Raw genomic sequence first — 72,089 nt, 5'->3', positions numbered from 1 at the left:
AATAGATTTTTTGCCACAACATTGTTCCAACAGAGAACAAGAAGAGAGGAATACAGGAGAGAAACAAAGCGTGTGATGTGTTGTCTTTTTTTCTTACGTTTAGAAAATTAAAATGTAATTACAAAGATGTCTAAACTCATTTCATAAAGCATCTCACTGTTCAAATGTGAGCTTCTTATCAATTTATTAGCATTTTCTTGATGAGATCCTTAATAAACTCTTTGATGGTTTGACTTCTTTCTTGATGTCAAATGTTGAAAATGCCTTCTAAAACATCCATGAATCAAAGATCCTCGCATAGTTTCCATTGCTTCACTGGTTCACTCAAACGGACTGGAACTTTGCTAGACCAGTCACTAAGATCAGGTTCTCCTCCGGTCAATGCAACAAAGTTAAGGCCTTCTGAATCTGGCGTCCTCTTCCAGTAAACCTGCATCGAGGATCCCATTTAAACGAGCAAGTAACATAAAAGGATGGAAGATGAAATGTGTGTTGCCTACCTGTCCAGGGAATGCTTCTGACATGACCTTGATGGTAGGATTCAACATCCAAACCGAATCACCTAACACCAACTTAGGTTTCTCATTTGTTACAACTTTCTCTTCTTCGATTCCGGCACAGTTCACCATTATGCGACCGTTAGGCATCAGCCTGCTAGCTAGATCATGCCACATTTGAACCTACGCAATCGCTAAATTCAAAAACATGTGCCTAGATCATGATACTAACAACCACAACCGTTTGTAACTACCTGTTGCAGCTGATCTAAGACCTTTCCATCAGCAAACAAATCAACAATGATCCCTAATTCCAAATAAAATTCCAAGAATTTAGACAAGAAACATGCAACATACATTAACTGAAAGTCTCACCAGCATATTTTCCTGAAACATCTTCAGAAGGAGAAAGAGCATCATCTACAAGAACACGAAGACTACCGCCTTTTGGTGTTGGCTTCTCTAACTCAGATAGCTCCATATACTCTCTTGCTTTCTCAATCAACTATTGTCCATAAAAAAAAAACAAAGTGAACTCAATATTCCATTAGATAAAAATCTTATTTTGCTTCAAGAGTATGAATTTTCATACAATGTCATCAATTTCCCAACCCTCAAGCTGAACAGAAGGATACAACTCAAGAATCAGTCTTGCAGCTGTTCCACCACCCTATAACATATGAACATAAGTCAATGTACATCTAAGACAATTTGATATGAGATTCATTCAGTAGCTCTCACCAATCCATAGATTGCAATGGGACCATCAGGGACAATAGGTGGCAAACTTGCAAACTCATCCTGTAATAAAACGTTGATAAGATTCAAAACAAACACAATAAAATTATTTTATCTTTGACAAAACCACATTTACATACCAAAAGAGAAACAAGAGATTATGGAAAATGTAACATACCCAATAAGAATCAGTCCAATTCTCACCTCCCTTGTTGATAACACTATGTGCATTCTCTACATATAAAAAAAAAACAATGTTACAAAAAAAAACAGAGGATTTGATTATATAAAACATTTTATTTTTCAAAGATGTTACAAAAATCTTACTAGTTGAATCAAGGAGTAGATATCGGGCATCAACAGTATCAACTATAACAATCTCATTGTATTTGCTTCTTACGGCTGTAACAACCCAATAATCATCTTCTTCTTCTTTGTCTTCTTCTCTGCTAGATTCTTGTTTAATTTGCTTCTGGTCAAGATCACTTTGCTTGATGCAAAACGGAACTGAGAATCTGGGTTTCTTCAGAGAAGGTTTTATGAACGAGGGTTTTGAAAATTGGGATGTTTTACATGAGAGGAAGTATCTTTCGTGGCCAGCAAGTGAGTGTAGACATGAAGTGGAACTCAAAGCTGCCATTTTTTTCTTGCTGATGATCTCTTTGGGTCTAAAGTCTTATCCTTTCTCCGACAGTCCTACCTTCAACTTTATGTTATTTACCATTTCAACCCAAACTTTATGTTACTTACAATTTCAGACCAAAAGAAAAAAGTGACTTTTGGTTTTGTGTGAGAAATTACAGACTTTGACATCTTAAAACAATCAATTACTGCCAAGCAGTCATTTAATAATGTAGGGACTTGACCCTAGTGGGAAAGTGAAAATTTATTTTTCTTCTCTGTAGCTTTCATTACAAGAAAACATCAAGGATTCTGAGGAAAAAAATCGTCGGAATTTCGTCGGAATATCGTTATTCCGACGACATACCGACGAAACACGTCGTCGGAAATAATTCCTCGGAATTTCTTTTTTCCTCGGAAAATTCCGAGGAAATAAATTTCCGAGGAAATTCCGAGGATCACTAGTTTGTCGGAAATGTCCTCGGAATATACCGAGGAAGAACTTCGTCGGTATAATTCCTCGGAAGTTCATCGATCGATGCGTGTTTGGACATATATACATCGATCGATAGGAGTATACCGACGGACCTTTTCCTCGGTTTATTCCGAGGAACTTTTCCCTCGGTATATTCCGAGGGACCAGTTCCTCGGAATATACCGAGGGAATAGTTCCTCGGAATAAACAGAGGAACCTGTCCCTCGGTATAGCCCGAACGTTTTTTAAAAAACGCATCGATCGATGCTTTTTTGTTCAAAAACGCATCGATCGATCAAGTGAAAAATATAATTAATTTCCTCGGAATGTAAAAAATATTAATTTTTTAAAAAAAATAAAATTTCTGAAATTTAAATTCGAAAATATGAAATTAAAAGTAAAATTGAAATCATATTAATTAATATTCAAAGTTTCACAAATAAAAATAAAACATTCCGAGTTTGTGGAAAAAAAAAAAACTACGGGTCTGGCACGTCCGGGAACACCTCGTTCGGGTACATCCTCTGCATCATCTCCATCATTTGCTGGTTCAGCCTCCTCTGTGCCTCATAGCCCGCCTGTTGAGCCGCCATCTGGGTCTCCAACAAAGATATACGATCATCTTTGTCCTTCAACTGGGCCGTAAGTACTTCTGGATCAACAAAGGGCGGTGGTGCAGAAGAAGGGGGAACCGACCGGGTGCGACGACCCAAACCGACCAAACGTCCCTTCTTCTTTGGAACCGACTGAATAGAAAAAAGCCAAATTTAGAAATTTAAACCAAGAAATAAATGAATTGAACTTTTAAAAACAAAGAACTTACGGATTCAACGATTTCGTTGATTCAAAACCGGGACAAGTTGGTCGAAGCCGTCGAAGCGTCATCCTCGGTTTGAAGCTGAGACACTTCGTCTACCACCTGAGTTTGGACCAGGTCGACCACGTCCCTCACAAGACCGTCATCAATCTGGCCGGTCTTCTTGTTGGTATACGCCCTCCTCATTAGGGCGAGATCATCAACCGGCTCGCCATCATTTTCTTCCGCCTTGAAAAAAAACATAAATTAAAGAAACATTAGAAATTAGAAGAAATGCACAATAAATTTAAATTCTGAAACTCAAATAATTGAAGAAAAAGCGGTTGAACTTACCATGCGATCTCCGAGAGTGACAATAGATTGAGCACCTAAGTTATGCTTGTAGATGCCCTTCTCTTTACGGTCGCTCCTGCGGTTGGTGGAGTTGGTGGAAGAAGTTTCTTTCGTCTCTTCCTTATCCCAATGCGCACACAACTCCTTCCAGACCGTGTCGTTCATCGACTTTGGGACCTTTTAATAAAAAAAAAAGAAAAAGTTTAATAAATTTAAAAATAGTTTAATAAATTAAAAAATTGTTTAATAAATTAAATCGAACCTTATTGATTTCCCACTTCTTCTTCCACTCGTGGATCTGCTTCCCATAGTTGTCCATTACTTTATGGACAAAGTGGTGATAGATAAAGAGCGTCTCATCGGAATTCCAGTTGAACTCTTGCTGAAAAAAAAACACAATTAGTAGAAAATTTATATTAAGATTAAAAATAAAAGTAAAAAATTAGAATACTTACCGCAAACTGACGAAACCACAGAACCTGCTTGTCGGTTGGGAAGTGAGTGAAAGTCGGATGTCCACTGTCGAGGGCCGAGTACATCATACGGTTGATCCATGCGCTGATCCCGTTCCCGGATCGGTTGAACCTTATTAAAAGAACAAACGGTTAATAATGAATCCAAGTTTAAAGAAAAAAAATGTTTAATTACCATGTTTGACCCCGTCCATGTGGATACGGAGTGAGATACGGAAGATGGTCACGACCGGGCTGTTGAACCAACTCCGCAACACGCATCACTCCCGGAGGACCCGGAGGAACAGGAGCGGATACAACAGCGGGAGCGAGAGGAGCAGGAGCGGGTGCAGCAGAGGGAGATGTATGGTTGGAGCTCTGGGGCGAAGGGGAATCCTGAAAATGGCTGGAATCCCGAGACTGGCTCCCCGTACCACCACGACCACGACGCTGTCGAGGCCGGGTCTGATCATCATGAGACCTGTAAATTTAAAAAATATATTTAATAAATACAGAAATATATAAATTAATTTTTTTTTTTAAAAAAAATCCCAAATAATTTAATCACAAAAAAAAATTTATATATATTTAAAATTTTTAATAAATATATAAAAATAGTTCTAATAAACAAAAAATAGTTGTAATAAATAAAAAAAGTTTAATAATTACAAAAAAATAGTTTTAATAATATATATATATTAAAAATATTTTTAAATCCCAAATAATAGGTTTTAATCACAAAAAAAGTTTTATAGATATTTAAAATGTTTTGTAAAATCCAAAAAATCAAATTTATATAGAATTTTTTTTTTGTAAAGTCCAAAAAATCGAATTTATATAGAAAAATCGTTTTGTAAAATACAAAAATCGATTTTATATACAAAAATCGATTTTATAAATACAAAAAAAAAATTAAAAAAAAATTCTAAATCAATTCAACAAAACAAATCATTCAACCAAATCACAATTCTAAACCTATTATACAACCAAATCACAATCCTAACCAATCACCCTAAAAAAATCTATCAAAACCACACAAAAACCTAACAAATAGAACCTAAGAGAGTGGGATAGGGTCCTTACATGATTTGTGTAAGAGAAGAGGGAGATCGCCGGAGATATCGTCGGATTTCAGGGGGAAATCGCCGGAGAGAAGAGAGGATTTGCGCAGAGGAGTATTTGCCCGGTAAAATGAAAATATTCCGTCAGAATTTCCTCGAAATATTCCGAGGAAATACCGAGGAACTAGTGTTTGGGGTTTCAAAACATCAATTTTTTTTGCCGTATTTCATTTCTTATACAATTGTAATGCATACCATTGAGGATTCTTTGTATAGATGAGCATAAACCATGAAATAAAAAATTTCAAAACTAATTGAAAGTATTCCCTTTACCGTTCATTAAAAGGTATAAGTGTTTGTCTTATGTTGCGAGATTTCGTTCATACAATCGGAAAAGTGTTAATTATACGGTAAGGAACAAAAATCACTTCATAATGAACGTAAGACACTTAATAAGGGTTATATAGGTGTTATTCAAACGGCAAAACGTTGTTTTCGGTTTAAAAACCCTATTTCCTCGGAATTTCCTCGGATTATTCCGAGGGAACTCCGAGGAAACCCTCTTCTTCCTCGGAATTTCCTCGGAATATTCCGAGGAAATTCCGAGGAACTAGTGTTTGGGGTTTCAAAACGTAATTTTTTTTTAAATAAACGCATCGATCGATGCGTTTTTGAACAAAAACGAATCGATCGATTACTAAGATGGACCGGGCCGTAAGATTGTGATCGATCGATGAGAGTATCCCATCGATCGATCGAGAATCTCAATTGTTCCTCGGAATGTCCTCAGAAAATCTTGTATGTTTTTTTAAAAACGCATCGATCGATGCGTTTCTGAACAAAAACAAATCGATCGATTACAAAGATGGACCGGGCCGTAAGATTGTGATCGATCGATGAGAGTATCCCATCGATCGATCGAGAATCTCAATTATTCCTCGGAATGTCCTCGGAAAATCTTGTATGTTTTTTTAAAAACGCATCGATCGATGCGTTATAGAACAAAAACGCATCGATCGATGCGTGTTCGGAAAACAGAATTATAAGGCAAAACCCGACCTTTTCTGGATCTAAACCTTAGAACTCTCATCCCCTCCGATTTCCCCTATAATTCGCCCCCCTTTCTCTCTCTATAATCATCTGATTTGAACAATTTTGGGCTCCATTCCACTTGATTTTTCGAGCTCTACCTGATTCCTACACTCGTCTTCACCCTAAGACAGGTATACTCCGCGAATCTCCACATTCTGAAATCGTGTTCTTGAGCAATTTTTTGGGTTTTGTGAATTTCTTATTTCCGTGTTGATTCCTTGATCAAATATGCATGAAACAGATGTTTAAACATGGAATAGAACACAATTGTCTGTGATCAACGAGTTTGGAACAGGATTTGAGATGATTTAGGGATTGAGAATTTTTTTCAATTTGGTTTTTTTTTATCACAACTCGATTTCGCTTTTCATTTTCATGTTGCTTTGAGTTCTTAATTGATTATAACCATGTTGAGAGCAATGATTCTATTTTGTAGAGAATGAAGCGCACGAAAATGTCAGCTAAGAAGAACACACAAGAAGAGGGTTCGTCTCAGCTGGAGAATCAAAGGCCAAAGAAGTGGGATAAGTCTGATACCACCCACTACAACAACATGAAGAAGGTAGCCGTTCCGGCTACACAACTAGCATGTCCTGAGATGATGACAATATTGAGAATCCAAGCAGACATTGAAGGACTGTTCCAGAACATGGGTCTAGGCCCACTATGCAACCTCAACGAACCCACTTATCCGGAGTTGGTACGCCAGTTCATAGCATCCGCATACGTCACCCGTCCCGATGATAGCCATCAGGAAGGTTTTCTGGCATTCGTAGTGCAGAAAGTATACTATGAGGTATCTTTCACAGACCTCTGCGGACTATTTGGATTGAGTGCAGGGGAGAGGACATCTGGTCTTTATTGGACTTCGAGCTGTTAAACTTCTGGGAAACGATTGGCACAGGGGTTTATAGATCTTCTCAGGCAAAGGAGTCACTTATCCGGAGCCCAGTACTGAGATATGCCACACGCCTCATTGGCTCATTGCTATACGGGACAACCACAGCCGCATCAGTCACGCAATGGGAGTTGTGCCTCCTGTACCAAGGTGTGAGGCATTTGCTACCGGCATTTGGAAACTCTACATTCCCACCTGCTACTGCCTTCAACATGGGAGCGGTGCTGGCCGCAAACTTAGCAGGATACAAGGGGAAAGTAACCAATTCCAAGAGCAATGCATGTGGATTTGGTGCAGTGATTACTCGGATCCTTAGACATGTGGGTGTAGACTGCAAGAACCAGCAGGTAGCACTGGACAGATCGAACAACATTGCTTGGAACTACCTGGATGTCATTTCTCTAGTAAGTAAGGAGTTCATAGCTGGTCCCCACTCGAGGATCCATCGGGATGGTCCTTACGTCTACGTATTCCAGGACCGAGCGAAGAAAACACTCTACTGCCACCTGCCTCAGATCGGTCTGACTTCTCTACTTTCAGAGGCTGCAGTTGAGTTCCTACCCCCCCTACCGCACTAGTAGACAAGCCATCCTTCTTCACGCCAAAATATCAGACCAAAGGCAAGGGCGTGGTTGATGAAGAAGGAGAAGATGAGGCTGCACAAGCCATTCCAGATGATTCACAACCCCATCAGCTACTCCCATCAGACTCCAGCCAGTACAAGCTGCAAGAGCTTCCACCGAACGCCACTTCGCGCCAGCAACAACATTGGAGAGATCAGAGCATAAAGACAAACAACGACATGCTACACAAGATCTGGGCTGCCATTTCACGTATCAGGCCGTGTCGTTGCCAAAAGGATGATGTAGTTCATCGGGACAACTCTCCATCCAGCTCTGGTTCGGGTTCGAGTGGTACACACAGGGTAAGAAAGAGGTCCAAGAGACCCAACGATGCAGGAATATCTGGAGCAGGAGACGAGGAGTAGGAGCTATCATCGGCTATTTTATTTTCTTTTCTATTTTAACGTTTTATGGTTTTATTTTCTGTTAATTTTGAACTGAGTTTTTTTTTGGGTTTCTTAATTATGAGTTCGTATTTCTTTTACATGGTTTCTTCGTTTTATTTGGTTGTGTTCTGAGTAGTTTTTAATTCGTATTCAGCTTTGTCTTGCTAGATAAACCAAATAACTATTATCCGAGGAAAGAGGTTATATCAAGTGTTCCTCGGAATTTCCTCGGTATTTCTTAAAAAAAAAAAATAATAAGTTCAATGGTAGTCTGTTTCCGAGTCATCATCACCAGATGAATCTGAATCTGGATCTTGGTGAAACTCTCCAATCACTGGTTCATCCTCTACGTGAACGACGGCTTCCTCTCCAAAGTCGGTTAAATCGACTACAAGGCCAACTCCAGCTAAATCTTCTGCTGCACTTAAGTTGCCGGATGTGCTTGGTTGTAGTGGGTCTTCCAGCTCAGAACTTCCCTGAACTCGGCCTCTCGGGTTGAGTCTTGTAACAGTAACCCATGGATCATCTCTGTTCCTTACCCGGGGGTACTTGATATAACAAACCTGTAACATTTAGAAAAATTATAAATTAATACACATGATGATGAATCATTCTGAATAATTAACATTTAATTACCTGATCGGCCTGAGAAGCAAGAATGAAAGGATCATAATATTGCAGCTTTCGCCTCGAATTTACTGATGTAACACCAAATGCATCTGTTCTCACACCTCGATCTGGGGTGTTGTCGTGCCAATCACAATAGAAAACAGTACAGCGCAATCCAACCATGCCCAAATACTTAATTTCCAAAATCTCATGTATGTGTCCGTAGTATACATCATCTCCTGATGCAGAACAAACGCCAGCATCATAAGTCGTACTCGAACGTCTCCTCTTCTGAGTTGTGAATGCATATCCTCGAGTACAAAATCTCGGATATGACTTCACAACAAAGTTTGGTCCAACGACCATCTCACGTATCCAATCGTCAAATGTTTCACCTCTGGCCAAACCAGCAGACACCTATTAATAGCACATATATATATTATATCAATAAATGTGAATTAGTATAAATATGTGATAAAATATATTTTAATTTGTTTAAAGCACTCACATAAGTAAACATCCATCCACTAAATTCTCTCTGCTTCATTTCTTCTAGTTCGTCCTCTGTGGCGTATCTATACTCGAACCGCTTTTCTGCCATGAAAATCCTGTATATGATGACAATAATGTAATTAATTAAGATTTAAATTTCAACTTGTTAAAATAAAAATTTGTAAGCTCATTTATTTACCTCTCATATTGAAGAACGTCTTCGCAGTTGGTGAGCAAATATGTTTGCAAATGACTGCGCTCCTGCTCAGTAAGTCGACGGTCCTTTGGTTTTCCGCTAAGTCGTCCAACATCTGTGAAAATGTCTGGAACCGTAACATGATATGTTGCCCGTTCGCCTCTATCATCATGCCGAGCAGGTCTTCTGTTTTTGGTCTGAACTTCTGCTGGAAAGTAGTACTCGGCAAAGTTTGAAGTTTCTTCATTGATCATCTGTGCGACTATAGAACCTTCCACCCTACTTAAATTTTTCACCATCTTCTTCAAATGAAACATATACCGCTCATACAGATACATCCATCTATACTGCACAGGACCACCAAGTTCCAATTCTCTTGCCAGGTGAATAACAAGATGCTCCATAACATCAAAAAATGAGGGAGAAAATATCTTCTCAAGGTTGCACTGAATCACGGCTATGTTAGTCTTCAAATTTTCAATACCTTCAAGAGTCACTGATCTCGTGCATAAATCGCGGAAGAAACCACTTATCCCTGCAATTGCTTCATGAACATTTCGTGGTAATAGTTCCTTGAAGGCGAACGGAAGGAGGCGCTGCATCATTACATGGCAATCGTGGCTTTTCAAGCCAGTAAACTTTCCTTCCTTTCTGTCGATACAGTTACGCAAATTTGATGCGTAACCGTCTGGAAATTCCACATCGTTTGAAATCCAATCAAAGAACGCATCTTTTCCCGCTGCATCAAGTCGGTATATGGGAAAAGGAGCCCTACCATTCTCATCAACATGAAGTTCTGAACGAGCACATATATCGACTAAATCCAGTCTTGACTTCAAATTATCCTTTGTTTTACCTTGAACATTAAGGATCGTGTTCATGAGATTGTCAAAAAAGTTCTTCTCAATATGCATGACATCTAAATTATGCCTTAGCAGATGATCCTCCCAGTATGGCAGATCCCAGAAAATATTTTTTTGTGCCAGTTATGTAGTTCTCCAACAGCATCTACCGGAAAACGCTCATGTCCACCGACTTCTGGCGTCCTTTCTGCACCAAAATCTCTTAGTTGTATCTTCAAATCTTTCCCACAAATTTCCGGAGGTGGACTGTCAAACACCCTCTTGTTCTTCGTAAACAAATTCCTACTCCTACGATATGGATGATCAGGTGGTAGGAATCTCCTGTGACAGTCAAACCAACACGTTTTCCTTCCGTGTTTTAGTTGGAAAGCATCAGTGTTATCTTGACAATATGGACATGATAGCCTTCCATGCGTTGTCCATCCAGACAACATACCATATGCTGGAAAATCACTTATTGTCCACATTAGTACTGCCCGCATTTGAAAGTTTTCTTTACACGAAACATCGTATGTTTCAGCACCTTGAGCCCATAGTTGTTGCAACTCATATATTAGTGGCTGAAGAAACACATCAAGTGATCTCTTAGGATGCTCTGGTCCGGGAACGAGAATCGAGAGAAACAAAAACTCTCGTCGCAAGCACAAGTTTGGGGGGAGGTTGTATGGTGTAAGAATGACGGGCCATAGAGAATACTGTCTTCCACTCTTGCCAAACGGACTGAAACCATCAGACATAATCCAAGGTAGACATTTCTTCTCTCATACGCAAAGTCGGGATACTTTGATTGGAAATGCTTCCACGCTTTTGCATCTGAAGGATGTCTGATCTCACCATCTGTTGAGTGCTCCGCATGCCATCTCATTGGTTGCGCTGTGCGTTCAGACAGATACAACCTCTGCAACCTTTCCGTCAAAGGTAAATACCACATCCTTTTATATGGCACTGGAACTCTTCCACTCGTATCTTTATAACGAGGCTTTCCACAAAATTTGCATGTAACCCGCTGTTCATCCGCCCTCCAATAAATCATGCAGTTGTCGCTGCATACATCTATTACCTGATACGATAAACCAAGACCAGCTACGAGTTTCTGAACCTCGTAGTATGAACCAGGAGCTACATTATCCTCGGGTAGAATACCTTTTACAAAATCAGCAATCGCATCCACACAGTCTTCAGCCAAATTATAATCTGTTTTAATGCCCATCAATCTTGTAGCAGATGATAAAGCTGAATGACCATCTCTGCAACCTTCGTACAATGGTTGCTTTCCAGCATCCAACATATCATAAAATCTCCTAGCTTCTGCATTGGGTAAATCTTCCCCTCTAAAATGATCATTTACCATCTGCTCAGTACCTACACCATAATCTACATCCGTTCTAATTGGTTCTTCTAATCTAACCGCTGGCTGAGGTTCGCTAGTACTACCATGTTCATAATCAGTTTCCCCATGATGATACCAAATTTTGTAACTTCGTGTAAACCCACTCAAATATAGATGAGTCCAAACATCCCACTCTTTAATAACCTTTCTATTTTTACAATTAGAGCAAGGACATCTTAACATACCTGTTTTTGCTTCTCGTTGTCGGTGAACTAACCCCATGAATTCGGTTATACCTCGTTGGTATTCTTCCGTAAGCAATCTCGTGTTCGGATCCAAATGAGGTCGATCGATCCAAGAACGAAAATAATTTGAAGAAGACATATTTTTTATGAATCAAATTCGTGTGTAAATAGAGTAAGAGGGAGGATGAAGATATGGAGTGAAAGAAGAGGAAGAGGAGTGCTTGTATTTATAGTTTAAATCATGCCGACATACCGAGGAAATTCCGACGGAATTTCGACGGAAAAGGCTAGTTCGTCGGAATTTCCTCGGAATTTTGTAAAATCCCCCAACGGCTCTCCAACGGCTATAATATTTCCTCGGAATTCATCGGTTTTTTCCGAGGAACACATTGTTTCTCGGAATTTCCTCGGAATATTCCGACGGACTGAGGTTTCCTCGGAATTCCATCGGTATATTCCGAGGAAATTCCGAGGAACCCCAATTTTGTGTTTCCTCGGAATTTCCTCGGAAATTCCTCGGTATATTCCGAGGATTTCATTTTCCGTCGGAATGTCCGTTAGAATACCACTGTTTTCTTGTAGTGTTTTTCTTTTATATAAACATACATCATCTTGGGTTGATTTCTTCTAGAGAGAAGTTAGATCTACTTTGGGGACCGATGTTCGGCCGGCGCGTGAGCGTCTGTGCTGGCGCCGGAGTCCTTTCTTGTCCCTCGTAGTTGCTCCCCTTCGCTCCTTTTTTGCCGTCCTGTCAACGACCGCCTTGTCCGAGCTCTGGTACCGCTACCATCCCTAACGGTGGCTCGGTTTTGGAGTAACGACGCGTTCATCTGGAGGTCCCCGGTGGAGAGGGAGCGGCTTGCATGTTTAGATGTGGTGTTTTCCGGGAGGTGGAGGCTTGCTCAGATCCACCGTCGCCGGCTCTAGCTTCCGGGAAGGGAGTCTCTTTCAGATTCGTCTTCGCCGGCTTTTGGTTACGGAGAGCGGAGGCTAGCAAAGCTCCGCGCTGCCGCTTAGGAACCCGGTGTTCATTTGGGTTAAGGTTACTAGGTTTGATTTGTGTCAAGTTCGGTGTGGTTGTCGTCAAGGTGGGGTTGGATCACTGCGGATGAGATCTCGGTAGACGATGAAGCTCTCTGGCGAGGTAACGACTTTCAAGGAAAGAAAGTGATGGTTCTCGGTTCGAGTGTCTAGGGTTTGAAGTGTTTTAAAGTCGTAGGAGATCTCGAGGTTCGTTGGAACTCTCCGGCGTGATGACAGTGCGGTGAAGAACGGCTATGGGTTCGTTGGAGGCTTGTCGGTTACGGAGCTCCGACGAACGAGGATTTTGATGGTGTTGTTCTGGCGGCATTGAGGCAGAGGCGGTCAAGTTGAGGCAGTTACGACGCGTGACGCATTAATGGAGCAGATCTCTCCACGTGTCGAGCCAGCCTCCTCGACACGCTATATCCGACGGGGTCGTGCAGCTTCTGAGTTTGGGCCGAGGGTCCGTTTAGCTTTTTCATTTAGCCCGTAATCTTTTGGGCTTGTAGCCGTCTTTTGCTGTAATCGGGCTTCGGCCGTTTACTGGACCTGGCCCATTTATCTAATTTAAAAAAACTTTGACAAAAAAAAAAAAACATACATCACCTTAGATATTTTATGGTTGTAAGCTAATATGCATTATTGTCAAAAATAATTTAAACCCTTGCCCCATATGCATTATTGTCAAAATGAATATGACTGCTGTTAAATTGAAACATATTGCATAACTTATGATTGTAATATAAGTTTTAATGTTTTTATTAGCAAAATCCTTTATATACTAAAGACACGACTAGTCCTATTATGACACATGGTATATGTTTTACAAAATCCAAAAAATCAAAATGATAAAACGTTTCTTTGATCGTAAATATTTCTGTAACTGCCAAGAAATTCAAATTCCTATTTTTTTTCTCAAAACTAACACACTATAACACGTTCAACAATGAACTATATAACTTCCTATCATGTTCACTGTCTCATCTTCTATATTCCTATCAACTGTTTGTCTATAATTTATGGGTCTTCTTCATTATCGTTTTTATTTTGTCTTTGAGTGTTGCAAAGCACAGTGACAAAAGCTTATGATTATTTAAAGCAAATTCATCTTCTGTATTCCTAAAAGGTATTCTATGATTCTTTCTGCATGATTTACACTAAGATATTGTAATGATATATTTCTATTTTGCAGCTTAATTTTCACAGTACGGCAAAATGAGAACTTCATAGTCACAAGTTTAGTATTACTATCACAAACCAAAGGTATACACATTGTGAAAAATATTGTTCTGAATAAAAAGGTATACACATCTAATATATTAAAACAGAAGTCACAACCTTGATTCATGTGTGATTTAAAAAAAAAAATAGAATTAATAGATCTATTTTTAGAAAGTCATGTTACATTTAATCTATAATCTTATCATTTAAATTTTGGATCAACCAAAAATTTTTATTGGGCTATCAATAATTGGATTTAAACATTGGATTTATAGATAGTATAAATTAAACAGATATAATTTAATGTTGTAATACTATACCTCCATATGTTAATTATTTAAATATTTGCCGATGTTAACTTTTAAAATTATAAAGATTTTTTTTAAAAATAACAAAAATCATATTATCTAACAATGATTAATCTTTACTACCTTAAACCAATGAAAATAAATTTTAAACTATATAGTTTATTTTAAAAATTAAAAAACCTAAATTTTTAATTATTTACTCAATAATATAAATCTATGAAGCGAAAAATTTAATTTTTAAAAAACTTTCTAAATTTGTGAAATATTACAATATCTTTGAATATGACAATAAAACCATATTTTACTAATATTTTTATATATAGTTACGATTTTAATAATGAAATAATAATCCGAAAATATATATATAGAAGAAGATACAAATACATTTGAAAGTTTGAAACAATCTATTCAATGAAAAAAAATATACCGTAAACTTATTATGTTTTAAAAATTGATAGACACATATATATTATAATATATACCAATTTAGAATTGAAAATAAAATTTCTATATAAAAATAAATAAAAACAAAAACCCGTACTGTTGCACGGATCGAGATCTAGTTTATATTTAAAGCTATGATTTTTAAAAATCTGTTTCAAATGATGAAACTCAGCTCCGTAGGTATTTCTTATAGGCCATGGAGATGGGATTCAAGTTTCAGTCAAACATAAATCGATGAAACCAAAAGGCAACTTAAAGAATGTGAGTGTGATTAATTCCTATTTAGATCACATGTGAACCGCTATGAGCAGACTATAATTATTTTATTTTCTTAAGTATTCATGTAAATATTATTTTACAGTTTGTTAACTTTACTAATCTGCCAATTATCTTTTGTGCAGATATATATTTCAAATAGAAAAATGCGTATACATGTAAGTCTTATTTAAGTGATTTAATCACATTTTACTTACATTTATAGATTAACACGTTCTATAAAGTCTAGATTGTATGCATTATATTTAACAACTAATATTAATCCACGTCATGCAGTTTAATTTTCAGATTAAAAGTATTTTTAATTATTCATTATTCCTTGATAGAAAATATCAATACCAATTTTGTCATGGATAATATACTTTTTAATACTAATACAGTTATTCGATATATATATATATAATTTCTATTATAATGCTTATATTTTCTAGCGTTAGACAAAATATGTGAATTTTCATTGATTTAGTCTTTTTGGTAAAATGATTTTTTCTTATGTTGGATTTTTATCTTTATATTGAGTTTTAGCTATCAAAAACAAAGTTGCTAACAAGTATAAACTATTCGTTCTTTTTGAAAAATCATAAAAATATATTTTACTGATTCAGTGGCTTTATCTTATTTTAAGTCATTGCAATAATTTAGAATATAATGAAACTGACCCATGCTAGATAAACTAGCTAAAAATAATAAAATGTTTACATATTGATTTTTGATCTCTTATAGCTCATGGATTGTTAAGTGTCAATAAATATTAAATGTTCTATAATATAAGGTTTACATATTCTGTTTTGTACCTAAATATTTTAAATTTATTGGGTCTGGAAATTATTGCTCAGGGTCATTATATAATTTTTTTATATTTTTATTTTGTGATAATTATTTTTTAATCCTCAATATATTTTACTAATGATAAATTAAAATAATAAATGTTTACATATTGAGTTTATTGCGTGTGCTTAGGTAATTTTCCTAAAAGAACTTAAAATATCTTATTGTAATATAACCTAATATGTTACTTTATTATATTATTATTTATTTAATTACCATTTTTAAATATGTCTATTTGTAAATATATAAATTATTTCTAATAATATATACATTAAATAAAAATAACTTATATACGTTGATAAAATATATTTTAAACTACACTTATTTTAATAATAAAAATATGATTCATATATTGATGTAAAATTTTAATATTCGAAATTATTATTTATATATAAAAACATATTATTTTAATTGATATGTAAAAGTTATTAGGTATCATAAAATCTTACCAAAATGAATATTTACTGAGAAAAAATATTTTTGATATAAAATTTTTTAGTTATTACTATATTATGAAACTTTTCCAAAAATATACATCCGTATATAGAAAATCATCATTGTTATATTTAAGAAATCTTACCAAAAATATAAATCTAAATATAGTAAATTTTATATGTCATAATTAGATTTATGTCATGTCATATTTCTTTTAAGCCATGTTATCATTTTTTTTGTGAAAGTTAGTGATGACACATATACAAATCACTTCTCAAATATAGTCTCAAATATAGTGTAGGGGGTTGTCAATCCTAAATGTCTTTCAATATGATTTCGGTTCACGTTAAAATGTTAGAAAATATATTTTACTAAGTGTCAAATATTAATATCTTAAGAAATTAAGAAGAGTTAAATGTTAATATCTAAATTTTTATATGTTGTAACCAATTTTAATATGATAGAATTGTCCTTAATGAGAAAATGATTTATTTTTAAAGTTAGTAGCATAATCTATAAAATAACATGTAATCTCGAATTTAATAGCTATTAATGTTCATGTTTTAATAGTTGGTATGTGAGAATATTGAAAGTCAAATTCCTTTAAAATTTTGCTTATTTTTATTTTATTTATGATTATGAGCGAGGGTTGGACATTTGTGGAGCTTTAAACAACTTATACCTGGGAAAATAGTATTACATAAATTTAACGAGAAAAAAAAAAATCATATTTAATTTAAAAATAAACAAACAACATTTGTTCTTCTAAATTATAGCAAGGTTTAAGTAAAAAAGTTTCTTTCTTATGTTGTTGAAGATATTAGCTTTTGCCCTGCACCACGCTCTGGGATACCTTCATGATTTCTGCAATCCTCTTGTGGATCATATCATCATTCCACTCAGATCCTATCTGAGGATGACATATTTTGAAAAGATCGAAACTTAGAGAAGAGAGATTTATGAGAAAATGGAGAAGATGATATGATCTATTGTATAAACAAAAATTTATTGATCACTAAAGGTGAAATGTTCCAAAAAACGCCCAAAAACATTTATATCCCATCAAGTAAATGTTGGGCCCTAAGCATTGCATCACCCTCTCCCTCACTTGTGCACTAATTTAAACTTTTATAGTATTGCATTGTAGCGGTTTAAATTAAAAATACTTAAATGAGTTTTATATTATTAATTATGGAACAGAAAACAAAAAACTAGTCTATGGTACAATACAACATGCCGCACCAACCTCTGCATGTACCATGACAACCAATTATTACTAATTAACCGTGTTTAATTTCTAGAAATAGAAAAAGCCTTGTTAATTTGCTGACGCAGCTTCAATTTATTTCAATACATCCCCTTGAACACCGGATTAGTTCGGCATATGCTTGCTCCACATTCCTCATACTCCTCTTTCGTTCTACAACTCTGCATTAACAAAACAAAGAAAAACACATCGACTGTTTCAAACCAATCAAACCATGAGTTTCGTTTTCTTAAATCTAGCTGCGTAAACCGGTCTGTAGTCTTTTTCTTTTATAACCGGTGACAATTCAAGAAGCTGATGAAAAACTCAGGAGTTGATGAAAGCACGGTTGAGACTGGTTTATATATATATAACCCCTACGAAAATACTGAGTTTTTCGGTAAATGTTCTATATACCGAAGCCTATGATCTTTAGGTTTGTTTTTACAATTTCTAAACACATTCTACATTTGTATATTAAACTCTATTTCATGATACATGAACATCGTTTTAATTTTGTGTCAATTAATTTAGTAAAATTTCATAATACTCTCTAAATTGGTGGACTAACCACTATAAAATCGTTATTTTCTAGAGAAACAGAGACAACAAAAGTTTCAAACTTCTTTGACATTCATCATACGTTACTGAAGGATGAAACTCTGCATTAAAACAATATTTTCATATTTTGAATTTTTTCTCAAAATCTATGTGTTAACCCCACTACGAAAATATTGAATTTTTCGGTAAATGCTCTATATACTGAAGCGTATGATCTTTAGTGTTGTTTAAAATTCTAAACACATTCTATATTTGTATTAATGTATATTAAACTCTCTTTCATGGTACATGGACATCGTTTTAATTTTTTTGTCAATTAATTTAGTAAAAATTCATAATACTCCATAAATTGGTGGACTAACCACTATAAAATCGCTATTCTTTAGAGAAACGGAGACAACAAAAATTCAAATCTCTTTGATCCTCATCATATGTTAGTGAATGATGCAACTATGCATCTAAACAGTATTTTCATATTTTTTTTTTAATTTTACTCAAACCTATGATCTTTATTGTTGTTTTAAAATTTCTAAACACATTCTACATTTATATTAATGTATATTAAACTCTCTTTCATGGTACACGAGCATCGTTTTAAATTTTTTTCAATTAATTTAGTAATAATTCATAATACTTCCTAAATTGGTGGACTAATACTTCCTAAATTGGTGGACTAACCACTATAAAATCGCTATTCTCTAGAAAAATAGAGACAACAAAGATTTCAAACCTCTTTGACCTTCATCATATGTTAGTGAAGGATAAAAATATGCATTAAAACATTATTTTCGTATTTTTGAAATTTTCTCAAAATCTATGTGTTAACCTATGAAAATCTATGTACCCTCTACGAAAATATTGAGCTTTTCGGTCAATGTTCTATATACTGAAGCCTATGATCTTAAGTGTTGTTTCCAAATTTCTAAACACATTCAAAATTTGTATTAATGTATAATAAACTATCTTTCATGGTACATGGACATCGTTTTAATTTTTGTGTCAATTAACTTAGTAAAACTTCATAATACTCCCTAAATTGGTGGACTAACCACAGTAAAATCGCTATTCTCTAGAAAAACTGAGACAACAAAGGTTCCAAACCTCTTTGACATTCATCATATGTTAATGAAATATCCAACTATGCATTAAAACAGAATTTTCATATTTTTGAAATTTTCTCAAACTCTATGTGTTAATAACCCCCTACGAAAATATTGAAATTTTTGGTAAATGTTCTATATACAGAAGAAGCCTATGTTCTTTAGTGTTGTTTTAAAAAATTTAAACACATTCTACATTTATATTAATATATATTAAACTCTCTTTCATGGTACATGGGCATCGTTTTATTTTCTTTTCAATTAATTTAGTAAAACTTCATAATACTCCCTAAAGTGGTGGACTAACAACTATAAAATCGCTATTTTCTAGAGAAACTAAGACAAAAAAAAGTTCCAAACCTCTTTGACCTTCATCATATGTTAGTGAATGATGCAACTATGCATTAAAACAGTATTTTCATATTTTAGAATTTGTTTTCTCAAAATCTATGTGTTAACGGTAAATGTTTTATATATTGAAGCCTATGATCTTTAGTGTTATTTTAAAATTTCAAAACACATTATACATTTGTATTAATGTATATTAAACTCTCTTTAATGGTACATGGTCATCGTTTTAATTTTTTTTTGTCAATTAATTTAGTAAAACTTCATAATACTCCCTAAATTGGTGGACTAACCACTATATAATCGTTATTCTCTAGAAAAACGGAGACAACAAATGTTCCAAATCTCTTTGACCTTCATCAAATGTTAGTGAATGATGCAACTATGCCTTAAAACATAATTTTCATATTTTTGATTTTTTTTCCAAAATGTTTGTGTTTCTACGAAAATATTGAATTTTTCAGTAAATGCTCTATATACTGAAGCATATGATCTTTAGTGTTGTTTTAAAATTTTAAAACACATTATAAATTTGTATTAATGTATATTAAACTTTATTTCATGGTACATGGTCATCGTTTTAATTTTTTGTCAATTAATTTAGTAAAACTTCATAATACTCTCTAAATTGGTGGACTAACCACTATAAAATTGCTATTTTCTAGAGAAACAAAGACAACAAAAGTGTCAAACCTCTTTGACCTTCATCATATGTTAGTGAATGATGCAACTATGCATTAAAACGCTATTTCATATTTTTGGTTTTTTTCCTCAAAATATATGTATTAACAACCCCTACGAAAATATTTATTTTTTCGGTAAATTCTCTATATACTATGCCTATGATCTTTAATGTTGTTTTAAAATTTATAAACACATTTTACATTTGTATTAATGTATATTAAACTCTTTTTCATGGTACATGGACATCGTTTTAATATTTTGTCAATTAACGTAGTAAAACTTCATAATAGTTTCTAAATTTGTAGACTAACCACTATAAAATCACTATTCTCTAGAGAAACGGAGACAACAAAGGTTCCAAACCTCTTTGTCTTTCATCACATGTTTGTGAAGGATGAAACTATGCATTAAAATAGGATTTACATGTTTTTGAATTTTTTCCAAAATCTATGTGTTTAACCCCTACGAAAATATTGAGTTTTTGGGTAAATGCTTTATATACTAAATATGATCTTTAGTGTTGTTTTAAAATTTCAAAACACATTCTACATTTGTATTAATGTATATTAAACTCTCTTTCATGGTACATGGACATCGTTTTATTTTTTTGTCAATTAGTTTAGTAAAACTTCATAATACTCTCTAAATTGATGGGCTAACCACTATAAAACGCTATTCTCTAGGGAAACAGAGACAACAAAGGTTCTAAACCTCTTTTACCTTTATCATATGTTTTCGAAGGATGCAACTATGCATTAAAACAGAATTTTCATATTTTTGAGTTTTTTCAAAAATCTACGTGTTAATAACCCCTACGAAAATATTGAATTTTTCGGTAAATGCTTTATATACCGAAGCATATGATCTCTAGTGTTGTTTTAAAATTTCTAAACACATTCTACATTTGTATTAATATATATTAAACTCTCTTTCATGGTACATGAGCATCGTTTTAATGTTTTGTCTATTAATTTAGTAAAATTTCATAATATTCCCTAAAATTGTGGACTGACCACTATAAAATCGCTATTCTCTAGAAAAACGGAGACAATAAAGGTTCCAAAACTCTTTGTTCTTCATCATATGTTAGTGAAAGATGTAACTATGCATTAAAACATAATTTTCATATATTTGAATTTTTTTCAAAAATCTGTGTAAATGCTCTATGTACTGAAGCATATATGATTTTTAGTGTTGTTTTAAAATTTCTAAACACACTAGTTTTTTGATCCGTACGCAGTACGGGAAAAGAATTTAAGAAATTGTGTATAACACATCTTAAAAATTATATCAACTAACAACAATAAGAAGCTTAATCTCGTCACAAGCAGCACCAATATGCCATCTTCACATTCTTTTTCTTTTACAAAATTAGCTAGTCTTTCTTTGTCCTATCCATAATAAAACCAGAAAAAAAATCTGAGAAAAAAACTCAATAACATTAAAACTTTCTCTGTTAAACTGAAATAAAAGTGGTAACATATTTACCTTCAGTGTTTTTTTTTTTTTTTTTTTTTTGCAACTTAACCTTCAGTGTTTCCATAGTCTGATATTTATCTATTTACGCAGTCTCGTTGCTCCTTCATCTTCCTTTGAAAAAAATCCATAAAAAAAAACTTTAAACTGAATCATACAAAAAGAATATGAGTATTAGTCCGAGAAACAGAGAAAAAAAAATCTGAACAAAAAGAAATTATAAAGCTATATCGGTTCTTGATACTACACTTAAAACCCAAACGAATGATGTGAGATGACAAGACTGAGAATAAAAGAGAAAATGAAAACATCGGAGAAGTTAAAAACAGAGATGAAAATTAGTAATTTGAAAAATTATAGAGAAGATGAAATAATTTGAAATCATGCCATGTTAATAGGAGTCGTGAAGTTCTTTATGGTTGGAGACAGTTTTTTTTTACGTCGGTTAATTTTGTAATAGATTCGGATTTTACTATTATGTTGATGATTAATTAATTTTTATTAATTTTTGAAACACATTTAACCACATGTCTTAATTTTATTGGTCAAGTGACTTATGCTTTATTATATAAAGGATTCTACATTTGTATTAATGTATATTAAACTTTTTTTCATGGTACATGGACATCGTTTTAATTCATTGTTAATTAATTTAGAGGTTGATTGTTTGTGGTTTTTGCTTTAGTTTTTGGTTTTTGTTTTTGTAGAAACCATTTTTCATCCAATCAAGTTTTTGGTTTTTGTTTTTGTTTTTGTAAAAACCATTTGAATTGCCAATCAAGATTTTCAATAAATAGATTCTCTAAAATTTAGGAAAACTAGTTTTTGAAAAGTTTAACCAATTTAAGAAGAAAAACCGAAAACCAAATTTTGTGAGCTTTTATGAAGAAAAACGAATTTTGATTTTTTTTGTAGAAACTACTACATTTTAATTCATTAATAATTAATTTTTCATAAAAATAAAATTATCATAAAATATTTTGTACATTAGATATCATTTAAACAATAATGTGAAATATTTTAATTTGTGTTTCATATCTGTAAATAAATTTATATATTTTATAAATAATATATTTAATTTTTAAATTTAGTTATTAGTTTCTATAACTAAAACAATTGAATTATTTTAATAATTATTAGTCACATTAAAAATAAAAACAATTATAAAAACATAATATGTTTTATTAATAAAATGTGTTATATAATCCTGAAATATAAAAATTACCATTCAACTTTAAGAAAATATAAATAATTTATATAAGAAATTTATAATTAGTTTCAAAATTCTATGTACATAATTTTTGTATAATTTATAATATTTATATAAGAAAAACTATTGCTTTTGAAGTTTTAAAAATTAAAATAATTTATATAAGAAAAATTTCTAAGTAGTTTCAAAATTTAATATTTTTATTTTTGCATAATTTATATATATTTTATGATTTATATTTTACTATAATATATTTTCCATAAAAATATAATAATTTAAATATGTTATAGTATTTAATTTTAAAATAATAATCACAGTATTTTGATAAATTTTAATTGTAAAATCTAAATATTTATTGTTATTTTGTTGTATTATTATAAAGTAACGTATTCATTAATTTTTGAAAAAAAAATACAGCAAAACCAAAAAGAGAAATCAAAATCTAAAAACCAAAAACCAAATAGTAAAAGCTGAAAACCAAAAACCAAAATCTAAAAACCAAAAACTAAAATCTAAAAACCAAAAACTAAAACTAAAAACTGCTGAAACAATCATCACCTTAGTAAACTTCATAATACTCCCTAAATTGGTGGAATAACAACTATAAAGTCGCTATTCTCTAGAAAAACGGAGACAAGAAATGCTCCAAACCACTTTGACCTTCATCATATGTTGGTGATAGATGCAACTATGCATTAAAACATGATTTTCATACTTTTAAATTTTTCTCCAAAATTTCTGTAAATGCTCTATATACTGAAGCCTATGATTTTTAGTGTTGTCTTAAAATTTCTAGACACATTCTACATTTGTATTAATATATATTAAACTCTGTTTCATGGTACATGGACATCGTTTCAATTTTTTGTCAATTAATTTAGTAAAACTTCATAATACTCCATAAATTGTTGGACTAATCACTATAAAATCGCTATTTTCTAGAGAAACATGGACAACAAAAGTTCCAAACCTCTTTGACCTTCATCATATGTTAGTGAATGATGCAACTATGCATTAAAACAGTATTTCATATTTTTGAATTTTTCAAAATATATGTATTAACCCCTACGAAAATATTGAGTTTTTCGGTAAATTCTCTATATACTAAGCCTATGATCTTTAGTGTTGTTTTAAAATTTCTAAACACATTCTACATTTGTATTAATATATATTAAACTCTATTTCACGGTACATGAGCATCATTTTAATTTTTTGTCTATTAATTTAGTAAAAATTCATAATATTCTCTAAATTGGTGGAGTGACCACTATAAAATCGATATTCTCTAGAAAAACGGTGACAACAAAGGTTCCAAACCTCTTTGTTCTTCATCATATGATAGTGAATGATGCAACTATGCATTAAAATATAATTTTCATATTTTTGAATTTTTTTCCAAATCTGTGTGTTAATAACCCGTACGAAAATATTGAATTTTTCGGTAAATCCTCTATATAGTGAAGGATATGATCATTAGTGTTGTTTTAAAATTTCTAAATACATTCGACATTTGTATTAATATAGACTAAAATCTCTTTCATGGTACATGAACATCATTTTATTTTTTTGTCAATTAATTTAGTAAAACTTCATAATATTTCCTAAATTGGTGGACTGGCCACTATAAAATCGCTATTCTCTAGAAAAACCGAGACAACAAAGGTTCCAAACCTATTTGTTCTTCATCATATCTTAGTGAATGATGCAACTATGCATTAAAATAGTATTTTCTTATTTTTTTTAATTTTTCTCAAAAATATATGTGTTAACCCCTACGAAAATATTGAATTTTTCGGTCAATGCTCTATATACTGAAGCCTATGATTTTTAGTGTTGTTTTAAAATTTCTAAACACATTCTATATTTGTATTAATGTATATTAAACTCTCTTTCTTGGTACATAGGCATCGTTTTAATTTTTTGTCAAATAATTTAGTAAAATTAATAATGCTCTCTGAATATGTGGATTAACCACTATAAACGGAGACAACAAAGGTTCCAAACCTCTTTGACCTTCATCAAATGTTTGTGAATGATGCAATTATGCATTAAAACAGAATTTTCATATTTTTGAATTTTTTCCCAAAATCTGTGTTAACCCCCCCTACGAAAATATTGATTTTTTCGGTAAATGCTCTATATACTAAGCCTATGATCTTTAGTGTTGTTTTAAAATTTCTAAACACATTCTACATTTGTATTAATGTATATTAAAATCTTTTTCATGGTACATGAGCATCGTTTTAACTTTTTGTCAATTAATTTAGTAAACTTTCATAGTACTCCCTAAATTGGTGGACTAACCACTATAAAATCGCTATTCTCTAGAAAAACGGAGACAACAAAGGTTCCAAACTTCTTTGACCTTCATCATATGTTAGTGAATGATGCTACTATGCATTAAAACGTAATTTTAAAATTTTCTCCAAATCTATGTGTTAATAACCACTACGAAAATATTGAAATTTTCGGTAAATGCTCTATATACTAAAACTTATGATCTTTAGTATTGTTTTAAAATTTGTAAACACATTCTACATTTGTATTAATATATATTAAACTCTCTTTGGTACATGGACATCGTTTTAATTTTTTTTGTCAATTAGTTTAGTAATACTTCATAATACTCCCTAAATTGGTGGAGTGACCACTATAAAATCGCTATTCTCTAGAAAAACGAAGACAACAAAGGTTCCAAACCTCTTTGTTCTTCATTATATGTTAGGGAACAATGCAACTATGCGTTAAAACAGTATTTTCTTATTTTTAAATTTTTCTCAAAGTCTATGTATTACGAAAATATTGAGTTTTTGGGTAAATTTTCTATATACTGAAGCATATGATCTTTAGTGGGTTTTTTTAAAAAAATTAAACATATTCTACATTTGTATTTATGTATATTAAATTTTCTTTCATGATACATGGACATCGTTTTAATTTTTTATCAATTAATTTTGTAGAACTTCATAATACTCCATAAATTAGTAGACTAATCAGTATAAATCGATATTTTCTAGAGAAAGAGAGACAACAAATGTCTTAAACCTTTTTGAACTTCATCATATATTAGTGTACGATGTAACTATGCATTAAAAAAATATTGTCATATTTTTAAATTTTTCTCAAAATCTACGAACATATGTATCAACACATGAAACAGACATTGTTAATATACAACTAACATAAGCCACGTATATCTGGTTACTTTTATTTTGCAGACATCAATTTTTTTTACCGTAATTTCACCACCGAATCACCGATACTTGCGTAATTAGCAATACTAATAAACAGTTAAATTTTACCGAAATCTTAGAACATTGTTGAATCTCCGACAATACTATAAAGAGTTAAAAATTTACATATTGATTTTGTAACTTTTTATAGCTTGTGCTTTGTTAAGTGTTTTAATCAATTTTAAATGCTAAATGTTTTACAATCACCCCTGTAGCAGAATATAGACTTGAGTCAATTCCTAAAAAGTTTGTTTGCTAAACACACAGGATTTAGAGATTGATTGATTTTCCTTGGTGCAAAACTCCAATGTCCTATGCCTTAGTCTCTTGCTAGGTTTTGAATTCTTCGAAAGTATATCTTATACTAGGAGTTAATCCGCGCGTAGCGCGGGGCCATTTTTATTTTCAAATGTTAACCATATAGTTATTTTTTTGAATGTTGTATTCTGAACAACAACAAATTCTGAATTGTATGTTTGTGTGAATACATATTTCCTTAGAAAAAATTTGAAAACTATACATTTTTGATATAGATGTTTGATATAGTTTTTCCTTTCTCATATTGTATATTTATTTATTATTATTTTTTTATATTGTAGGGTAATTCTCTCAAATAGATCTTTTAAGTCTTTGTCACAAAATAGCATTCAATAAGGAAAATGACCAAAATAGCTCCTTTTATTTTGAAAAATTTAATTTTTATTTTTAAAAATTTGAAACTCTATCCTCAAAACTCCACCCCTTAACTCTAAGCCATAAGTCTATGTTAGTTAACCATAAGGTATAAATGTATTTTTACTCTTTAATAAGACTTATTTTAGTCATTTTTTTCATTTATAGCTATTTTGTAACAAAAACTTAAAAAAGACTATCCTAGAGAATTTTTCAATATTGTATATTTATTTATTCTAATTTTTTTGCTTTTATATCAAATGATAATATTACGATAGATGTTTAATGTAATATTTATATTTCTTATATTGTATATTTGCTTATTATTTATTTAAATATAGATTATTCCATTTAACTATATATTTTCAGATAAATGTTTAATTACTTTTTCCATTTTTATATTGTATATTTACTTACTGTTTATCTTTTCTTATTTTTTATATTTACTTATTCTAATTTTCTTGCTTTTATATCAATGATAATATTACGATATATATTTAATTTAAAATTTTTATTTCTTATATATTATATTTACTTATTATTTATTCTTTCTTATATTTTATATTTACTTATTATAATATTTAAAATTTATATTTGCTTATTGTATTTTTAAATAATAAAAATGTAAAACAATATATTTTTCAGATAGATGTTTAATGTAGTTTTTTCATTTCTTAATTGTATTTTACCTATTTTTTATTTTTCTTATATTGTATATTTACTTATTCTATTTTTTTACTTTTATATCAAATGGTAATATTATTTATAAATGTTTAATGTAATATTTTTATTTTTTATATTGTATATTTACTTATAATTTATTTTACTGTATGTTTCTCAGATTTGTTTTTATTTTGCTTATATAGTATATTTACTTATTCTAATATTACGATAGATGTTTAATATAATATTTCTATTTATTATATTGTATATTTACTTATTATTTATTTTACTATACATTTTTTTATTTATTTATTCTAATATTACGATAATTGTATAATATAATATTTCTATTTTTTTATATTGTGTATTTAGTTATTATTTATTTTATTATACATTTTTCAGATAGATTTTTAATTTAGTTTTTTTTTCATTTCTTAATTGTATCAAATGATAAATTATGATTGATGTTTAATGTAATTATAATAGATGTTTAATGTAATATTTCTATTTCTTATATTGTATATTTACTTTTTATTTATTTTTTCCTATATTGTATATTTACTTATTATTTTTAATGTAATATTTCTATTTCTTATGTTGTATATTTACTTATTATTTATTTTTCTTTATATGTATATTTATTATTTATTTTTTATTAATGACATGTGTCATCTTTTAGAAGAAGTTTTTTTCGGTGATGTGGACGCTCTATGGAGCCTCAAAAGCTCAATTTTATTAATATAGATACATTTTTCAGATAGATGTTTAATTTAGTTTTTTTCATTTTTAAATTATATATTTACGTAATCTAATTTTCTTACTTTTATATCAGATGATAAATTATGATACATGTTTAATGTAATATTATATTTCTTATATTGTATATTTACTTTTTATTTATTTTCCTTATATTGTATATTTACTATTATTGTTTAACGTAACATTTCTATTTCTTATATTATATATTTACTTATTATTTTTTTTCTTTATATGTATATTTATTTTTTATTTTTTTGTTAATGCCTTGTGTCATCTTTTAGAAGAATTTTTTTCCGTTGATGTGGACGCCCTATGGAGCCTCAAAAGCTCCATTTTATTAGTATAGAGCTCCATTTTATTAGTATAGATACATTTTTCAGATAGATGTTTAATTTAGTTTTTTCATTTTTTAATTATATATTTACGTTTTCTAATTTTCGTGCTTTTATATCAGATTATAAATTATGATAGATGTTTAATGTAATATTTCTATTTCTTATATTGTATATTTATTTTTTATTTATTTTCCTTATATTGTATATTTACTTATTATTGTTTAATGTAACATTTCTATTTCTTATATTATATATTTACTTATTATTTATTTTTCTTTATATGTATTTTTATTTTTATTTTTTGTTAATGCCACGTGTCATCTTTTAGAATAAGTTTTTTCCGCTGATGTGGACGCCTTATGGAACCTCAAAAGCTCCATTTTATTAGTATAGATTTCGGCCTCAATTACATATCACCCGGCCCATACATGCAAAAGAAACAAGCCTACTTGCCGAAATAAAATCGTACGTATCTCACATATATATTTTGCAATGAATTCTAAAAGCATGTTATCCCTAATACACCCATTTGGGTTCTTAGGTTTTTATTTATTTAAAAAAATAAAAAAATTAAAAAACAAACCAATCGTGGGCCGCCACGAATCAGTAAGGTCCGCGAACAGTGTAAGAAACTCACTAGAATCGGTTCTTAATTAATAGTTTTCGTAACCGATCTTTAAGGGTTTTGTGGGGATCCATGCACTAAGAAAATCGTTAAAGACCCCAGATAAACATGCTCTAATATCTGTCTGTATGTGAAAATTTACATTTAAGGCATTTTACTGCGATAAAAAGGCACTTTGACGTAACGTAGAAAATGTAAAATATTAATTTAAAAGGCAATTAAATTTTTTTGAGGGATTATGACCTATATATACATATGATGAATATTGACTTTTAATCGATGGCGTGACTAGAGGATCTAGGGTATAAGTTTAGAGAGATTATGAGCTATATATACATATGATGAAATATTAAAAGAATTAGCAGAGATTGGCATTATCAAAGATGGAGTCAGCAGAGAATCGGGTTGTGGTTGCATCATCAGAAGGAAAGAGAAAGAGAAGCAAAAGAAGGAGAAGAAACGAGAAGCCAGTGATTGCTCCATCATCATTACCAAAAGAAGTGATAGAGGAAATGGAGTCCCTCTCTTTCGCAGAGAGACACTTGAAGATCGCCAAGGAATCCCGCGTGAAACTGATCATGGTCATCGACTCACGTCTGCTTGCTTGGAATCAGCTTCTCTTCTATCCTCCCCCAGATTCAAACGTTAGTTTTAGGATGTTCTGCTTGGAATCAGCTTCTCTTCTATCCTCTACTCTCATCAATTTCTCTCAAGGATTCGATAACTGGATATTCATCTCTGGAAACTGCGACGGCCTTTTCTGCATCCATTCCCCTAAAACTCAATCCATATATGTAGTTAATCCGGCTACACGGTGGCTCCGACAACTTCCTCCTGCTAGGTTTCAGATTTTGATGCACAAGTTTGACCCGAGTCTAGAAGAGTGGAAAGCCATGGATTCATTGTTTCATCTAGCATTCGTGAAGAAGGCTGCTGCCGATTACAAATTAGTGTGGTTGTATAATTCTGATAGTTACAATGCTGATCCTTCGTGTCCAAACGAGGGAGTTACCAAATGTGAGGTTTTTGACTTTAGGGCAAACGCTTGGAGATACTTGGCTTGCACTCCAAGTTATCGTATATTTCCTAGACAAAAGCCAGCCTATGCAAATGGATCGGTGTATTGGCTCACGGAACTACATGAGGGCAGAATCGAAGTGGTGGATTTTGATATCCAAACAGAAACATTCAGGTTGCTGCAGAACATCATTCCGGCTATTGCTAGTTCAGATCCTAGCCATGTTGACATGTGCACTCTAGATAATCATTTGTGTATGTCGAAAAGGGAGCACGTTACCAAGATCCAAGAGATATGGAGGTTGAAACCAACAGAAGGCACTTGGGAGATGATTTTTTCAATAGATCTCATTTCTTGCCCTTGTCCTCGAACTGAGATCCGCGATCAGTTTGAATGGAGCCGTAAGGATTTAGTTGAGCCATCCACACCCGTGGCGGTATGCAAGAACAAGAAAATCCTGCTCTCACATAGCTATTCCCGCGGTCTGGTAAAATATGATCCCCTAACAAAGTCTCTAGATTTCTTTTACCGAGATCCTATGGCTTGGAGAAAAGTTACTTATTTTCAAAGTTTGATCTCTCATATCTAGTTAAAAGCTTATACTTTATTTACAACAACATTTGAAGTGTGTTGGGAGCAGGGAGCATGTCTTCTGTTTGGGTTTCTTTTATTTTATTTTTTTTGTAACTTAAGGGTTTCTTTTATTTTGGTTTCTAGAGAATCCATCCTTTTAGATGTTTCTATTAATTTGCACGCTAACCATATTAATTATCCATACGAAATCATAAAAACAAAACTTTTTGTGGAGATGTGTTGTTGTTATTATAATTACAATTAGCGCGATTCTTGCATGCGGCTTCCATGCAGAATTTGTCCAATAAGCGTTACCGTTACCGTTACCATCACATGTGCTGATGTGCATGTCATACAAACTTAACTGTGTTTGTAAAGAAACAAATGGCAGCATAATCTAAATCGATTAATCTAAACTTTAATATTACTAAATTTCAGAGTTTCAACACTGCATGTAATTTTTAGACAATGCAACGATGCAACCGTCATTGTATTTTTTTTTTTTTTTTACTAAACTGTGAATATCATAAATGAAAGTTTAGGGTTACAAAAGCCTAAAAGTGATACCTTGGCAAAAAGAAATAAAAAACAAAGTATACACATGATTGTTAGATCAGAAGGTTGCAACAATCTAATCCAAAGTTGCATAAGAGTAGTGAATTTCCTCCTATGTCTTCTCGCACTAATGGCATTACGGATATCCCTGTCTATGGTGGTGAATGTTGTCTGCTGCGGGGAGAATCCAGTGAGATGAACTGCCGAGTTGCGCTGCCTCCAGATGTTGTAGATCATGGACTGAGTCGCTAGCTTCCTGATGGTGGATGGGGCTGATGCTGTGGAGAATCGTATCCAGGAGAGAAGTTCTTCCCATGAGAGGAAAGCCGTTCGGTTGGGATCAAGCCTTGCAAAGAATCGCAGCCATAAGGCAGTGCTGTAGCTGCATTCTAGGAAGAGGTGATCACGCGTTTCATCATGTGAATTGCAGAAGCAACAAACCGTTTGGATGTTAAGTCCCCAGGATGCGAGCCTCATTTTTGTCGGTAGTCTGTTGAGGTTTGCAAGCCACATGATAAATGCTTGTCTTGGTATTGCTCCGCTGAACCACACCGAACGAGCCCAGTCCTTCACTTGAGCCCTCGGCCTTAGCGCTTCCCACATCCTTGAAGAAGAGAAACCTTTGCATTCCTATGATTCAACAACCCAGTGGAAAGTGTCTGCAGTAGGATCCTGAAGCGGCAGGTCTACTGTTGTGAGGTGGATGTGCAGAGCAAGCGCGCTGTCAGATCGTGGCTGAGGGAGTCTCCAACCGTCATTGTATTTAATTTTTAGAAATCAAAAACTCATCATTACATCAAAGGGAATAAAAGAAACAGAATAATGTTTTCGTTGTATGAATAAAATTCGCCATATTTCTATTTGGCCTAAAGATTCATATCTTTTTAACAATGAAATTTTCATAGATCAAGACATGTTGTTTTAAAAATGAATTTTAGTGATATTATGTTGTTTTGAAAAGAAAGACATGGCATAGGTTTTTTAGTCATGGTTTTCTGGTTTTTCAGTTTTAATGGTTCTTCATTTTCCGTAAGTTCAGGCAAAAATTCATATTCATTCATATCCCGTACACCTAGTAAGAGAAGAAAGTAAAACGTTTGTCACAACAATGTATTACACAGACAACAAAAACAGTAGATAAGAGGAGGAAATAATTCCTTTTAAGTAGTTTGGGTTTGCTAAAAAAAAAAACTAGTTTGGGTTGGTTCTAGTGTATTATTCATGGGAAAAGAGCGAGAGATAGCTGGGAATCAAAGTAGGGTTTTTCTTTACAATTCAAATTGTTAAAAAGATTAAAAGAGGAGAGTTTAGAGACATTTTTGGTGACATGTTCATCTTTTGTCACATAAAGCAAATGAGTGTTATTGAACTGAGGAGTTTAATAGAATTTAATGTACTTTAAGTTTGAAGTGAAATCCAGTGTTATTAATTGAGTATTTGATGAGAGTCAATTAAAATCCACTGAACCGGCGGGTTGAGATGGAGGCTGCTTTGATGGAAAAATGTAACCATACCCAAATAACATATGAACCAGAAGTTATTAAAAAATTCCACAATGTCATTTCAATGTACATTTAAGACAGTTTGATACGAGCTGTCTATAGAGTTTTTCTTGGATTCACTCCGTAAACCTCTAGTTTGATATGAGCTGTCACATATAGAGTTATTCTTGGGTTCACCCTTTAGGATTTCATTATTTCAAATTCGATATTTTTTAAAAAAGTAAACAAAATATTTGCAAGTTATATTATGTTTTTAAAATAAAAAAGTAAAAAAAATAAATAGTAGTTACAGAAAAAAAAATTAAAATTTTTTTTTAACGTCGTCAGCAAAACACTAAACCCTAAATCCTAATCCCTAAACCCTACATCCTAAACCTTAAACCTTTGGATAAACCCTAAACTCTTGGGTAAACTCTAAACCCTAAACTCTTGGGTAAACTCTAAACCCTAAACCCTTGGATAAATCCTAAACTCTAAATAAAAACACTAAACCCTAAAACTCTAAACTCTAAACTCTAAATCCTAAACCCACCTAAACCCTTGAGTGTTTTAGTGTTTAGTGATTTTGATTTAGAGTTTAAGATTTATCCTAGAGTTTAGGGTTAACCCAAGGGTTTAGGGATTAGGATTTAGGATTTAATATTTTGCTGACTACGTTAATTTTTTTTTGTAACTAGTACTATTTTTTATTTATTTCTTCTTACCTTTTAATTTTAAAAAGATAATATTAATTTGACAATATTTTGTTTTTTTTAAAAAAAATATCAAATATGAAATAACACAATACTATTGGTCTCGAGACTGAACCCAAGAATCTCACATATGGCAATGGGACCATCAGGGACAATAGGTAACTTGCAAACTCGTCCTAGAGCAAATTGTTGATAATATTCAAAACAAATAAGCACAATACAATTCTGTTATCTTTGATGGAAAATGTAACCATACCCAATAAGAACCAGTCCAATTCTGGCCTCCCTTGTTGATAACACTATGCGCATTCTCTACATATCGAACAAAAGGTTACAAAAACAGAGGATTTGATAACATTTTATTTTCTAAAGAGGTTACAAAAACAGAGGATTTGATGATATAAAACATTTATTGATTTGATGATATAAAACATTTATTTTCCAAATGATGTTACACAAACAGAGGATTTGACGATATAAAACATTTATTTTACCAAAAAAGTTACAAAAATCTTACTAGTTGAATCAAGGAGAAGATATCTGGCATCAACAGTATCAACTATAACAATCTCATTGTATTTGCTTCTTAAGGCTGTAACAATCCAATACTCTTCTTCTTCGACTCTCCTAGATTCTTGTTGAATTTGCCTCTCCTCACGATCACTTTGCTTGAGGCAAAACAGAACTGAGAATATGGGTTTCTTCAGAGATGGGTTTATGAACAAGGGTTTTGAAAACTCGGATGTTTTACACGAAAGGAAGTATCTTTCTTGGCCAGCAAGTGAATGTAGACATGAAGTGGAACTCAAAGCTGTCATTTTCTTTTCTTGCACGGCACCGGCGCTACGGATCCGAAACCCTAGATCTGTCGGAACCTCCAGAATAGCGGCAAGGCGGCGAGAAGGCAGAGCAAAGAAACGGAGGAAAACGAGGGAGAAGAGAGAGAGAGATGAGATCTCGGGAGATGTGAGTTGAGAGAAGTTCTACAAAGTTAAGCCTTTTAGTTACGAGGGAATTTGGTTGATTTATTTAATTATTTGCGAATCTGAATAGAATAGTAGTATTAATCTGATAGAGAAACAAATTAAATCATCTTCACAATATAATTTCATTTAATATATATATGATCCTTCAACCAGCAAACCACACCTATTTACAAACCATCAAATAGAAGCAAATCATCACGCCTATTTACAAACCATCAGATCAGATAGAAGCAAATCATCACGCCTATTTACAAAAGCATCAGAAATCATCAAGCCTATTTACAAACCATCAGATCAGATAGAAGCAAATCATCACACCTATTTACAAAAGCATCAGATAGAAGCAGATCATCACACCTATTTACAAAAGTATCAGATAGAAGCAAATCATCACGCCTATTTACAAACCAACAGATATTCAGATAGAAGCAAATCATTTACTCACTTTCTTCTTCTTCTTCTTGCCGATATTGTTGAGGATTTCAGATCGCGCCTTCAGACACTTGGCTATCTCTTTGATGTTATCCTTGTCTGGAACCCTTCCTAAGACAGAGTAGTAACGACCGATCATGGCATCGTTCCATTTTTTAGACGTTGACATGATGACTGAGGAAGAAAGCTGAGAAAAAAACTTAGAGAATGATGAGTTTAATGATACTTGCTCACAAAGTAATTTGATTCTCGTCTGACACAACTGAAAACGGAACGGGAAATATTATGAGCTCAGCGTAAAATATTACCATCATTTTAGAGACACTGAATATTGCATGCAAAAAGGTCTAACTTGCATGTAACTTTTATATGTGTTTATTTATACGGCTAAGTGGCTAACCATACTAATTATCATATGAAATCAAATTCTTTTAATTTGTTGAGATATATTGTTGTTATTATAATTACAATTACCGCGATCATGCCGTTTCCATGCAGAATTTGTCCAAGAGCATACTATCACCTCTTCACGTCTTACAAATTTTCTTTTTTCAACCGGTAGTTTATACAACATAGAACAGAGTAAAGAAAAGAGATAGAAAAATTAATGTGTTTGAAAATAAACAAATGACAGCATACAGTTTCGACACTACAACGGTGCAACCGTCTTTCTTAGTTACAACTGATTAACATTGCATGTATCCAGAAACATAGGAGTATTTAATTAAAGACTGTGGGAACACATATTTAAATTACCGACTGTGGGAACAAATACTTAAATAGAGGTATTTAATAAAAATTATATTAAGTATAGAAGAGAAAACTAGTGTGAAGTAGAACATACGACGCCTATGTCACGAATGGGCCCACCTCTGCAAGAATCATCATCATACTAACTAAATAATAATTAATTGTATTTAATTTCTAGAAAATATAAGAGCATCATTATCCTAAAACTCTTTAAAGGATCTCCTGATTAATTTTTAATAATTTTTAAAGTGTAAAAGTGAGTTAAGAGATTTAGAAAGAGATTTGAACATTGAAGTGGTTTATTGGAAGTCTCTTAATTATGGGTTCTTGAAAAAAAATTATAAAATGTTATAAATTAAGCATTGAAATGATCATCCACTTCTTTACCAAACTCAAGCACTATGATCATCCACTTCTTTACCAACTCAAGCACTATGATCATCTACTCATCAAACACTATGATCATCCACTCATTTACCAAATTAAGCACCATCTTTGTTATTTTATGTATTGTTGTTCACTATAAATACCATCACTCATCTCACTCTTTTGTACACCAAAAACAAGAACAAGAGTAATTCATCAAAGAATCATTACATTTTCTTCTTCCTTCTTATAATAATCTCTCTCCCTTATACTAGTGTTATTTGCTTCCTACGGGTATTAAATTCTACTCTTATTTAAATTTCTCGATACTATAAATTATAAGTTATTTCATAACACGTTATCAAGCACGATCGTTCTGCAATTCGGTAAAATTTATTGTATCATATATACTCTACTATAATGGTCGGTATACCGCTTGTACTATTATTTATATTATGTTATAATGGTCGGAATACCGCCTATATTATTTATTAATATTTTAATTAATTTATTGGTCGGCCGAGCCGCCTTATATTCTATTTATTGTTAACTGGACGGCCGAGCCGCCTTTATTTTCTGTTTGGTGTTAACTGGACGGCCGAGCCGCCTTTATTTTCTGTTTGTTGTTAACTGGTCGGCTGAGCCACCTTATATTTTGTTTATTGCTAATTGGTCGGTCGAGCCGCCGTATAATTTATTTATTATTCTGCATTGACCGGCTGAGCCGTCGCATAATTTATTATCATAACAAAAAATATTTATTCACCATAATTTTTATTTTTATCAAAATTTTATGAAATTTAATAGATTTGATTGATCGTTTAATACGATATTTTCAGACTGATTTTTAGTACACTCGATTTAACCCCAACGGTCACAAAGAAAATTTTTCAAAAAATTTCCCCTTTCTCCAACGGTCATAAACAGTAATTTTCATCTATAAATACAACTCATTTTCACTCCATTTCATCATCCAAAACATTTCATCTTCTCTCAAAAATTTCAAATCGCTCTCCTCCGGTTTTTCATTTCAAGAAAGATGATTCGCGCACTTTTGTTTTTATGTGCCATTTTTATTTGTGTTTCTATTTATGGTTTATTCGTTGGAGAATTTACTCCGAGTGAATTTAAGATGAATATCGGTTTAATTTTCTTTACATCGCTTCTCCTTGTAATTGCTTGCATGATTAATCTAAACGGTTTTTAAATTATGAAGTTCATAATAAATGGTTCATTTTAAAATTGCGAAATTCTAAAAAAATAAAAAATAAATATATATATATATATAGTCATTTTAGACGATGATATATATATATATATCAACGCTTGTCTATATGTAAGAATAATAGTTATTTGATGAATTAAATTTTGCTTATTATACTTTAATATGCTTCATGGTTTAATGGTATTAAGGAAACATACTTTATGATTCATGGTCTAACATCATAAAAGAAATTATTTGTAATCGGTTAGTTTTGTAGTCAATTAGTCTTTGGTCTAATATCATAAAAGAATTTGGATTATATGTTGATATTTACTAATGTAATGGCCATGTTTATATGAGCAAAATTTAAAGTTTTCAGAATTGTGTATTCTCTCGGAAAGATATGTACAAGTTATCAGCCAATTCAGAAACGTGAACAACTGAAACTTTCATCGCCGATATACTTCTGTTTATAAGATAAGTATTTTTATGCTTTATATACAAGTTTAACAAACTTGATTAGATAAATCAATTTGCATGAAGTTGGCAGTGATATAAATTTGTTCATTAAATTGATTGATAGGTTAAACTTTGTTAAATAGCATGAGAGTAATAATATAGTCTATATAATAATTACTATGAAAGTTTTATTTATTTTCTGATATAATAAGACACCTTTGTTAATACATATTTATATATATTTGAAATATTTTGATTTTATTACCATTTATATTGAGGATTTTAAGTTTAAAGCTTGACTCTAAAAGATCCATAAGTTTTGGAAGATAATATATATAAAAAAGGTATTATCACCTGAAGTGATTACCTAAAGCTCATTTTGTATTTTGCATTTAAAGATTACAAGACCTGAAGTCTGTAAATAAAGCCAACTATGTTGGATGTTAAGTTTAAAAGTAAAATTTCTTCAAGAAATTTTTTTATGATGCATATATATTGAAAAATATCTATTGATAAATCACGTCTAGTTGATTATGATTCATTCTCCTGAAGAGAATATGACATTTAAAAAACTCATAAATAGTGGTTTTAGACGTGAGCATAAATGAGGTCAAGGTCCAAAGAGTTTCTTTATAGAACTCATACTCTCACTTAAAGTTGAGAAAATAAACATGGTAATAAAGAAAAGAAATTATGAATTCATCTGAAGATGAAAGAAAATTTATTGTGTGTACAATACAAGGTAGTAAAAACTTATAGAATGCTTAAAAAGAGGATATATATGATGCTCCAGAAGTGTACATAGTATTACTGCACATAAAAATTCAATTTAAAGTTCTTAAGAATGCAATTTAAAGTTCTTAAGGTATTGTATTTTTATAAGTATCAAAAGTTAAAAATACATAACCCATGTAGGATATGTTGTTGATTAAGAAAATGAGATACATTCGAGATTGATAAACCTGTAGTATTATCATCTCGAGGGGAAGAGTTAAAGAATCTCACTTTTTATGATAAGTCAAACATCCAGAAGATTATGTTTACACTAAAACTAAGATTGATGAATTTTTCTCAAAGTAAATCCATGAGATTTTGAGACACTTATGTTGAGACAATAAGCAAACGAAATGATATATACATTTCAATCAGAAATAATTCTCAAAGCAGTATAAGTATTTTAGAGAAAATATCTACAGCCTCTTATATATTGTACTACACAAAGATTAGTATAATGAAGATAAATGTATAGTAAACTAGAAGTTTACATTTGGCATGAATCAGTTAGACCATTTTGGTTCATTAATAATGCGAATATATACTTAAAGGTCATATGCATAGGAACCAGAAGATTCTTCCGAATGATTTGACATATGTTGCTTACCCATAAGATAAAAGGGTAATATGGTTTTCACCAGCCAAAATAAGATATTGGCATAAATAACGAAGATGTTAGTGGACTGATCACCCACTATGCATTTTTATAATATTGGTGAATTCACTTCTTAAAGTCTTTAACGACTATAGCACATTCACTGAGATAAGTGCTAAACATTTTGAGCAACACTGGTTCGCATCAAGCCAATAAATATTCACTAGTTCTCCCCATCATTGGTATAGGATCAGAAACCAATCATTTTCATCTAAGAATGTTGGATGTTGCTCCGCCACAGAGCTTCAAATGAAGATGTGTTTTCAAATGAGGTTGGAAATATATGTTGGATATAAATCTCTATTGACACTTAAGAATCCAGAGCCATCCCCGAAAAATATAAGTAAGGCTATACATGAATTCTAAAAGTGAGTTAGTACTTCCAACATAAGGGGGAGAAAATAAACAGCTGGAAAAGAAAATAAGTTGAAATGAATTATCATTGATCCTCGGGCTAAACACAATGTGAAATAGAAGTCCAAAAGATAATTCATTTCAAAACTTACTAAAGCAGTTGCCAGACACGACCCATATAAATATAGTGATCAAGTCACATATACCAGCTGTAAATGCTCCAATAAGAATAAATGTTCTACAAGAACAATATCAAACTGCTAGTCACGCCTGCAGCGTGGTAGACAGATTGGTTCCCAAGATAAATCCTCGTAAATGAAAAGGAGCATATATTGATAATGGTCAAAACGAGGCAATATAGTTTTGTATGATCTCCAGAAGAGAAATTAAACATGACTGACGAAAATTCAGGTACCTGAGACAAATGAAGAGATCTCAATAAGTTATGTCATGTATGAAACAAAATGGAACCGATAAGAAAATTGACGTCGATGATATTATACATGCAAAGTAGCAGTTGATATAATAAATGAGAAAGAGGATCATGAAAGAAAGTCTATTGAAAAGTGTACACAAAGAAATGATTGGCCAAATCAGAAAGATGCAATAGACAAAGATATAAACTTCTTGTGAAATAGAGAAGTATTTGGACCAGTAGTCCATACACTAAAAGGTGTAAAACAAGTGAGATGTAAATGAACCGTTGCACACAAAGAAGGATCAATATGAAATTAATTGTGAAGAGACATAATTTCATGTGGTAGATGCAACTAGTTTCAAGTTCCTTATAGTCTGGTAATAAAGGAAGAACTTGAATGAAACAATCCACTTGAAAAATGTTAATCCCTGAAAGTATAATCCATGAAGGATTGATGATATCAAAATCATGTTCCCGGGAACTCTGCATATTCGATCGAATTGAAACAAACTATTTTATGGGATATATGAAATATTATAAGGTTAACAAATGTATCCATTTGTATTTATCAAGAGATTATAAATCAATAGAATCATGATTTGAATATAATCAAAACTCCTGAAGAGTTATAGAAAAATTATATTTTGGAAGAAAACTCTTGACAATACTATATTGTTTTATGTATTCTAAACTGGAGATCTAAAACTGAGATGTTATCATAAAGATCCTAAAGTATTTTATTTAAGACGCTCGTATATGTTTGGTCCTGAAATACCATACGTAAGAGTGTTATTTAAGAAAATTATTAATCTTTTTCATTACTGAAAGATGTAATTTCATATGAAAAGAAAGAAAATCATAATAGTAACTTCTATAGTTACAAATGAATAATTCGTATGTACGAGACGAATTTCTATACGATTATATGTAAGAAATTTGGTTTGAAATCCAAATAGACCAATAAACTATTGTCTAAGTCAAAAGAGAATTATGGACAAGAAGTCTAAAGGCCCTAGATATCATAATAGAAATGAATAGAGTTTATTCTCTTAAGCTTAATTCTCTGAAGAGAGTTGATTGGAATGCATATCCTGAAGATATTGTTTCCAGGGAAAGAAATATGATAGTAAGTGTGGTTGTACTCTTTTTCCTTATCATGGTTTTTTTTTTTATCCCATTGGGTTTTTCCATGACAAGGTTTTAACGAGGCAACAAAGAACATACAAAAGATAGACAACCAAAGAGAATGTTACAATTTGAGAGATGAAAATCTATCATTGTTCTAAAGGTTCTATGACTACTCATTCGAGGGGGAGCTTACGTAGTTGTACTCTTTTTACTTTTACTACGGTTTTTCCCATTGGGTTTTCCATGACTAGGTTTTTAACGAGGCACCACGTAATACAAGATGGATGATCAAGGGGGAGTGTTATAAATTAAGCATTGAAATGATCATCCACTTCTTTACCAAACTCAAGCACTATGATCATCCACTCCTTTACCAACTCAAGCAACTATGATCATCTACTCATCAAACACTATGATCACCCACTCATTTACCAAATTAAGCACCATCTTTGTTATTTTATGTATTGTTGTTCACTATAAATACCATCACTCATCTCACTCTTTTGTACACCAAAAACAAGAACAAGAGTAATTCATCAAAGAATCATTACATTTTCTTCTTCCTTCTTATAATAATCTCTCTCCCTTATACTAGTGTTATTTGCTTCCTACGGGTATTAAATTCTACTCTTATTTAAATTTCTCGATACTATAAATTATAAGTTATTTCATAACATAAAACACTTTCATTACAACAAACTTTACCATAATGCACAATCAAAAAACTTCAAATTGATCAATGATATTGAACTAACCAGTAGCTCTTGGTCTGAAACGTTTTCATCAAGCTCACGGCACTTCTTTCTTTCTTTCTATCTAAGCGTGCGCCGAGACTCCTGTGGATCCCAGAACATTGCATACAGATAAAGATACCTAAATTAACACTAGCCCATCTTGGACCTCTGCAAAGAAAATGATATACCTGAAGAACAGTCCCTCACCGGTGGTGGCACACGTGCTCTGGATGTACCTGAAGAGAACAACAGAACAGTGTTGGTTACCTGTTTTGGAACTCGAGTAGATAACAATGTGAAACAGAAAAAATGTTCTTTGGTAATCACCAATGACGCTGCCGGAGAGAGTGGAGTCCAAGCTTATTGGTTATCTCAGCAGCATTCATTGCATTTGGAAGATCCTGCTTGTTAGCAAAAACAAGAAGTACCGCATCACGAAGCTCATCCTGCAGATATACAAGCCTGCTTGTATTCAACTGTTTCCATATTAAACCCTGTAAAAAAACAGATCATGCATAAAGTCTTCAGTTCACTCATGCTCCGCGATTTCTTATGGGCACAAGCAAAGCTGCACCTTCCTTTTCACTCATGCTTCTTCCCATCTCTCCTGGATTTAACATCCACAAATTTCACATTCTATAATTTTCTCATAGATGAGAAGTGATAAAGGAGAGCACTTTAAACAGTAACAGAAGGAAGCAGAAGAAGGAGATGAATATGAATGATAATGATGAGAAGGTAACATAACGTCTTTATGGGAGTGTTCTACAACTCCAAAACTAAACCCACCAACAAAATCTTCCTTATTACATCCCGTTCTTGTTCCCATTAAGCTAAGAACACAAAACCCACTCAAAAAGTCCCAACCTTTACCAGAAACACCACTTCTTTAAACCTTAAAACTCGATTAGAAAAGCAGAACAGGACACATAAACATCAGAACAAGAAACCCTTTTTTTGTTATGCTTTGTCTCTGTAATGGAAACCAAATCGAAGTAGGATCATGAAAAACTACTCATGAATGTCACAAATTTGTCTATAATTTCACCAGATCAAATCGAAGTAGGATCAATACACCAGCGAACAGATTAAAATTCACCAATTAGATTTAGAAAGATTATTACTCTTAAAACTCAATTCCGAGCAAACACAATCCACCAAAATCGAAGAGAAGGAGAAGGCCTAAGGAAATACCCGATTTTAACGGCGAGAGCGAGAGAGCGGCTCTCCTTCTAGGTTTGGAGTTTTGACGAACGTGAAAGGCTCAGACAAACGGCGACGATTTCACCATGACACCGAAAGGCTCAGACAAACGTAGTAGAAGATGATTCGGGACTGATTTTTTCTCCCATCGAAGTCTCCTCCCAAAACGATTTCACCGTGACGCGTGGCTGAAGAACCGTCTCTTCTGTTGCCTAATTAAGTGACGTCGCTTGTGTTATTTGCTATTTTTTTTTTTTTTTTTTTTAATTAAACGAAAAACCCTGTTAAGAACCCCCGATAACGCTGCTCTAAAGGTCTTTGTCACAAAATGTTCGTTTTTGGTATATGAATATATACCTTTTATTTTTACTGAATATTGTGATGATATGAACAATTTGCAAATATGCTTCTTTTTTTGCTAAGAATTTGCAAATATTCTTATGTACACAATTTCTAGGAAATATACATAGTATAATAGACATAACTACCTTTTGTTTCTAATTTAATTGTATATATGGAAGTAGAGTTTCATTTGTGAGTAATGTTTTTTTGTATTGTATGCTAAAGTTCACCATTCATTTCTTATAAAAATCTTCAACAGATCATGTCTTCTGTTTGGTTTTCTTTTAATTTTTTTTCCCGAGAAAATCAATAGTAATTTTCTATTAAAAATCATTTTTATTTGTAGAGATATATTGTTGTTATTATAATTATAATTAGCGCGATTCTTGCATGCGGCTTCCATGCATAATTTGTCCGAGAGCATTACCCTTACCATGACGTGTGCACGTTACAAAATTTTCTTTTCAACTGGGTAGTTTATACAACATAGAACAGAGTAAAGAAAAGAGATACAGAACTTAAATATGTGTAAAAAAAAAAACAAACGACAGCATCAACTTTTATTTTTTTGAAACTGGACAGCATCAACTTTGATAGTAGCAAATTCAGAGTTTGGACACTCTGCAAAGGTGCAACGTCTTTCTTAGAAACTATTGCAATGTATAGAGCAATTCCATTGGTAAGAGTCCATTAAGGGTTCTAATGAATAGTTTAGTAATTAATTTTGTGATTTGAAAAGTTTAGAACCCTTGTTAATATAATTAAAATTTTCATGGTCCAATGGGAGAACCTCTTCGAGGTTCTTAAAATTTTTAATTTTTTTTAGAAGTTGAATGATTGGATTTTATAACATGAAAGAAAAACATACATAAAAATTTAAATAAAAATGACATAAAAGTAAAAATACAAAGAAAAAACAAATTAGTTGAAATCTTGATTTGAAACAAAATATTTTAGGTGAAATGGTAACTATCACTTGTGCTTCACTCGAAATGGTAAGAGAAATGGTAACTCATCACTTGTGAAATGGTAAGAGAAATGGTTAACAAAATAATCTTATAAAGCATGTAAAGAAAAAAAAATGCTTCACTCGAAAGAGAAATGGTTTTCATAGCATCAACTCATATTGCAAAGCTTATAAAGAGAAATGGTTTTCAACCGTGATAACCAATAGATCCGACTCTCTTGATAACCAATATTGCATAAAGAGAAATGGTTTTCAACTAGATAATGTATTTGAACATAATTAACTGTAGTAAAGTAGTTTTGCCATGATTTGTAAGTGGTGCAAACTAGCACACTGAGTGATTCACATCATGATCTTGCCTATGAATTAGATACGTTTAACAAAAACAAAAGTTTATGATGAAAGTCTAGCTAGAAGTAAGAAACGAAATCAGTCTAGCACTTGGATGCTGCAGCTCCAACGAGCGCCATGAGTTTGCAATATATTACCATCATCACACATGCCTCCACTTTTTAGCAAGTACAGATGTTGATGCGGCTTGTTTCGTCGGAAGTAAGGACAAGATGCTGCCTAGAACCTCTTCAGGAAGCCAGCTGATTAAATCTCTCAAGCCAGCGTCTTCTTCAATAGGGCCTGAAACATGAAGGAAGGAAAATAAGGTAAGGCAACCAGATTCTTGAACACCGGTAGAGATAGTCCACGTTTAACAAATCGAGAAATCACCTGAAACATCATCACACACACATATAAGCATCAATAATGAGAATGTTTTTTTTAATGAGTTATGTTAAGTAAAAACTTACATCAGCAGAAGCAGGAGTAAGAATCAGATGACATGCCGGGCATATCTGTAATCACAGTCTCAAAGTTGTAGTAAACTGGTAGTTTCTTGATGCTCCTATTGGATATGCAGAATGGGATTCTTTCACAATTCACGTGACGTACAGACAGCTCCTCGAGTACTGGGCAACCAGGAAGAAGCACATTACACAGATCTCCATAAGTGAAAAAGATGGTGTTGATGAAGAGACTCTTGAGCGCTGGAAGAGACACACCTGGAGGAATGTTCCCAAGATCAATATGTGATCCCAGTGTCAGCTTAACCAGCGTCTTGCTCGTGAAGAGCGCACAAGGCAGAATTTCAATTTGGATTGGGACACAACAATAGACAGTAAATTCTCAATTTGGATTCGTACGAGAATACGGTAGAGCAGTTTGGGTTCATTTGATTTGCAGAATTTGCAAAAACCAAGCATATAAATAAAGGTTTGAAGAGGAAAAATTAAGTTTTTAAGTGATTGTGAATAAACTGATACCTCTTCTGACATGTTCTTCCACACAATGAAACATATTCTGCTAGCATCAACCATGTTCCCATCGTAGCTTTTCAAAATCCTCTCTAAATAAAGGAAGATACTACTCAGAGAAGTAACACAGGAAGGTTTTGGGTACCGTACTAGAAGAAGACAAAAGGTGATCTAGGTTCATCTTCAAAGCTTGGTTTCGATATATCATCATCGATATTTTCCACTCGAAACACACTTGAATCTCTTCACTTCCCTTCGGATCATAACTCCACTTTCTTCACTGGAATCAAAGCCCAAAACAGAGTATCACGAATCTAGATTGAACCCTAAGAAAACTCGAATCTACGAATCAAATAAATTAAGACTTTAAGAGAGAGGTGAGAGCAGTACCATTTCTCAAAAGCGCTTCCATCAGTAGCACGACGAACAGCTTCAACTCTTTTACGTGTTCTTGGCCAAAAGAGAAAGAAGAAGAGAGAAAGAAGAACCGAAGAGAGAGAGAGAGATGAGAATTTTTTTTCCCCTTTTGAATGGCCAATACAAAATGGCCAAGTATGGGGTGTTTAGTGATTCTTAAAGTTCCATGTTTGACACCGGTTCTGCTCGTTTAATATATTTTTGATTTATTTATTTTGTGTTTTTCCTAAGAACCTCTTTATTGGATACTCCGATGGAGGTGGTCTAACGGCCTACCTCTATCGTTGCATGTATGCAGAAGATATTTAATTAATGACTGTGTGAAACACATATTTAGTTTAGAGGTATTTAAATAAATTTTATAATGAAGAGAAAACAAAAAACTAGTGTGGGTACAACAACATACCACACTTATGTTATGCATGGGACCACCTCTGCTTGTAATTATCACTATAAAGTATATAAACTAAATACTAAATAATTGTATTTATTTCTAGAAATAGAAAAGCCTTGTCACAAAATGCTCGTTTTAGTATATGAATATATCTTTATTTTTATTCATTTGTTGAGGAAGATGGCAAAAAGAGTTAAAGAAAACTGAAAATTAACTTTATATTTTGATGTTACGAATTTGCAAATATGTATTCATATATGACTTTTAAATAAACAATCAGCCGATTAGCCGGAGCGTTAGGTCGAAAGAAAATCACATGAAATCAGAGATCAAGGCATTCACAACTTTATCTAATAGGAGTAGCTTAATGAATTAAACTGTCGTTTGTGCATACAATTCTAGATAAGCATTAATGAGTTTCTAGAGATCTTGTATTCGATCTTAGGACGTGTGAGGTTAAGGGAGCAAGTCAAGAAGGATTTTGATCTTGTTCGAGTTCTGTTTAAAGAGAGACTTGTAAGTTTGCTTTAAAATAATACTAATAATAACACATATCTTTGTAGAGATAGTCTCTGGTGTACTATGTGCTTTACTTTGTGGGTTAGTTCTTGCATTTACAAGTGGTATCAGAGCAGTCACCCGTTCGATTATATAACATGTGAGATCATGCGGAAGAAATGGAGAACTATCATGAGCTGGTGTCAAGCACAAGGGTGATGTTGGATGGATCCAACTACGGACTTTGGAAATCACGGATGAGGGCTATCATTCGAGGGATTGATGCCATGGCATGGAAGTCTGTGACAACTGGATAGTCAGAACCAAAGGCCACCGTTGTAGGTGTTCTTACAATTTATGCTACTTGTTTGGGTAAATATAATGTAAAGTTATTAGTGATACTACGAAACCAGAGATCATCTGTTTTTTGAGTGCGCTTATTCAAGAGAAGTGTGGAGTGGGATTATAAAGAACATGGCAGGTAATAGGAGCCTACATGAGTGGCCAAGTGTGATTCAAGTTGTGGAGAATGGGCTTCATGGAAAGATTTCAACATTTCTATTTCGTTATAGTTTCCAAACGACATTTGTATAACGGCCCGATCCTCCGGCGTCCGACCGGGGTTATCGAAGGGGCGTTATGGACACGTGTCTACTCATTTAGACAACCCTACGTGTCCCGTTACTGGTCCCGAGAGTCGACGGGCGCAAAACCTTCTTTGAAATACCGTCACACCCACATCCATATACTTCTACTTACAGTCCTGCGCACAGGGAAATGGAAATGGAGGAGTGAGCAACAAGTTACTCAGTGAAGTGGCTCTAGACCAGCCTGTCCGCATGACACTCTATACTACTCTATGCGGGAACTAGGACTGACTAGCCACTACAATCAGGTAATGTATTTTCATCATTTCATATCATCATCATTATTTCCAAACATTCAACTCCATACCTTTCTAGCAATCTAGCGATCAATCAATACAATGATCCCACTCATTGCCACACACGTTAAACCCTAGACTGAACCGTCTCCTCATACTAGACCGACTCGATCCTATGACACCTTTAACTCCCCGTTACCCGACCATGATGCACGTTTTTATATCCCGCCTCTCGCGGTTGGCACACGTTCTTATCATCAGTGGGTAGCTCCTACTAGGCTTCTACCCCATATTCTTGTGGATTGGCCACATCTCCTATGGGTGCTTCCATATTCTTGTGGATTCGCCACATCTCCTATGGATACCTATCGAGAACTACTGCCACACATACTTTCCTTAGACCCTATATGCTTCCCCACCCATGCTTAACCGTAACATCATTCTTTCATACTTTTACTTATCCTTTCACATCCTTATCATTTTCACTTATCCCTTCCCATTCTCATTTACTTTTCTTTTTCATTTAGACTTGTACTTGGACTCAATCACTAGACGCCACCCGTTATCGGTGTCACACACAATACACATCGCACTCATGTTTCACTTACAATATCAACAGCAATTAGTAGTCATCTATCATCTTAGAATTCATTCTTCCTAGCATCCTAGCTTTAATCACAAATCACTCATGGGACTACACATCCAAGCATAAAAGCATCAAATACTAATCATTCACCACCACAACAACACAAGACAGTTCATTAAGTCCCATTTAACAGTATGAGGGTTCTTATGCATCATGATCCATTCATCTATCAACCTAGTACTAACCAGGTTCTATCATCCTAGCTCTTCAAACAGGGTCTAATCAATCCTAACTCCAACATAAAGGAGTATACAGAACATGAGAACAAGATGGGTTCAAGACACTCCACCTTAGCCTAGATCTGGATCTGGAAACAAGAGGCAAGGGAGAGGAGATTGAGATCTGGTCACCACCACCACTACACGGCGCCGGCGAGGAGAGATAGAGAGAAGAGAGAGAGGCGGCGCAAGAGAGAAGGGGAGAGAGCTCGACGGCTAGGGTTTCTGGTCTCCGGGAATTCTCTGCAGAGCTTCGCTTCAGTTTCTGAGTGAGGCAAAAAGGGAGGCTGCATCTCTTTTTATAGGAAGGGGAAGGGAAAATCCTAGGTCTTTGCCAAATGGGCCGTAGAGAAGCTCATATTCCTAAAGAAATTTATGGGCCAGGAACCGGGCCGTTACAATCCTCCCCCGTTAATCGGAATTCATCCCCGAATTCCAAGGCCCACATCCTTCGGACTAATCGTTCGTTACCGAAATGGATTCACACATTCACACAACAATCAAGGGAGGCATACAAGGCATGATAACTCTACTGGAATCTTTAAAACCAACGAATGAATGTCATAAATAAAAGGAGTAGGACCACAATAGTTTGTAAAAAGAAACTCGGCAAATCTGTACAAAACACAGAATGCCGTAACGAATGGAAATGCCGATCCCTTAGGACAGAACTAAGGGATCTTAACCCGCTCTGATACCACTTTATAACATATCAACAACAGCAATTAGTATTCATCTATCATCTTAGCATTCATTCTTCCTAGCATCCTAGCTTTAATCACAAATCACTCATGGGACTACACATCCAAGCATACAAGCATCAAATACTAATCATTCACCACCACAACAACACAAGACAGTTCATTAAGTCCCATTTAACAGTATGAGGGTTCTTATGCATCATGATCCATTCATCTATCAACCTAGTACTAACCAGGTTCTATCATCCTAGCTCTTCAAACAGGGTCTAATCAATCCTAACTCCAACATAAAGAAGTATACAGAACATGAGAACAAGATGGGTTCAAGACACTCCACCTTAGCCTAGATCTGGATCTGGAAACAAGAGGCAAGGGAGAGGAGATTGAGATCTGGTCACCACCACCACTACACGGCGCCGGCGAGGAGAGAGAGAGAGAAGAGAGAGAGGCGGCGCAAGAGAGAAGGGGAGAGAGCTCGACGGCTAGGGTTTCTGGTCTCCGGGAATTCTCTGCAGAGCTTCGCTTCAGTTTCTGAGTGAGGCAAAAAGGGAGGCTACATCTCTTTTTATAGGAATGGGAAGGGAAAACCCTAGGTCTTTGCCAAATGGGCCGTAGAGAAGCCCATATTCCTAAAAAAATTTATGGGCCAGGAACCGGGCCGTTACAATTTGAACCTACACAATCTCAAAATTCAAAACACGTGCCTAGATCATAATACTTACAAACATAACCATTTGAAGTATCTGTTGTAGCTGATCTAAGTCCTTCCCATCAGCAAACAAATCAACAATGATCCCTAATTGAACATAAAGAGTTCAAGAGTTTAGACAAGAAACAGAACATGCAACATACATTAACAGCATATTTTCCTGAAACATCTTCAGAAAGAGAGAGAGCATCATCTATCAGAACACGAAGACTACCGCCTTTTGAAGTTAGCTTATCTAGCTCAGACAGCTCCATATACTCTCTTGCTTTCTCAATCAACTATTGTCCATAAAAAAAAAAAACTATTGTCCATAAAAGAAAACCAAAGTGAACTCAAAGATTACAATAGATAAAACTCTTATTTGTTTCAAGAGATAAAATTTCATACAATGTCATCAATTTCCCAGCCCTCAAGCTGAGTAGAAGGATACAACTCAAGAATCAGTCTTGCAGCTGTTCCACCACCCTATAACATATGAAACAGAAGTGATTGAAAAATTCCACAATCTCATTTCAATGTACATTTAAGACAGTTTGATATGAGCTCTCACCAATCCATAGATGGCAATGGGACCGTCAGGGACAATAGGTGGCAAACTTGCAAACTCATCCTGTTACAAAATGTTTAATAATATTCAAAATAAGCACATTATAGTTCTGTTATATATCTTTGACAAAATCACATTAACCTAACAAAAGAGAAACAAGAGATTAATGGAAAATGCAACATACCCAATAAGAATCAGTCCAGTTCTCGCCTCCCTTGTTGATAGCACTATGCGTTTTCTCTACATATCAAATAACAACGTTACAAAAACAGAGGATTTGATAATATAATAAAAAAAAACGTTGTTACAAAAATCTTACTAGTTGAATCAAGGAGATATCTGGCATCAACAGTATCAACTATAACAATCTCATTGTATTTGCTTCTTTTTTTTTTTAATTTTTTTTTGAATGAATGTTAAATTTATTCATCAAAAAAGCCATATTACATAGAATGCATACTGTTTGTTTATGAAAAACTCAAAAAAATCTCCACCCTTTTACTATCTATTTTGGAACCAAAATTGCATTAACTCCCCTGCTCCTTTGACACCTTTCTTGCGCATCACACTGATCTTGTTTCTGATACTCTTATCAAGCATTCTTTTAAGCACCTCTAATGGCAGTAGATTGTCACCATGTCTTATCTTATTTCGTTCTCTCCATATCGCATAAAGAACTACTTGAAAAGAGTACCTTATACAAAACAGACTCCTCCTCTCCCTTAATGGATCAGTGATAAACTCCATGATCTCCCTCCAATTTTTGGTAAACAAGTTACCCATTATACCTTTTGCAATAAACTCCCAAACTTTAGATGTATAATCGCAGTTAAAGAAGAGATGATTCCTTGTCTCCTGCGCAGCTCTACAAAGAACACAAGTTGTATCCACCCCTTGACTCCATTTTACCACACGATCCATTGTCGACAGTCTGTCTCTAAAGGCTAACCACACCATAAACGCATATCTGGGGGTGTTTTGAGAAAACCATATCCCACTAGCCCAAGAACATGGAGGAAAACTTTCTCTCAACTGTATCCAAGTTTCTTGGGTGGAGAATTTCAACTTGTATCCAGACTTTCCTTTCCAAGCGCTCCCATCATTTACATCAGAATCAAGCCTGCTGCTAATTTCCCGTATCTCAACTTCAATATCATTTAGAATATTGATACGATGCCTCCTTCTTCTCCTCGTACATAATACCGCCTCTTCTACCGTTGCATCTTTCCTAATACCCAAATCAATGACTCCTCTACCACCCAACAACTCAGATAGTACACCTTTCTCTGACCAATGATCGTACCAGAAAGAAGAATGCCTTCCATTTCCTATCTCCTTCTTATAGAACCGTTTAGCCACTTCTCTGAGCTTTAGCATCTTCCTCCACATCCAAGATCCCACTTGAGGATTTGACTTTACTACCCAAAAGCTCTTCCCTTTCAGTAAATTAATTCTAACCCATTTTCCCCATAATGAATCACCAGCTAGCATTCTCCAGATCAACTTTAGACCATATACCATGTTTACTTCCTTCAAATCTGGAATCCCCAAACCTCCTTCACTCTTAATACAACAAATCTCCTTCCAAGCTACCTTAGCATTTGAGGCTTTAAGTGCAGGCCCAGTCCATAGAAATGCCGAGCAAATCCTCTCAACCTCCTTAATACAACTACATGGAATGCGGAATACAGAGATCCAGAAGTTGATAATGCTAACAATCACAGATGTTATGAGCTGTAACCTGCCAGCATAGGATAAATAACGGCAAGTCCAAGTATTGATCTTACTTCTTATGTTCTCCAGCAGGGGTTGGTAGTCTTGAGTTCTCATTGCTTGAGTCATAAGAGGAAGCCCCAAATAGCGCACTGGAAGTTCTCCTTCAGCAAATTTTGAAGTTCGTCAAGATACTCCTCTTCTCATCCACAGATACTCCAGCCATAAAGATTGTGGATTTCTCCACGCTTATGCTTAACCCTGACCAGACTTCAAATTCATCAAATACAGAAATAGCACCCTGTACTGAATCCTTGGAACCTTCTACAAAGACCATTAGGTCGTCTGCAAAACAAAGATGAGTGAGGGAAAGATTCTGACAACCCGGGTGAACCTTAAACTTCCTCTCAACCATCGCTTTATCCAGCTTCAAAGATAGCACATTCATACACAGTACAAATAAGTACGGCGAGAGTGAGAAGCCCTGGCGGAGACCTCTGGAACTTTGAAAGTAGCCCGCCAAATCACCATTTATTTGCACCGAGAAAGAAGGAGTGGTAATACATAGCTCAATCCAGTGAATGTGTTTCTCTGGAAACCCAAGAGCTCTTAAACTACCCGACACAAATGACCATTGGACCGAGTCGAATGCTTTGGATATATCAATCTTCAGAACACACCTTGGACTAACCGTATCTTTATGATAATCTTTGACAAGTTCTGATGCTAATAAAACATTCTCCATAAGCAGTCTTCCTTGCATGAATGCTGATTGATTCTCTTGAATCATTCGAGGAAGAAGTTGCTTCAAGCGGTTTGCCAAGAGCTTCGAGACCACCTTATATAGAACATTGCAGCACGCTATCGGCCTATAGTCCTTCATCTCAAGAGAATCCAGCTTTTTGGGAATCAATGCAAGAATTGTTGAGTTTACTCCTTTAGGGAGGAACCCATATCTGAATACAGATTGCACCAAGGCAATGAAGTTTTTCCTAATCACTGACCACGTAGTCTTGAAAAACTCTATCGGGTAACCGTCTGGCCCTGGAGACTTATTATTAGGCATCGCAAAAAGGACTTTCCGGATTTCCTCCTCAGAGACTTCAGCTTCTAATACCCAGCATTCATCAGTAGAACATCTAAATGCAAGCAACTCTTGTAACTCCTCCACAGAAGCACCTTGATAGTTCTCTGGACACCGGTTGAGAAACTCCTTAAAAAAACTTTCTGCCTCCTTCTTAACTTCCTCATGGGTATTTACTATATTACCTCCTTGACATCTGACTTCCCTTATCAAGTTCTGAGATTGTCTCGTTCTAATAGCCCGATGAAAGGTCTTATTATTTTGATCCCCTATTTCCAACCAGTGCAGCTTAGCTCTCTGTTTCAGATGATCTTCTTCCAAGCTTGCTACATGTAGCCATTTTCCATAAGCTTCTGATTCTTCTTGTATAGCTGCATCACTCGGACTAGCGAGAGTAGCAGTCTGCTTCTCACACAACACTTCATAAGCCTCCTTAGTTCTTCTCGTTAAGTTTCCCAACTCCTCCCGACCCAGCTCTCTAATTAGAGGCTTCAAGTTCTTCAACTTTTTAGAGAATCTATACATAGCTGAGGTAGATTGATATAACCCCACCGTAGTGTCCCAATAAGCTTTAACCATAGGCAGAAATGAAGAGACATAACCCATGGCATTTACATACTTAAAAGGCTTTTTAATATTTTCACATGGAGGAAATAGCTGGATTTTACACCTCATATGATCAGAACATCCACCTGGCTCAAATACCGAGTACGCATTGCTGAATCTTATTAGAGCTTCTTTATTTAGTAAAACTCTATCCAGCTTCTTGCATATTATTCCTTCCTCTCTCTTGTTGCACCATGTAAACTTTGGCCCTTGATAAGCCATATCAGTAAGATGGCAGTGGAGAGCCAGGTTCTGAAATTCCTTCATCCCATTAGGAACTCTCCCCGAAGTAGCAAAACTCGAGCTTTCATCTCCTTCCATAATCTCATTAAAGTCTCCCATAATGATCCAAGCTTTTTTTTTAAAACTAGCAGAACCATGATGATGTATTAGATCTTCCCATAATACTCTTCTTTCTTCCATTAGGTTGCTAGCATATACACATGTGAAGAAAAACCCTTCACCCTCTTTAAGTTCCACCCACACTGTAATTATCTGATCCGACTTGTAGACTGGAGAAATGCGAACCGTATCTCTCCAAAGAAACCAAATTCTTCGTCCCCTGCTATCTTCGTAATTGGTAATTGAGGACCAATCACTGAAAACTGTATTCAAAATACTTTCTGCTTTACTCTCCTTCACTCTTGTCTCCAAAATACATCCAAATCTCTTCTCCTTGCTGAAAATCCACTCACGAACAATGGAATGCTTCAAAGATTTATTCAGTCCACGCACATTTCAGAAAAAGCTCGTCATGATTATAGTTTTCGCCTAGAAGACCTTTTACTCTTCGGATTTGCATCCCGAGTTCTAGTCTTCTGGACTTTCTTCCCTCCTTTTTAGACTACTGCTTTCTCACTCTCCCTAGTTTTCTGTTCCAATATCTCATCCTCCAACAAATATTCCTCACTTATATCATGCTCCACTTCTTCCTCTATATTTTCTTCCTCATCCTCATTTCGTTCTTCCGGTAGAACTTCACTTTCTTCTACCTCATCCACACTCAATACAAAATATTTAGAAGCCGAAATCTGAACTTCAACTTCTTCTCTTCGCGGAGTTTTTGATTGTACCCTTCCCAATCTGCCTGGAGAAAACCAAACATTTTCCACAACTTACTTGCGTACTACCTCCCCCATAGCTCCTTTGTCAATAGATACTTCCTGAGTCTTCATCATCGAAGAACCAGTGACCATCAGTAACTCTTTCTCCATCTCTCTAGTTTCAACATCCTTTGTGGCTGTGTTACCAGCTTTAGAAGCACTTCCCAACACCACTACATTATCTCCATGTTTCTTCTCCCGTTTCTTCTGCACACAGACCTTCTCCGTATGACCCCATTTCTCACATACAGTACATCTAGACGGAAGCCAGGGATAGTAGAACTCAGCAGTAAACTCCTTCCCTTCTATCTCAAACTCAATCTCTTTTGGTAGCGTTTTGGAAACATCTACATTAACAAAGACTTTAGCCTCCTCAAAATTTGAACAAGCAATCGTCTCTGGATGCAAATGAACCGGAAACCCCACTGTACTCGTCATGAAACTTAAAGCTTCCCACGAAAACATATTAAGTGGAACCTTCCTCAGATGAACCCACATCGGAATAGCTTCCTCCTCCTGCTTCTCCTCTTCAGTTTTTGGTGTCCATTTCTTCACCATCATAGGAACACCAACAATATTCCACATCCCTATCTTGATTATCTTCTCTCGAACCTTTTGATTCCTTATCTTAAACCTCATAGTCGTTGCGTTAATATCAAAGACCTCCACCTTTGCTGTTGGATCTCCATAACTCCAGATTTTGTTTACCACCATGTGAACTTTCGCAATGTGAGGCGCAATATCTAAGAATTTCCCAACAATGAAATCTTCCCATAGTGGAGTAGATTCAGAGAGAATCGCATCCGGAATCACAACCTTATGCTTGCCGTCAATCGATTTAACCTCCACTTCATACTTTTTAAGACTCCTCTTATCCCGCGCCACTGAAACCCATTTCAGATCTTTCTTTTCCAATTACTGAACCCCAGATCGCTTTGTTTCCTTTGGCACCACTTCCTGAATCACAAGATTGATGCCTGGTGATTCAGATGATCCCGGCGGTGAGGCCGAATCCATCGGAATAACCCTCGTCGACGTCGTGCTCGAAATCGCCAAAATCGCCTAAAATATCGCCTCCAGTAAAACGATGCGTTTTAGCTCTTTTAAAAGAGATGGATATTTTGTAATCTAATGGACATCTGTATTTGCTTCTTACGGCTATAACAACCCAATAATCTTCTTTTTCTTCATTTTTTTTTAGATTCTTGTTTAGTTAGCTTCTGGTCACGATCGCTTTGCTTGGTGGAAAATGGAACTGAGAATCTGGGTTTATTCAGAGAAGGGCTTATGGACAAGGGTTTTGAAAATTGGGATGTTTTACACGAAAAGAAGTGTCTTTCGTGGCCAACAAGTGAATGCAGATATGAAGTAGAACTCAAAGCTGCCATTTTCTTTGTTGCTGATGAGCTCTTTGGGTATAAAGTCTTATCCTTTTTTTTTGGTAAACATGTTAAGCTTGTATTACCATTTTCAAATTTGTGACAGAATTTACAATGACAAACTAGTAGCAGAAGACAACAACAAAATGAAACTACAGATCACAACAACAAAAAACAGAAAGGAAAACACGATTTAGGAATGTAGCCGAGAGCAAGAGGAAAGACCACACAGGAAGCACTTGAAGGGTTTGGCTGGAGAGCACAACACGCAGGATCAGGAGCTTCAAAGGAAGGCACCAGTAAACATATGAGAACGAGCCGGTATATAATGGCTTGCCCAGGCACTCGCCTCCAAAAAATGGCCTTACTACAAAGCCCTACCACCTGTTGATGCGAAGACACCATCGGGAACCCGGAGTCGTAGTAGACGACAATGGGGCTGCACCGAGGCGGTGAATCGACGAACCAGAGCCTGTCGAAGCTCAAGCTCACAAACACCGCAAACAGCCACCTCTACTCCTCCTACCTGAAGTTCAGAGGCCCCTGACTACTCCAATAACCCTAAGACTCCCACCGGATCCACCAACACCCCAACTTCAACATAAACCGTTCTTATTTGGAAAGGCCAATGGATGATAACCCGCCACATCCACCAGACTCTGCACGGGAAAGGGACGCTAACACCACAGGGCAAGGAACCGCGGAACTACACCCTATCTGTAGAGGTGCTAGCAACACTCGTTGCCACCGGGATTGCTGTCCAAGGACGAAGCTAGGCTAGGCTAACAACAACCTAGGCTAACAATAACCCGCACGAGCGACAGATCCGAGAACCGGAGCTTGACCCTTCACCGCAAAAAGAAGCTCCAACAACCCGCAACATCAGAACGCCAACTCTGATTTAACGAAGAAGGAGAGCTCAGCCCTACCTCAAAGACAGGCAGCAATGCCTTCTAGCCACAAGGAGCTGCTGCACAAACCTGCAAGAAGAACTGCTAGAAGAGAATCACCACCACTACCAGAGCACCCGCTTGAGATCCATAATTGACTCCTTAACCAGCCACCTCTCACTGGCGATAAAAGACAGATGGATCAGAAGAGAAATCCCAAAAACGAGCACCCCCAACCGAGAACGAGGGTTTTGTCATCAACCACCACCAACTAACGCCGGAAGAAACGCCGGTGACCCAGAACACCACAACTGGAGCACCATCGCTCACCTTTGCTATCAGATCTGGCCAGATCTAAGCGATGTCTCGAAAACATCCTCGGAATAGCCCCCAAACCTCGCTCTCATAGCTACGCCTCACCACTGCTTCAGAACCCTAACCACTGGGCAGCCACACCAAGAGGATAATGAGACCACAACCGTAAGTATATCGGCGGAGCTAAAGAGAGGAAGAAGGAGGCGAGACAGGGGAGGAGAAGGAAAGAGAGAGGAGGAGGAGAGACAGCCGGCGGCGGCGGGGGCAGTGAGACCACCGGAGGCCACCACCGGCTGAGAGCGGCGCAACAAATTAGGGTTTTGTTAGAGAGAAGGGAGAGAGAGATTGAACTTCATTCCAAGGATTTTTTAAATGACCTCACGATCTACTATTTGGTTACAATGAAACTATGCCAGCTCGATTTTGTATCATAATTTAGCAATTTAAAAGTTAATTATGGTTATGAGAAGTTTAAGTTCACATGTTAATCATATCTATTTTCAATAGTTTTCTCATTTTTGTGTCGTTTTTTTTATTTTGGTTATTGCTCGATATAAATATTGATTTTTTTAGTTTATTCTCATTTCGTTATTTTGTTTTGCCCTGAGATTTTGAAAATGTTTAAGATTTAAAATTATTAAAGAGATACATACTTAGGTTAAGATCTGCGTCTTATGCAGAACAAATATTTTATATTTATTACTTATTTTATGTTTTCTTCATATTACGAAATAATAAAATAATAATTATATATTAAATAACTAAGAAATCTGTTACTATTATGTAATAAATTGGCGTGCGCATATAAATCAAACGAACACTCTTGTTTATTCGCAATCATTTTAGGGTAAAAAATCAAAACAATCAATTTTATCTGTCGTATATGATATATAATTAAATTTAAATGATATTAACATAGATATATAGTATACTTTTACTTTGGATATTTATTAAATGAGGTTTCTACTCGTATGATTTTATGATTATTTGCATATTTGTGTAACAAAATTTTACACCAACGCTTTTTTTAATGTGAAATGTTTAGTGGTTTCAATAATTTATAAACATTTAAAATAAAACAATCAAGATTTCAAAATTAAAATATTAATTTTTCAATATATGTTCAACGCATATATCAAAATATAAATATGTATTTTCATATGATGTATAGTTTAATTTAAACGATATGAAATATATATATATATAAGTATATATATATATATATATATTAAAATAAACACCTATTAAAATAAAATTATTTATTCAAATTATTTTATAATCATTGTATCTTATTGTAGAAAAAAGTTTAAACCTTGACACAAAAGTTTATGTGAGACTTTTAACAGTTTTACTAATTTATATTCGTTTTGAAAAATTCAAAATACAACATATACAAAACAATCTAAATTTTTATCATATGATTAATGTAATTGTATAATTTATTTAATAATAAATAATTAAACAAAAATGATAGAAAATATCCAGATTGTTAGCAAATCTTTATTATTTAAAATTATTAATTGCCATATATATCTTAATCACATTAGGTAATTTCTTAGGTTTTATTTAAGTAAAAAATATATAATAATTTCAATTTGATAAATGAATGGTCCATAATGAACATACTATATACTATAACATTCTCTAGCAATTTAATTTTGGAGTAACAAAATTCTCAACTAATTCTCAAGCCGCTACGTAAGGAAAATTAACATTCTAATTACGTGACAACTCAGCATGACACTTTTTAAATTAGTACAAACTACATTAATATATATGAGATGTTAATATTCTATATTATTTTGATAAAATAAAATAAATCAAATAAGTATATGATATGAGGAACAACAATGCAAAGAAAGAGATTGATTTAAAGGGCGGGTAATTAATTTGTAGTGGAGTTTTCAGTTGAGAATAATGTTTTATTTGATTTAAAGATTGGTATCTTGTAAAATGAACCGTTCATAGTGTGACTTAACATCTATTGTTGTTGGCTAAAGAAAATATCATTAATTGATATTTTTCTGGTCAATCTAGTCAACCAAGCACGCCGCCAAGCCTCCGTCTGGTCCAGATCTGCCATTCTCCGGTGTTTGGCGCTCACTCGCCGGCACCGGAGATGATTTCCTTGTCTTCTTTCATCTATGGCTGTAGCAGTTGGTGGTACTTAGTTTGCTCTCCGGCGACGTCTCTTCCCCATCAGGTTCATGCTCGTCTGAGGAACGAGGAGGTTTAGAGGTTTGTCTTTCGTCTTGTTTAAAGAGGATATCGTGTCTCTAGCGCCGGTGAAATTCGATGGATGGAACCGGTTTCGAGTTTCCTCAGATCTGTGTCCTCTGCTCTTGTTTCTCTCGGGAGTTTGAATCTAAAGCTTCCATGTTGGGTTTTAGTGTTTGTCTTCGGTCTTGTTTCAGTTACGGTGTAAACGGTGTTTCAGTTACGGTGTATGTAAAGAATGCTCAGAGTTTTCCAAAACGATAACTGAATTAATAAAAAGCCAAGTGCCTTATAAAGGCTTACAAAGAAACAGAACTGAAACAAAACTACCGAAACAAACGGACATTACGTCCACAAACAACTAAAGCCACTAAGACCTATTTCTACGACAAATAACTTTGGCAAATAACAGAATATGACCAAGTCATTTAATTGAGAACTAACGAACTTAATAAACTCAACATTCCCTCCCTTGAACTAAACCCTTTGACAAGGTTCAGTTCAGAATCCCCATTCCAAATGCTGCTCTGATCTTCTGAAACGAGGCCAACTTCAATGGTTTTGTCATTACGTATGCCAGTTGCATCTCGGTTGGAAAATAGACCAGCTTGATGATCCCCTGCTTGGATAAGTCCCTCAAGAAGTGATAACGAACCCTGATATGTTTTGATCTTCCATGCATGACTGCATTCTTGGACAGCTTTATAGTAGACGTGTTGTCGCAAAACAACACCATCTCTCCAGCTTGACCGTGACTGATTTCCTCTAATATCCTCCTCATCCATATAGCCTGACACGCACAAGTAGCAGCTGCTACATATTCAGCTTCAGTACTCGAAAGAGTTACAATCGGCTGCTTTCTTGAGGACCACGCTACAGCTCCTCCACACATCAAAAATACATAACCTGATGTACTCTTGCTGTCATCTATGTCTCCGACGTAGTCACTGTCAGTGTAGGCTATGAGTTCGCTTTCTTCTCCTCGTTTGTACCAAATCCCATACTCCAAAGTGCCTTTCAAGTACCTCATGATTCTCTTCACAGCAGCAAGATGTAACTGAGTTGGACTTGACATGAAACGGCTAATGAGGCTTGATGTTAGGAGTTTTGAGGGCTCCTAAGACAAATGTTGTAGTATAGTGATTGTCGAACCAGTTCTGAGGGATATCAAAGCAATGAGAATGCAAGTACTCACTTAATCTAAGTGCAACCAATGATTTAGATGAGTTTTAAGCTATGACTAAAACTAAAAAGCAATAACAAAATGATACTTTCTTGACTAAGGGAAAATAGAACTCATGGGCATAGGGATTAGACCTTGCGTGGTCAAGTATCGAACTAAGGATGGCAAATGATCAATCAAACTATCGACCTTAAGCCTAGACACAATTCTAAGCAAGCTCTATGTCTAGATGAATGCTCATTTGCTAACATATCTCAAACATCAAATGTCTTTGGTTGAATAATATGAAAGCAATCATTACTAACAAGTCTATTAGCTATTTTAGCACATTAAACAACAAATGTCTTTGGCAAAGTATACTAAAAGCCTAGGAGAGTTGTCTCAGGCATTTCATCAAACACCTTTTGGGTGGGAAATGCCTATTGATCAACTTTTGAGTGGCCAACTCAGAAGATGCATTATGAATACTCTACTAGCAAGGAACAAGAATGATCTACACTAAAACATCCTAGAACTAACCTAATCACCCTTGATCTCCCTAACCCATGAATTCAAAAGGTGATTACTCACTCATCTCCATGATTCCTCTTAAACCCATATTGGATTTCAGATTAATCATGTAGAGAAATAGATAAGAAATCAACAAGAACACAAGAACATAACAATCAAAATCCAAGAGATAAACTTCTCAAGAGAGTTTTTGTGTATTTCTCAATAGATCCAGAGATAATCTGCCTGGCGGCCACAAAAGATGTTTAAAACATAGGTTTTTCCAAGTGCAAAACGTCCAAAATAAATTGCAAAAAGGTCCTTGAGAAATCATGATTTTCGGCAGCAAAATAACGCGGAGCGACTTGCAGGTGTCGCTCCGGAAAGTCGCTCCAGGGCCGATTTTTGGTGTCTCCGGGCGAGAGGTCCCGAGCGACTTTGGTGTGTCGCTCCAACGGGTCGCTCTGGATCGGGAGCGACCTTGGTAGGTCCCTCTGAGAGGTCGCTCCAGGGTCATCTAAGACTGTTCGGAGTAACGAGAACGCGAGCGACTTCATGGCGTCGCTTTAAGAAGGTCGCTCTGAGAAGTGGGACACAACGACTTCGTGATGTCGCTCCGGGAGGTCGCTCCCATGCTCGGTTCGTCGAATGGTCACCTTTTCACCTCTTTTGAGCTCCAAATGCACTCGAATATCTCCAATAACCTCATGTGGTAACCCAGTACCTAATAGAGACTCATGTATGCAAAATGCAACCTAAACATGGCTAAATCCTAGTCTATATGATCAAAATGCACATGGACGAATGGATAAGATAATGGAAATATGCAAGATATCAACTCCCCCAAACTTGTTCTTTTACTTGTCCACAAGTGAACTTTCTAGAACTCATAGGGAGAGAAGTTTGAAGGTGAGAGCTCATAGCCAAAAGAAACGCACAAAGCACTCAAATCAACATCTAAATTCAGCATTAGTACACCCTCTCTTATTATACTCTAGCTTCTCTAGGCCTATTCAACTCTTTTCATCCCTACACTCATCATCATGCATTCACACATGCAAATCAGCCAACTCTCAAGTTCATTAAGCATAGCATCAAGTGAATTCTTGCAAATGGTCAATTGGTCCAAATCATTTGGTTGAGTAAGGGAAAACTTTTATTCAAGTGGGTCAAGAGGTTCAAAATCCATGATCTTTTAAAGTGGTTTACTCTCAAAACAAGTAGCCTTGACATTGCACATAATATATCTAAGAAAGGGATCAACTCATGCATACAATGCTCAATCTCCATTGTTCTACCCTTTTCCCAATTATACAATTACACAATCATTCCCAAATGTCAAACCCAACTCACATCTCTCACCAAAAGATCCTAAGAACTTTAACTCCTTCTCTTTGAAATCTACAAGGGATTTTCCACAACCTCAAAACATTACTTAGCTCCTAACAACTTTGCTAGCCCCCTTTTTCTTTCTTTTTCTTTTCTCTTTTTTTTTTTTTTTTTAGATGGGGGCCAAGACTTTTCATAACTTGAGCTAGAGGTTTTTCTACTTATCCCAATAAGACAATTCACTTAAACACAAAGAGTCATTTCTTTTCCTTTTTCATTGCTCCCAAATCATAATCACAACTCTCACCCCCCCCCCACCTATAGCTAGACAATAGAGTGCCCAATCTAGCAAGAATGAAGATCAAGCATTGTCGTTCCCGATACTCTCAACATTATGCACATGTAAGACTTTCCGAAGAAGGCCTCACTCATCAAACAATGAAAGCTTAAAAGAAGGGAAAGGTTTTGGGAGTGGTCTACCACTAGAGTTTGTCAAAATAAGATTGGCATAAAGGATGTGACAACTCAAGTGTGTATAGCCATGACTCAGTACACAAGGGACCATGAGCAAGAAGCATTAAGTTCGTTCAGTTCAAATAAGGTTGTAGTTGGCTTCAAAGACTGAGTTTCAGCAATCAACAAGTTTCAGGAAGAGTCTTCAAGGCTCGAAGCATACAAGTGTTTTTGAGAGGTGCATAAGCTATTCAGGTGCAAAGTAATGTTCTTTACAAGGCATTTCAAATCATTGCTCCCAATGCAAGTAAATGCAACCTATATGCTCTAGACTCTCCTAGAAATGCCAATGATGCAAACTAAATAATTTTTTTTTTTTTTTTTATGCAAATATATATGTATAATGCAATGCATGAGACTCAAAATCATCAAAGCAAACGTGATCAAATACTTGGTACCTCCCCCAAACTTAAATGACACAGTCTCTGTGTTGTCAAGGAGAGAGAGATACCCAAAAAGAGAAAACTAATATGCAAAAACGAAATGGTAATACAAGGGAAAGTAGTGGGTTACCTTCTATGGGAATGAGTAGAGGGAGATGCTCCCTCCTCGTCGTCCTCAGGTGGTAACTCTTCAAGGTGCTCATCAGCAAGAGTGCCCATCTCTTCAATGTAGAAGGCTTGCCTGAACACAGTTGGTTTCTTCATTTTCTCCTTGATGTCAAAGTGGAGAACATGCCCTTTACCCAAATGGAGATCAATCGTGCCTTCTTTCACCTTAACAATTGCTCCTGCTGTAGCTAAGAATGGCCTTCCAAGAATCAATGGGTCCTGAGCCTCCTCACCCATCTCAAGCACCACAAAATCTGTAGGTATCTCATACCTTCCAATCTTCACAGGTAGGTCCTCTAAGATGCCCACAGGGTACTTCACTGAACGATCAGCTAACACCAGAGAGAGTTTACACTTCTTGTACTGAGTGAATCCAAGCTTTTTTGGAACAGACAAAGGCATCACGCTGACACTAGCTCCCAAATCGCAGAGACATTTCTCAAATACCATAGGTCCAAGAGCACAAGGTAGTGTGAAGCATCCTGGATCCTCTAACTTCTCTGGAACATCAAGCCTTTGGATGATGGCACTGCACTCATGGGTAAGAATCATCATGCTTTCCATTTCCTTCTTCTTTGCAGCTACAACATCTTTCAGGAACTTGTTGTATTGAGGAATCAACATGAAAGCATCGATGATGGGCATTGCAACCTGAGCTTCACTCATTTGCTTCTCAAACAAAGCCTTGTACTTCTCTAGCAGCTGCCTCTTGAATCTACCAGGGAATGGTAGTTTGGGTTCATAGGGAGGAGGAACAAAAAATTCTCACTTGCTGGAGCAAGAACTTCACCATCTTTCACTGTTTTCTTCTCTTCCCCCACCTTTCCTTTACCTTTGGCTTCCACAATCTTCTCCAAGATTTCATCATTGATTTTCTCATCAACAATCACCACTTCATCATCTAAGTTGATGGCCACCTCCTCACCTAGTTTCTCAGCATCCCTGGTGAGGGTTGTAGGAGGTAACTGCTTACCACTCCTAAGGGTGATAGCTTTGGCCTCCTTGGGGTTTTGGTCAGATTTTCCAGGTAGAGATCCTTGCTGGCGAGTCTGGTGAGTGTTCATGGAAGCAAACTGATTCTCTAAATTTTTGACTGTAGAAGCAAGATGTGAGAACTTGTTGTTGAGCTCATTGTAGCTCCCATCAATCTTGGAATGAAGGTTCTTCAACTCATAACCAACATGCTTCTCACTTCTAGTCTGAGACTCCAAGATTTGTTTCAGCATGGTGTCAGTGCTGCTCTCTTGAGGAGCAGAGGAGCCAGATGAGGGGTTTTGCTGAGGTTGATAGCTGCCTTGCTGGTTGTTTCGAGGCGGATAACCACTCTGTTGGTTGTTGGGATAGGATTTTTGTTGGTAGTTGTTGTACTGAAAGTTGGGCTCTTTTTTGTACCAGCTACCATTGTTGTTGATGAAACACAGCTCTTCCTGACCTTCCAAACCCTCAACCTCATGGACAACAGGTGGTGTCTCTTGGCTTGGGTTACCAACAAAGTGCAGCTGCTCTTGTGTGGCTTTATCAGCAAGGAGGATGTCTATCTTATCTGTAGAGCTTTCAACTCCTTCCTCGTCTGCTTATCATCTATTCGACTACTTCTGTCGTGGTCTCCACTGTAGACTGCATCACTCTTAACCATGTTGTCAACCAGCTCCTCTGCATCTTCCTCAGTTCTCCCCAAGAAGAACCCATTGCTAGCTGTATCCAGCCTGGCCTTGTACTTAGGAAGAGCACCACGATAGAATGTGCTCAGTAACCTCTAGCCTTAGAGAAACCATGGTGTGGGCATTCAGCTTGGTAGCCCTTGAATCTCTCCCAGGCTTCACTGAAGCCTTCCAAGTTCTTCTGTTGGAAACTGGAGATCTCATTTCTCAGCTTAGCAGTTCTTGAGGATGAGAAGAATTTCTCCAAGAATGCTCTCTTGCACTCATCCCAAGTAGTGATAGAGTCGCTGGGTAGTGACTTCTCCCACTGACGTGCCTTATCCCCCAAAGAGAAAGGGAATAACTTCAGCTTTAAGGCATCCTCTGACACACCATTGGTTTTTGACAACCCACAGTAGCTGTCGAACCTGTCCAAGTGATCGAATGGGTCCTCTAAAGCCAAGCCATGATATTTGTTGTTCTCGATCACGTTGAGGAGTCCTGACTTGACCTCAAAGTTGTTGGCTACCACAACCGGTGCTCGGATTCCTAGTCTATGACCAAGAATGTTGGGCCGGTCATAAGTACCAATGGGTCGAGCTGCCCGCGGTTGGTGTTCTGCTCCTTGCGGTGGATCTGCCATATCAATATCCAATCTCTGCAAGTGGGCTTGTTGTTCTTCTTCTCTTGTAGCTCTAGCACACTCTCTCTCGAAAGCTCTGATGTCTGCTACTATTGGAACTAGGTTTGATGGAACCCTGCTCCTCAAGTTCATACACCTGAAAGTTAAAGGTAGGTGAAGAAGAAGAATCAGTAACAAAAGAAAATAAAAATGACTTAGTCTCAAGTAAGTGACTAAATCTCAATGTTCAATCTACTCAGAATTTGGCAACGGCGCCAATTTGATGTTAGGAGTTTTGAGGGCTCCTAAGACAAATGTTGTAGTATAGTGATTGTCGAACCAGTTCTGAGGGATATCAAAGCAATGAGAATGCAAGTACTCACTTAATCTAAGTGCAACCAATGATTTAGATGAGTTTTAAGCTATGACTAAAACTAAAAAGCAATAACAAAATGATACTTTCTTGACTAAGAGAAAAGAGAACTCATGGGCATAGGGATTAGACCTTGGGTGATCAAGTATCGAACTAAGGATGGCAAATGATCAATCAAACTATCGACTTTAAGCCTAGACACAATTCTAAGTAAGCTCTATGTCTAGATGGATGCTCATTTGCTAACATATCTCAAACATCAAATGTCTTTGGTTGAATAATATGAAAGCAATCACTACTAACAAGTCTATTAGCTATTTTAGCACCTTTAACAACAAATGTCTTTGGCAAAGTATACTAAAAGCCTAGGAGAGTTGTCTCAGACATTTCATCAAACACCTTTTGTGTGGGAAATGCCTATTGATCAACTTTTGAGTGGCCAACTCAGAAGATGCATTATGAATACTCTACTAGCAAGGAACAAGAATGATCTACACTAAAACATCCTAGAACTAACCTAATCACCCTTGATCTCCCTAACCCATGAATTCAAAAGGTGATTACTCACTCATCTCTATGATTCCTCTTAAACCCATATTGGATTTCAGATTAATCATGTAGAGAAATAGATAAGAAATCAACAAGAACACAAGAACATAACAATCAAAATCCAAGAGATAAACTTCTCAAGAGAGTTTTTGTGTATTTCTCAATAGATCCAGAGATAATCTGCCTGGCGGCCACAAAAGATGTTTAAAACATAGGTTTTTCCAAGTGTAAAACGTCCAAAATAAATTGCAAAAAGGTCCTTGAGAAATCATGATTTTCGGCAGCAAAATAACGCGGAGCGACTTGCAGGTGTCGCTCCGGAAAATCGCTCCAGAGCCGATTTTTGGTGTCTCCGGGCGAGAGGTCCCGAGCGACTTTGGAGTGTCGCTCCAACGGGTCGCTCTGGATCGGGAGCGACCTTGGTAGGTCGCTCTGAGAGGTCGCTCCAGGGTCATCTAAGACTGTTCGGAGTAACGAGAACGCGAGCGACTTCATGGCGTCGCTTTAAGAAGGTCGCTCTGAGAAGTGGGACACAGCGACTTCGTGATGTCGCTCCGGGAGGTCGCTCCCATGCTCGGTTCGTCCAATGGTCAACTTTTCACCTCTTTTGAGCTCCAAATGCACTCGAATGTCTCCAATAACCTCATGTGGTACTCCAGTACCTAATAGAGACTCATGTATGCAAAATGCAACCTAAACATGGCTAAATCCTAGTCTATATGATCAAAATGCACATGGACGAATGGATAAGATAATGGAAATATGCAAGATATCAAGGCTTACCGCAAACATCAAGTCTGGACGTGTAGCGGTGAGATACATCAAGCTCCCCACCATTTGCTTGTACTGTGTTGAGTCGATCTTCACACCATCTTCATCTCTGCCAATCTTCTGTCTTGGAACAATTGGATTGTTCACCGAGTTGAAACCTTGCATCCCAAACCGATCAATTACTTCAGCTGCATACTTCTTCTGTGAGATGAAGATTCCATCATCTCTTTGTGTTACTTCTATCCCCAAGAAGTACTTCATTCTGCCCAAATCTGTCATATCAAACTCCCTCTTCATGGAACTTTTGAATTCTTCCAGCATCTTATCATCATTTCCAGTGAACAGAAGATCATCAACATAGACACTTACAATGAGTATTTTACCTCCATCTCGCTTGAAGAACAAGGTTTGCTCACTGGGGCTGCTCGTGAAGCCTTCCCTGACAAAGTGTGCTTCAATGCGGCTGAACCAGGCTCTTGGTGCTTGTTTCAAGCCATAAAGAGCTTTGTGAAGCTTGTAAACCATGTGTTCCTTGCCTTTTACTTCATAGCCTTGAGGTTGCTCCACAAATACATCTTCTTCCAATTCACCGTTTAAGAATGCTGACTTGACATCAAGTTGATGCACTCCCCATCCTCTTTGTGCTGCCAAAGCCAAGATCATCCTTACAGTATCCAGACGAGCTACAAGCGAAAACACCTCCGTATAGTCTATCCCATAATCTTGTGCATAGCCCTTAACAACCAGTCTTGCTTTGAATTTATCAACCTCTCCCAACTCATTGAGTTTGGTTTTATAAATCCATTTCACACCAATAGCTTTTGTTGCGTCTGGAAGCAGGGTCAGCGACCATGTTTGGTTTCTTTCGATGGACTTGATCTCTGCGTCCATAGCTTCTTTCCACTTCGAGCACTTGACCGCTTCATGAAAGCTTGTAGGATCTGAGATGATCATGAAAGCAAGATGTTCCATCTCAATGTTTGCCATGTTAGCTTCATCTTCTGCATCAGAGAGATCATTTCCTGAGGTGTAATCGACTGCCCAAACTGGTGGTCTCCTTACTCTTCCCTCTCTTTCCTCTGCTACTGGAGCATTCTCATTCACGTTTGCTTGAACTTCTCCTGCCCCACCTACTGCATCTACCACTGCACCGACTTCCCTTCTCTCATTCTCAGTACCATTGTTGTCAGTCTCCCATTCAAGCTCTGTTGATTCGTCTTCATGAGTGTTGTTATCCCATTTCCACTGCTTGTCTTCTTCAAATACTACATCCTGGCTGATGTGAAGCTTCTTTTCTGTCGGATCATACATCATGTACCCCTTAGACTCATTGCTGAACCCGAGCAGAATGCATTTGACACTCTTGTTGTCCAGCTTGGTGCGTTTCACATCAGAAACATGAACATGTCCTATACACCCGAAGATCCTGAAATACTCAACAGAAGGCTTTCTCCCACTCCAAGCCTCTTCAGGTGTCATGTCTTTGACTGCTGATGTAGGCGATCTGTTATGAGAACATGGTTTGTCCACTGCACTGCATCTGACCAGAATGTCTTTGGGATCTCCTTCTCAGTTAGAACCGTCCTTACCATGTTCATGATTGATCTGTTCTTGCATTCTGCAACGCCATTTTGCTGCGGAGTATAGGCAGTCGCCAGTTTCCTTTTGATGCCATGGTCTCTACAGTACTCATTGAACTCTCTAGAGTTGTACTCTCCTCCCCTATCCGTCCTTAAGCACTTAATGAACACGCCTGTCTGCTTCTCAACAAAAGACTTGAACAACTTGAAGTAGTGAAAGGCTTCTGACTTCTCAATTGCAAAGTAAATCCAAGTTTTTCGAGAGAAATCATCAATAAAACTGATCAGATACCTCTTCTGAGAATGAGATGGTGGAGTGATTGGACCACACAAGTCCGAGTGAATGAGCTCCAATTTCTCAGTTGCTCTCCACGTGCTCTTCTTTGGAAAAGGTACCAGATGTTGCTCCCCTTTCAGGCATACTTCACATGCTTTCTCAACTTGCTCAACTCTGGGAAGACCGATGACCATGTTCTTGTTGTGCAAGGTGAGCAACCCCGTGTAGCTGAGATGACCATACCGATGGTGCCACATTTCTGCTTGCTCTGAGTTATCAGTCTGCAAGCATTGTCCTTCTCCCTCCGCGTTGGTGTGTGTTTCAGTGATCAACACATACATCCTGTTTGCACTCATGATGGATTCAGCAATCTTGCCTTTGGTAGGATGAAAGATGCAACATTTCTTTTGTGTCCCTCCCTTAAACAGCACATCCAAACCCTTCTCTTGCAGCTGACCAATGCTCAATAGGTTGTTCCTCAGATCAGGAACGTAATAGACATCACTCAGCACATAACATACACCTTGCAGCTTGATCTTCACAGCCCCTTTTCCACTTACATCGAGTTTGTGATTGTTTCCAAGCTTGACACTATGTGTGAATGTTGTGTCCAAGCTTGAGAACATGCTTCGATCTCCACACATGTGATTGGAGCATCCATAATCCACAAACCACGCATCACTCCTCTTTGTACCATTGAGTTCTATATACGCCATCAGTATAACCTCATGTTCTTCCTCTATCTCCGCATAATGAGCCTCATTCTTCTGATTTGGACACTCATATTGGTAATGTCCAAGGTTGTGGCATCTGTAGCACTCGATCACAGCCTTGTTGAAGGAGCGTCCTCGTCCTCTGCCTCTTCCACGATATGAACCTCTGCCCCTTCCTCTGACATTGAAGGCTTGATCTTCTTCTTCATGGCTCGTTCTCTTGAGCTTTTGTTCATGAACCGCCAAAGAGATTTGTAGCTCATCAATGGACATGCTTGTCGTGTCCTTTGATTCTTCAATCGAGATCACTACGTAAGTGAATTTCTCTGTCAACGTTCTGAGAATCTTCTCCACGATCTTCGAATCAGGCATGATCTTGATCTCACCGTTTCTTCTCATTTTGTTTGAGACAGTCATCACTCTCCCAAAGTAATCATCAATCTTCTCGTCTCCCTTCATAGCCAGCACCTCAAATTCTCTTCTCAGTGTGTTGAGGAGAGATCGCTTCACTCTTTCATTTCCACCAAACTTCCTCTTCATCGAATCCCATATCACCTTGGAGTTTCGACGATCCAGGATTTGCTCAAACACGGTTCGATCAATTGCCTGAAACAAGTAGTGTTTCACCTGATGATCCTTCATCTTGAGATCCTCCAGATCCTTCCTTTGAGCAGCAGTAACTTCAACACCTTCTGCTGGCTCAGAGTAACCCTCGGCCACCATGTTCCATAGACCCTTAGCTCGCAACATATTTTCCATCAACTCGCTCCAATGATCATAGTGACCATCGAAGTGTGGAATCTTCGCAAGTGTGTTATCGTCACCCATGTCTTTCTCTCTCTCAGATCACTTTGTTTTTGCTCTGATACCAAATGCAAAGAATGCTCAGAGTTTTCAACGATAACTGAATTAATAAAAAGCCAAGTGCCTTATAAAGGCTTACAAAGAAACAGAACCGAAACAGAGCTACCGAAACAAACGGACATTACGTCCACAAACAACTAAGGCCACTAAGACGTATTTCTACGACAACTAACTTTGACAAATAACAAAATATGACCAAGTAATTTAATTGAGAACTAACGAACTTAATAAACTCAACAGTGTAAGCGGTGGTGTAGCGGTGTCGTAGTGTTGTGTGGTGAGCAGAACATGCCTACATCCTTCAGAAGTTTCAGATCTCATGTCACCTCTCCATATCAGTTAAGGAGTCCTTCTCCCGGCCTTTTAATAAGTGTGTTTCCCGGATGGTCTTATGTTTCTCTGTTCCTCGGTGGCTTCGTTCGTTGAAGCAATACAGAGAGGTTGAGGTCTTAGGCCTGCCGACGAAGGTTTGGTTGAGAAGGGGCGTTTAATCTCACGTGTTTGTTTCCTCTCGAATTTGGTAGGCTTTGTGGTTCTGGCTTGGTACCGTGAACTGGAAGTTCAGGTATGTTGAGTTTGGTTTCGTTGTATTGGTCACTGCATCGTTTACTCTCTCTTGTGCTTGTGTGGGTTTCGGCAAGAGTTCCGGCTGTTTCAATGATTGGACGACTTTCTTCTTTCTCTTTGTCTAGGATTGTTTATGGGTTTAGATGTAAGAGTG

General features: G+C 35.4%; 3 protein-coding genes, 1 non-coding gene and 1 pseudogene across 13 annotated transcripts; 2 read left to right on the top strand and 3 right to left on the bottom strand.

Moving 5' to 3' along the window:
- Positions 1-73: 73 nt before the first annotated feature.
- Positions 74-1,928, bottom strand: BNAC03G56720D. The gene is made up of 8 exons (XM_013801888.3): positions 1,563-1,928; positions 1,414-1,469; positions 1,239-1,298; positions 1,090-1,167; positions 873-1,002; positions 752-804; positions 501-680; positions 74-430 (listed from the first exon to the last, which is right to left on the bottom strand). The coding sequence occupies exons 1-8, from the start codon at positions 1,873-1,875 to the stop codon at positions 284-286; spliced, it is 1,017 nt and encodes a 338-aa protein (XP_013657342.1). The 5' UTR covers positions 1,876-1,928; the 3' UTR covers positions 74-283.
- Positions 1,929-28,505: 26,577 nt separating this feature from the next.
- LOC106360188 lies at positions 28,506-33,097 on the top strand (annotated as a pseudogene).
- A 1,568-nt stretch (positions 33,098-34,665) lies between these two features.
- Positions 34,666-46,202, bottom strand: LOC106362071 (ADP-ribosylation factor-like). Of its 10 annotated transcripts, XR_007327808.1 has the most exons (9): positions 45,985-46,202; positions 45,604-45,874; positions 45,091-45,342; positions 42,970-45,010; positions 42,103-42,382; positions 41,964-42,011; positions 41,797-41,877; positions 35,408-35,478; positions 34,666-35,120 (listed from the first exon to the last, which is right to left on the bottom strand). XR_007327808.1 is itself a non-coding variant. In XM_048766380.1 (6 exons), coding segments are annotated over exons 2-6 (321 nt in total). In that variant the 5' UTR covers positions 42,378-42,382; positions 42,970-43,240; the 3' UTR covers positions 34,666-35,477. The 10 variants fall into 10 exon arrangements, 3 of the variants coding, with proteins under 3 accessions (XP_048622337.1, XP_048622336.1, XP_048622335.1); XR_007327810.1 differs by lacking the exons at positions 34,666-35,120; positions 35,408-35,478 and having other exon boundaries at positions 41,657-41,877; positions 42,103-42,269; positions 42,350-42,382; XR_007327813.1 differs by lacking the exons at positions 34,666-35,120; positions 35,408-35,478 and having other exon boundaries at positions 41,657-41,877; positions 42,103-42,269; positions 42,350-42,379.
- A 14,208-nt stretch (positions 46,203-60,410) lies between these two features.
- Positions 60,411-60,989, bottom strand: LOC125591955 (secreted RxLR effector protein 161-like). Its single transcript, XM_048766894.1, has one exon. It carries the CDS (start codon positions 60,987-60,989, stop codon positions 60,411-60,413), a length of 579 nt encoding a protein of 192 aa, XP_048622851.1.
- A 4,758-nt stretch (positions 60,990-65,747) lies between these two features.
- On the top strand, positions 65,748-65,854 carry LOC125592068. The gene has a single exon (XR_007327918.1). It is a non-coding gene; the product is annotated as a small nucleolar RNA R71 (small nucleolar RNA).
- Positions 65,855-72,089: the final 6,235 nt, after the last annotated feature.

The sequence above is a fragment of the Brassica napus genome, chromosome C8, assembly GCF_020379485.1.
Source record: "Brassica napus cultivar Da-Ae chromosome C8, Da-Ae, whole genome shotgun sequence".
Lineage (NCBI taxonomy): Eukaryota > Viridiplantae > Streptophyta > Magnoliopsida > Brassicales > Brassicaceae > Brassica > Brassica napus.
The sequence above is the reverse complement of the archived record's forward strand: the minus strand, read 5'-3'. Positions and strand labels throughout refer to the sequence as shown.

Excerpts from the sequence above, each read along its gene's own strand:
- BNAC03G56720D (XM_013801888.3), bottom strand. The coding sequence starts at position 1,875 with ATGGCAGCTTTGAGTTCCACTTCATGTCTACACTCACTTGCTGGCCAC. Across the intron at positions 1,299-1,413 it reads ATTGGACTGATTCTTATTGG|GATGAGTTTGCAAGTTTGCC; the intron begins GTATGTTACATT and ends GTTTTATTACAG. Across the intron at positions 431-500 it reads CAGAAGCATTCCCTGGACAG|GTTTACTGGAAGAGGACGCC; the intron begins GTAGGCAACACA and ends TCCTCGATGCAG.
- LOC106362071 (XM_048766379.1), bottom strand. The coding sequence starts at position 42,377 with ATGGGAAGAAGCATGAGTGAAAAG. Across the intron at positions 42,012-42,102 it reads TCTCTCCGGCAGCGTCATTG|GTACATCCAGAGCACGTGTG; the intron begins GTGATTACCAAA and ends TGTTCTCTTCAG. Across the intron at positions 39,911-41,796 it reads TTTCAGACCAAGAGCTACTG|GTACCTGAATTTTCGTCAGT; the intron begins GTTAGTTCAATA and ends CATTTGTCTCAG.
- LOC125591955 (XM_048766894.1), bottom strand. The coding sequence starts at position 60,989 with ATGTCAAGTCCAACTCAGTTACATCTTGCTGCTGTGAAGAGAATCATG.